The sequence below is a fragment of the Malania oleifera genome, chromosome 13, assembly GCF_029873635.1.
Source record: "Malania oleifera isolate guangnan ecotype guangnan chromosome 13, ASM2987363v1, whole genome shotgun sequence".
Classification (NCBI taxonomy): domain Eukaryota; kingdom Viridiplantae; phylum Streptophyta; class Magnoliopsida; order Santalales; family Ximeniaceae; genus Malania; species Malania oleifera.
In genome coordinates, this window is record NC_080429.1 from 23,530,529 (window position 1) to 23,602,617 (window position 72,089).

Below are 72,089 nucleotides of genomic sequence, written 5' to 3' on the forward strand. Positions count from 1 at the left end.
TACAACTTTTACAGAACCATGATATTACAGCTTTTAAAGAACCATGATATTACCGTTATTACAGAATCATGGTATTTCAATTATTACAAGATCATGGTATTATAGTTATTATAGAACCATGGTAAAACAGTAATACATAGGAATAGTATTGTACAGTATCAGATGCCTGATGGAAAAGAATAGAACACAGAGCATGGTACTGTAGCTAATACAGTATAGATAGTGCAACCACACATCTCAGATAGAGTGTGGTGATGGCAGTTGATTGTACCTCAGAGGAGAGTAGAGGAGCACCCTAGCAGTTTAGACCAGGTTGAGCACTCTAATCGTACTACAAATCATAGTTTGACTCAGCCTAGTACGCCAACCATGGTTAAGTCTAGCCCATGGGCCGCCCAACCCAATCATGCGAGGTTAATTCATGATTACAGTTATCCATCCAAGGAAGTTTTCACAGTTATATATATACATAGATTTACAAAAGCCAGACACTATGTATTACGGCTAAAAGTATGATCAAATAGAAAACTTATATTTTAAATGGCGTAGGTGTGAGTTATGATATGTATTTACATTCAATTGCTATCTCTATAACAAATTAATTAATAGTTATGTTATTTATGTAAAAGATCATTTTCCACACACTGATAATAACTTACCTTGTCTTATTGAGAGGTGTCTCATCCCAACAAATATCTCAACGTTTCAAGACCACGATGGGACTGAGCTTAGCACTCCAGGACAGAACTTAGATAGTGTTATTAAAAGTAAGTGCTAGTGAGACCCTTTATGTATATAGTGATGTTTTTGATACATTTGGGGTTGTAATGTAAGTAAAACATTTGAAGAATAACCTATGTAATTATGATGACATTAGCACTCTGGTATTGTATCTGTGATGTTATATGTATTTTCCTTTCGCTGCATGGTTAGATTTATGTGATGGATAGGTTAGTCTAGTACCCATTTCGTGTTCAAGATATTATAGCATGGTATCAGTGATTGGAAAATAAAATGGTAGTAATTTGGGGTTGTTACACAAGCGATTAGCTCTGATACCACTGTCGGCCCAAGAGTGCGTCTAGAGAGGGGGGGGGGTGAATTGACACTTTTCATGGATAATGAACTTTTATACAAAAGCAAAATATCTTGGCAAGATACAAGTGATTTTTATCACAATAAATACCAAGGTAAATAACACAAACAAATAAAGTAAATGAGAGATAGAGAGAGGAGCTTACACCAAGATATTAACGTGGTTTAGCACCTAGCTTACGTCCATGCCTTGAGACCAACTCAAGGATTTCCAAATCCACTAAACAATCTCCTTTTAAGAAGGAGAAGCATTTTCAAATCGGGTACCAAACCCAGCTGCTCACCAAGAGCTAAAACCAAGGAGTTCACCAAGAACCTTCTTACAAATGGCTTACCAAGAACCTTTAAATCCACAATAAATCAAAAGAAAATGTAGAGATTACAAGAGATGCTCCTTCTTGTGCTAATAATACAAATGAATCCTCACAATTCTCTCTTGAACAAATGATGTATAACAAGAATGAATACCAAGAGAGATTTGAGCAAATGATGAACTAGAATGCTTGCAACAATTAATTAATCACTCATTATGATGTTTAATAAATGCTAGTAGCTTGTATTTGTAGGCAAGGGGGTAAACTAGCCATTTTATGGCCATTGGGCATTTAATATAATAAGGCAAGTTGATAACTAGTTGTTTTTTGCTTGTTGAGCATTTTGTCACCGTACAAAACCGTCAACGGTTTTTTTGGGCTCTCCCAAACCATCAACGGTTTCCTATAGCCTAGACTCATTTTTGGCCTTTTTCTGAAACCGTTTAAGAACTTGACTTGTTCCATTCCTTTGGGTGATTAATCATTGTTTAAACTAAATGGGGATCAATTTTATGAGATATTATAATACTAATCTTATTTAAAACTTGTCCTTATAAAAAATTATTTAAGTATAGGATATCTTGTATAGAAAGCATTTAAAAACTCATTAAGTTTGCTGTTGATATCCTATAAACTATCATGCAAATGCAATTGCTCAACTCTTGCTAGGTATTCTTACTGACATCATGCCACAAGAGTTACAAGAAATTCCTACCTCACACACAACCCAAAATACATATAAGACTTCACATAGGCTTCTATTGGTTGTGCTTTGGGTATTCCTTGTGTAGACTTTTTCTTGTTACTTCATCAAGGTTTGTTTGATGCTTATGCTTGATTTAGTCTCGACCTATTGTCCTGTACTGAACTAGAGTGTATAGATTAGTTAGTCCTGAGGGTCACGAATGGGTTGTTATCATCAAAACTAACTGGATTGGGATACTTTAGCCACTAAGGCTAACAGACATCAATGCGTGTTGGAATATTTGCAGCAGATATATGAGATTTTGGTATGGCCTTGGTATCAGAAAAAGAATCAGGTAACTGATTTGAAATTCATTACAAATGTACAATCTTCGGAACTTCAAGTTCACTTTGATTTGTACGAGAATCTAAATGAGATAAGCTTAAGGCATTCCACATGATTTCATATTGTGCTTTAGGCACTGATTTTTCTCCCCCTAATGTAGTGAACAATGTTTCATCAAAATGACAATCTTGAAACCGTGCTTTAAAAAAATCATTCTTTAAAGGTTCAAGATATCTAATAATAGAAGGAGAATCAAAACCAACATAGATACTAAGCTTACATTGAGGACCCATTTTAGTTCTTTGGGGAGGGGCAATAGGAAAATATATTGTACAACTAAAAGTTCTTAAGTAAGAAATATTAGGTTGTTGCCCAGAACCTAATTGCATGGGTGAAAGATCATTATGAGCAGTTGAACTTATACAAACTAAACATGCAACATAAAGAATAGCTTGTCCCCAAACAAATAGAGGCAATTTGGTTCCCATAATCATAGGTCTAGCAATGAGTTGAAGCCTCTTAATAAAAGATTCCGCTAAACCATTTTGTGTATGGGTATGAGCAACAAGATGTTCAACATCTATTCTAAGTGACGTGCAATAGTTATCAAAAGTTTATGATGTAAGTTCACCAGCATTATCCAAAAGAATTGATTTAATTGGATGATCGAAACAATGAGCTCTTAATATGATCAGTTGAGATGAATATCTAGCAAAAGCAATATTACAAGTAGAAAATAAAGAAACATGTGACCATCTAGTAGATGCATCAATTAAAACTATGAAATATCTAAATGGTCCTAATGGTGGATATATTGGCCTGCATATATCATCATGAATTATCTGTAAGAAACTAGGAGATTCAAGACTTACTTTTGAAATAGATGGTTTGACAATTAATTTCCCTTGAGAGCAGACAGAGTACACATGAAATCACTTGACAAAAAAATCTTTTGGTTCTTCAGTGGATGACCATGTGAATTCTCAATGATTTTTCACATCATTACATCTTTATGATGTCTAAGAAAATCATGTCAAAGTGTAAATAACTTTGGGTCATTGCACTTTTGGTACAAGACATTGTATGATTCTACTACTTTAATCTCTATATAATATTGTCTAGAAGATAAAATTGGCAGTTTTTCTAAAATTTGTTTCTTCTCAAAAATAATGGAAGTAATGTAAAGAAATTCATTACTGCCTTTATTTGTGGTTTCAATATGATATCCATTGAGTCTTAAATATTTAAAGCTTAATAGATTTCTTCTGGATTTGCTTGAATATAAAGCTTCATTAATTTGTAATAAAGAACCTATTAAATTTTTGTGTCTGATCTCTATTTTGATGCTGACAAAGCACATGTATCTTATGTTTGCATTTAGTGTGTGAACAAGTCTATATCTTAACATGCACATGAGTTAAAGGGAAAATGGAAGCCAGAAGGACCTTAAGATCATACATCCTAGCGTATTCCATGAAGTTTGAAGAGTAAGACAAAAGAAGACATCTATTTTAAAATGTATTGCATTATGTTTTGTAATTTGGTCTATAATAATGCATAGCATGCATGATGTGAATGGATAACTCAGAACGACCGTAAATAGACCCTAGGGACTAACACACTTCATAGAAAACCTTTTTCTTAACAACTAAATTCATACAAAAAGGTTTAAATTGGTTAGGGTCAAAATCAGGGCAAAAGTTCAATCGACTGACGTCGGGCTTTTAGGCTTAATAAGAAAGCCTCGGTCGACTGAACCCTTCTAGTTATACTCAGCTCAGTCGACCGAACACTTTGCGAGCCAGAAGTCAACAAGTTAATTGAGGCTCGAGTGACCAACCTTGTTTGAACTAAAACGCCTATGGTCGACCGAACCTTAAAGGTGAGCTTCTTTATCTGCCCTGGCCACCCAAACTTGTAGTACAAAATCACACCAGGTAACTGAAGGTCTAGAGCTGGCAAACCAAATCCTTGACCAGGTGACAGAACCTACGAAGGTTTGGAAAATCGCCTTGGCTCGACTGACTGGTACCTTGCTCAGTCAACTAAACCCAACTTTGTCTATGAGTCTGTTCAGGTGACCGACCCTATGAATCGGGAGACCGAACCTCTCGAGTTCACATATTTTTACCGTGATAATTAGGGTTAAATTTTCATTGAAAAAATTCTAAAGTCCCTAATATGTCCCTAACGGTAAAAATTCTCTTCGACTCTATATATACCCCTCTATTACACATTTTTAAACAAGAGAATTAGAGAGAAAATGCTCCTAACATATTTTTGATTCTTGTTCATTATTTAAATTGTAATAACTCAAGAAAAATTAATCAGGGACTTGTCGACGAATATAAGGGATTCATCGACAAGGATAACACAAAGTCTCATCAATGAGGGCATGTTTCGTCAATGAGAAAATACTGAGATGTTGTTTTCTAAATTCTAAAATTTGTCAACGAGGAAATGGTGTTCGTCGAAGAACCTTCTTCGTGACCTCATTGACAAGATGACTTGGCTCGTCAACGAAGCCAACAATATAAATAGTGTTAAACAAAGATTTTTACATAGAAATTAAAAGGAACTCTCTGTCTTTTCTCTCCCTACGGTTTCTTCTCTCTCTATACTCGATTTTGGCTCCGTTGACCATCAGATTGACGATCTAAGGCCACCACGACACTCCTGGGGAAGTTCTCCCTAAGTTTTCCGAAGCAGATTGTCGGTGGGAGGAAGTTGGATTTCATCTCAGATTCAGGATAAGGCCTTTTTTGTTGAAATTTGGCTTTCCAGCAGTTGTAGGAAATGCAGTAGACGTAAAAATAGTAATATTTTGTTCTAGGATATGTGGTTTTCGGGGTGTTGAGTGGGAAGCCCTGCAGGTGTAGGACTCGTTATAGTAGGGGGTTTTAGCTAGAATCAGGTAAGGGAAATATGCTATGTTAGGAAAATCTATTTTAATTCAGTATGAATTACATGTTTTTCAGAAAATTATTATTTAGATTATTTATGCGATTTCAGAGCCTGATAATATTAATGTTTAATTGTGTGGCATGAGTTTATTATTAGCTCTGTACACAGTTCCCATAATTTTCAGAATACCATGATTTTCAGCACACGCACAGAAACTCGTATTATACAGTATTTCTTAGAATATTATGATATAACCATTTCAAAACCATAATGTTCAATTTATACAATTAATCAGAAAATTCAGTTATTCAGTTATGCAGCCATACCAGATATTCAGCTATTACAGTTTAATCAACTTAGTATAAATTATGTTGTGGTTATTTCAGCTATTACGAAATCATGGTAAAAACAATATTTTAGAGATATCAGCTATTTATATATAGTATCAGACCCTGATGGACTATATTTAGCAGCAGAGCACGGTATTGTAGCTATACTCAGTTCGGAGTGCAACCCCTATTCAGATAATATGTGGTATTCAGAAGTCGATCGTGCCTATGTTGTAGATAGGCTCCCCATCAGATATGCATTAAGAGAGGCCAATCTGACTGTCGGAGTTCAAGTTACTTACCCTGGTCGTCTAGACAGGTTAGGTCCCGCCTTCAGGCTGCACAACCATATCATGAGGGGTTAATTCATGACTTCAGTTTTACATATAGGGAATTTTCTCAGTTTATTATGTATGTATGAATAGATTTTCAGAAATTAGTCTTACTTAGATATTTAGAAGTATTATGTACAAATTATTCAGAAAAAACCAGATTATGTTAAACAACCTAGGTATATTTTAAACTGTAACAGAAATGTGAGTTTTCTTCAGATTCTATTAATTATGGTATTTTCTTAAATCAGAATTTCCAAGCATATGACTCACTTGCTACACCCTAGTAATAGCATGTTTCTTCTTAATGAGGGTCACCTTATCCCATTTAACTTATATTTTTCAAGTGATCTAGCGAGGCGAGCTGATCAGGCTCGCAGATAGAGGGGTTTCAGTGCTGCCTGTTGTTAGAGTCAGTATTTTAAGAAAGGTTCCTTTGTATAGTACCAGTCTTAGATGAGGCACTTTGAGAGATACAGTTGTGTATTTATATTTTTGGAGTATGTTAGCACTCTGGTATTGTATGTATTGTGTTATATTTGTATATAGTTGTGATTACATGATTTTAGCTTCTCACTGCTTAGGTTGATTGTTAGATTAATAATACAAAATATAACAGGTCGTTACAATTTAGTATCAGAGCTTAGGTTGCTAGGTTCTGTAGACTTTAGAATGTAGCGGAAGCAATACCAGAGTATAAAAAATGATTTAAGGTTTGTTCTGTAGTCTGGGTATAGGATTTTCTGTGGTGGTTTTTGTGTTTTTCCTAGGGTGACAATTTCAGGAAAACCATAGTAAACTATCATCGGGTCGTGTTTATAGGTGGCAGAACTGGATTTTAAGTTAAGATTAGGAAGAGTAGTTAATTATAAATATGGGATTTGAGTAGAATAAAATAGATAGAGTCTGTGTAGGAGATAAGGTTCTTAAGTGTGTTTCTTGTTTTCCAAGATGGAGCCAGGAAGTAGTGGCACGAATACTGGAGAAGACAGGCCAGGACCTTCTAGCATGGGTGGTGATACCGATGCAATACTGTGTAGTGTCACCCAATAGGTGATGGCTGAGATGGCCAAGTGTTCAGGGGAGCGTAGCTGCACGATCGAGCAGTTTACACGGATAAAGCCCCCATCCTTTGCTGGAGGAGATGACCTGATTGTAGCTGAGAATTGGGTCTATGACATCGATGACCCGATTCTAGTGCTCGTGACTTGGGACCGATTCAAGGAGCTCTTATTCGAGCGATATTTTCCTTTGGTAATTCAAAGCACGAAGGTAGCAAAGTTTATGCACTTGGTACAGGGGCATATGACCCTATCTCAGTACGCGACTTGATTTATCGAATTGTCGCGTTTTGCCCCACGTCTAGCACCCGATGAAGAGAAAAAGGCAAGGAAGTTCGAAGAGGGACTAAGGCAGAACTTGTTTGAGCAGGTAATTGGTTTCAGGGCTCAAACATTTACGGAGGTTGTAGACAAAGCTACGATCATTGAGAGTGGTGTTCAGAGGGGTTTAGTAGCTTAGAGTTAGAGGAAGAGGTCGGTGCCTCAGGGTTACCAGGCTAGCTCTAGTAGGGGTCCATGGAGACGAGGTCATGATAGAGGAGATTAAAGACAGGCGACAGGACCTCAAGAGAATCAAGGTACGCCGACTTTTTCGGTATGTCAGATATGTGGGAAACCTCATTTGGGTGAGTGTCGGGAAGGGAGAGATGTGTGCTATCGTTGTGGGAGACCCAGTCATATGGCTCATGCATGCCCAGGTCCGCTAGACTAGGTCCCAGCTCCCAGCCTTATTGGGGAGGTTATCAGGTGGCTTAGGGAGGCCAATAGAGGAATGTGGCACTGACGAGGGTTTACACTTTGACGCCAAGTGATGTTGAGGTTGCCACGGATGTGGTGAAAAGTACTTTTACTGTTCTATCATATTCAATTATTGTTTTATTTGATTCAGCTGCTACTCATTCCTTTGTCTCTGCGTCTTCTGTCAAATTATCTGGAAGTGAGACCCAGTCATTAGATATAGAATTGTTAGTAGCTACACAGTCAGGGTCAGTGATGAGGTGCCAAAGGGTACTCAGAGGCTATCTAATAGAAATTCAGGAGAAAGTGCTACTAGTTGACCTGATTGTGTTAGATTTGTGTGGATTTGATGTAATAATGAGTATGAATTGGTTGGCAGTTAATCACGCCAGTATTGATTGTCATCAGAAAGAAGTAATTTTCAGACCCCCTGGTGAGCAAGAATTCAGATTTGTTGGCTCTCATGTATGTGCTCCATTGCAGATAGTATCAGCTATACAGGCAAGGAGCTTACTCTAAGATGGAAATCAGGGGTTTGTGGATTTTGTAAAAGAAGCTTCAGAGAATGAATTGAAGCTTGAAAGTACACTAGTAATACGAGAATTTCTAGATGTTTTTCTAGAGGAGTTACCAAGGTTGCCTCCCACATGCAAGGTGGATTTTTCTATAGATTTATCTCCAGGGATAGCACCGATCTCTAAGATTCCTTACCGTATGGCTCCAACTGAATTGGGAGAATTAAAGGATCAGTTGCATGACTTGCTGGATAAAAGATTTATACGACCCAGTGTATCGTTGTGGGGAGCTCCAGCGTTGTTCGTAAAGAAGAAGGACGGGTCTATGAGGATGTGTATTAACTACAGGGAGATAAACAAGGTTACTATTAAGAACAAATATCTTTTACCCCGTATAGACGATCTGTTTGATCAACTCCAGGGTACCCGAGTGTATTCAAAGATTGACCTCAGATCGGGGTATCATCAAGTAAGAGTAAAAGTAGAGGATGTTTCAAAGACAGCCTTTAGGACCAGATATGGGTACTATGAATTCCTCATTATGCCTTTTGGTCTGACGAATGCTCTAGCTGTGTTCATAGACTTAATGAATAGAGTTTTTCACTAATATCTAGATCAATTTGTGGTGGTTTTTATTGATGATATACTAGTATACTCGAAGAATTTTGAGGATCATAAGGTGCATTTGAGACAGGTACTGCAGACACTCAGGGAGGAAAAGCTTTATGGTGGAGTGGCATAAAGAGAGAAATAGAAGAATTTGTACAGCAGTGTTTGACATGCCAGCAAGTTAAAGCTAAGCACCAGAGGCTGGCTGGTCAGTTGCAGGCGCTTTTCATTCCTAAATGGAGGTGGTACCACGTATCTATGGATTTTTTTATTGGGCTACCACCGGCGCCGCATGGTCAGAATGTCATTTGGGTGATTATTGATAGGCTGAGAAAGATAGCTCATTTTCTGCCTATTAGAGTTATCTACCCTATGAATAAGTTGGCAGAGATATACATACAGGAGATTGTTCTTGTAGTAACTCGATCTCGAGAAAAAAATAATAATAAAATAAATAAATAAATAAAATTAAAAAAATAATATAAAATAAATAATAATAATAATAATAAATAATAAATAAACATAAAATAAATAAATAAATAAAGAGATATTTTGGAGAAGATATTTTGAAAAGAGATATTTTGAGATATTTATATATAAATATCTTGGAGGAGATATTTATTTAGATTACTTAAGGGCTAAGGATTTATTTTATAAATTCTCTTATTCTCTCTCTCTCTCTCTCTCTCTCTCTCTCTCTCTCTCTCTCTCTCTCTCTCTCTCTAAGATCCTTTTCCATTCGATGTCAATTTCCAAAAACAGAGGGTACTGCGTAGATCAGAAGAGGAAACTCTACACTTTTAGTGGATCGGATCGTCGTTTCGGAGAGTTTCGGGTTTTCCCAAGAATCGAGGTAGGAATTTGATCCTAATTTTGATTGGATATTTGGATTGCAGTAGAAAACATAGTAAGGTTATGTTATGTGGTTTTAGGTTTTCGGGATCTCGGGTTGTCGTTTTGGACCGTTTTCGTACGAAATTTCATTTCGAGTATAAGGTAAGGGGAAATTGATTACAACAGCTATTTTGGAAAACAAAACCACTAAAAAGCTAATTTATGTTATTATGTATGATTTAACTGCTTATTTGTGAAATTCTACCGAGTCGAAATACTAGTTTGATGATTTTACGATTTTTGGTAAAAATGAGGATTTCGACGTGTGATCTTCAAATTTTACAAACATCGTTATTTGTGTTTATACTATAGTAGGAGAGGCTTGATTCCTTTCTTTATTTAGTTAAACTATGCATATTGAATTTCTATCATTTAGCGGGTTTTTGTATCAAACTTGTGTGATATATGTTGATATGAGAATGAATGGATTTTCTATACTATTGATACAGAATATGGGAACGAAGTTCCAAATTTGTTATACTAAAAATGTGATTAAACAGAGGCTGGTGATACATTGAGCCGCATCTATAAACAAAGAGGGGTAAACTGAATGGAAAGACACTGGTTTGAACCCAATGCTATTATATGAATTTGTGAAAAATACTGGAATTGCGCAGGTTATCATATTTGTATAAATTGAATTTATGATACACGGAACCACAGCTTGAGAGTCCCGGGAGGGTTGAAAAATACTTTCTTTGCAGAGTTGAAATAAACTACTGTTATATGATACGACGCGATATCGTAGCTAGATGTACACGTGCAACCACACGTATTAAATGATGTGGGTACCAAGATGGTCGGCTAGTAGGGTGAAACCATTGGCTGATATTGGGCCAATGGGGGCAGTCGGATCGTAAGTAGGTACACGACAGTGCCTGCACGAACAGGACATTAGACGAGTATCAGTACACAACTCGGGCCACGGGGTAAAACTGGTTATAGGGATATTTTTCTATTGGTCATCTGATAAATCATAAAATGGTCGAAAGAAAAATGTGGGAATTTTGTAATATGAATAATGATATAACTGATGCATTATTGTATTGAAAATATTTGATTTATATTCCAGATGTTGAATGAAAATATGCATGTATGCAGTCACACATTGTTGTAACTCCTTCTTCCTTACTAAGAGGTGTCTCACCCTATCATACAACCTTTGTTTTCAGGTCCATCAGTGCATCAGCCTTAATAGCTAAAAGGACTGGGAGATTGTTTTTGAACAGCTTACGTAAGCATCTGAATCATGTAGTAAATCTTAGATGAAGTTCCTTTTTGGAGGGTTGTAATAATGAGAATTGTTCTAATTCTGAAATATGTAAATTACGGATGTATTAGTGAACTCTAGTATAAGTCTAGTAGAAATCCCAATTGATGTTTATGTTTTTCTGCGACATTTACATCATTATTATGTATGTTTTACACCCGTATGTCCCTGTTTAGGGCGGGTTGTTTCCATATCTTGAATAGGTATAGATATTATGTAATGAAAGAGTGACACTTGGGTCTGTATAAAGGACCGGGTCGTTACAGTTCAACCCCATGGAGTGTCGGTATCCATAGTCTCAGACCGTGATCCACGTTTTACATCGCGGTTCTAGAGGAATTTGTAGGAGGCATTGGGAACTCAGTTAGCTTTTAACACCACTTTCCATCCTCAGACAGATGGTCGGACAAAGAGAACTATACAGATACTTGAGGATATGTTGCGAGCGTACGTATTGGATTTTGGGGGTAGTTGGATTCAGTATATGTCATTAGTGGAATTTGCCTACAACAACAACTATTAGACTAGTATAGGCATGGCTTCTTATGAAGCACTTTATGGTAGGAAGTGTCGTTCCCCCTTGTACTGGAGTGAGCTGGGTGAGAGGTGAGTTTTGGGGCCAAAGATAGTCTAGCAGGTGTAAGATAAAGTCTGACTCATTTGAGATCGAATCAGTGCAACACAAAGTCGGCAGAAAAGTTACGTGGATACTCGTTGCTGGGAACTGCAATTTGAAGTGGGTAATCATGTGTTTCTGAAAATAGAACCACTGAACGATATCATGAGATTTGGGAAGAAGGGTAAGTTGAGTTCTAGGTTTATTGGCGCATTTGAGATACTTGAGAGAATTGGGTCAGTGGCCTACCAGCTAGCTCTACCACCATCTTTATTCAGGATTCATGACGTGTTTCATGTCCCGATGTTAAGGAAATATGTCCTAGATCCTTCTCATATCATTAGCTACGCAGAATTGGAACTCAGTGGTGATCTAGCATATGAGGAAGTTCCAATGCGGATCCTAGATAGAAAAGAATAGGTATTGCGCAGCAAAAAGATACCGTTAGTGAAAGTCCTATGGAAGAATCATGCAATAGAAGAAGCCTCGTGGGAGCTTGAAGATGAAATCAAATAGAAATATCCCCACTTATTTAATGAACATAGCGGTGAAGTATAGATTAGGGTAGTAGTAATTCTATTTCATTTAGCATAGTGTAATTGTAATATAGTGTATAGGATAGGTAGTATTTTAGTTTTGGGGGAATTTTATTTTATAGTTGTAATCTCCCAAAACTACCTATGTAACTACGGTATTCCTTCGCCATAAGTGAGGGTAGGTAATAAAATAAGTAGACCAGTTATCTTAAGAGATAATAGATCATATGAGTAGAAATTTTGAGGACGAAATTTTATAAGGAGGGGAGGATGTAATAACCTAAGAAAATTAATCAGGGACTTGTCGACGAATACAAAGGATTCGTCGACAAGGATAACACAGAGTCTCGTTGATAAGGGCATGTTTCGTCAACGAGAAGATACCGAGAGGTTGTTTTCTAAATTCTGAAATTCGTCAACGAGGAAATGGTGTTCATCGATGAACCTTCTTCATGACCTCATTGACGAGATGACGTGGCTCATCGACGAAGCCCAACGTATAAATAGTGTTAAACGAAGATTTTTTACGCAAAAATTCAGCGGAACTCTCTCTCTTTTCTCTCCCTACGGTTTCTTCTCTCTTTATCCTCGATTTTGGCTCCATTGACCATCAAATCGACGATCTGAGGCCACCACGACGATCCTGGGGAAGTTTTCCTAAGTTTTCCAGAGCAAATTATCGGTGGGACGAAGTTAGATTTCATCTCAGATTCAAGGTAAGGCCTTTTTTTTGAAATTTGGCTTTCCAATAGTTGTAGAAAATGCAGTAGACGTAGAAATAGTACTATTTTGTTCTGGGATATATGGTTTTCAGGATGTTGAATGGGAAGCTCTGTAGGTGTAGGACCCATTACAGTAGGGGGTTTTAGGCAGAATTAGGTTAGGGAAATAGCAATGCTAGGAAAATCTATTTTGATTCAGTATAAATTACATGTTTTTTAGCAAATTATTATTTAGATTATTTATGCGATTTCAGAGCCTGATAATATTAATGTTTAATTGTGTGGGATGAGTTTATTATTAGCCCAGTACACAGTTCCCATAATTTTCAGAATACCATGATTTTCAGCACATGCACAGAAACTCGTATTTTATAGTATTTCTCAGAATATTATGATATGGCCATTTCAAAACCATAATGTTAAGTTTATACAGTTAATTAGAAAATTTAGTTATTCAGTTATGCAGCCATACTAGATATTCAGTTATTACAGTTTAATCAGCTCAGTATAAATTATGTTGTGATTATTTCAGCTATTACGAAATCATGGTAAAAATAATATTTTAGAGATATCAGCTATTTATATATAGTATCAGACCCTGATGGACTATATTCAGTAGCAGAGCACAGTACCATAGCTACATTCAATTCAGAGTGCAACCCCTATTTAGATAATAGGTGGTATTCAGAAGTCGATCGTGTCTATGTTGTGGACAGGCTCCCCATCAGATATGGGTTGAGGGGGGCCAATCTGACTGTCGGAGTTCAATTGATTTACCCTGGTCAGCCAGCCAGGTTAGGTCCCACCTTCGGACCGCACAACCCTATCATGAGGGGTTAATTCATAACTTTAGTTATCCATCGAGGGAATTTTCTCAATTCATTATATACGTATGAACAGATTTTCAGAAATTAGTCCTACTTGGATATTTAGAAGTATTATGTACAAATTATTCAGAAAAACCAGATTACGTTAAACAACCTAGGTATATGTTAAACTGTAACAAACATGTGAGTTTTCTTCAAATTCTATTAATTATGGTATTTTCCTAAATCAGAATTTCCAAGCATATAACTCACTTACTACACCCTAGTAATAGCATGTTTCTTCTTACTAAGCATCGCCTCATCCCATTTAACTTATATTTTTCAAGTGATCCAGCTAAGCGAGTAGATCAGGCTCATAGATAGAGGGGTTTCAGTGCTGCCTGTTGTTAGAGTGAATATTTTGGGAAAGGTTCCTTTGTATAGTACTAGTCTCAAATGAGGCATTTTGAGAGATATAACTGTGTATTTATATTTTGGGAGTATGTTAGCACTCTGGTATTGTAAGTATTGTGTTATATTTGCATATAGTTGTGATAACATGATTTTAGCTTCTCACTACTTAGGTTAATTGTTAGATTAATAATAGAAAATATAATAGGTTGTTACATAAATACTCTCCTACACTTTTCATTTGGAAAATCCTTTTTGGAGAACTTATATCTTTTGGGCATTCTTTCTTTGTTAGGCTTAATACTCTCACTCATATTATTTTGCTGAAAATCTTTTTGAGAGTATTAGCTAGAGGTTCCCTCATACATTTTACTTGATAAATATTTTTTGGGTGAATAGATTATAGCTTGTGAATCTTGCATATTTATTGCAAGACTCCAAAAGTTCACATTCTTAAGTGCAAAATACTTTTGAGCTTTTTAACCCTAGCTTTCATTAACAAAATTTTTGAATATTATTTTTAGAAGAAAGCTTTTGGGTCTTCAAGATCTTTGAAAAACACTCATTGCATATTTCTTTTAAAATCAAAGATCATATTATTTTCTTTGTAAAAGTACAACCCTAAGTTATCCTATACCTTATTTGAAAAATATATTTAGAGAAAGATTTAATTGGGGTTTAATCTTTGAAGTGCATTATCTTACATATCAGTTTTCAAAGATTGTAAAATCATTTTAATAAAATCACATTCTCACATTGAGCTTAATTTCCCATCACCTGTGAGTGCATTGTGTTGGATTGTTGTACATCATCTGTTTTGTGTTAGAAGCACATTTGTTTGTACACAAAAATTATTTGATATCCGTTGTATTCCTGACGGGTGCTCGAAAGAGGGAGACTAACCCTGTGAATAGTCCCAGACTTCCTCCGACCCTGTTAGGAGTGCACCGGATTGGTTCAGACCCAGTTAGGAGAACTAGGTGCACCATCCTGGTAAGGTGTTGTAAACGATGTCGCTCCACCTGCAAGTGAGCAACCAGTGGAATCCTCTTTCTTGTGAGCTTGAGGCGAGGACGTAGATAGTATTGGGCGAACCCTGATAACATATCATGTATCTTTTTTTAATTTCCTACACTTTATATTCCTACGCATGCATGTTATATTTGATATATTGTGAATGTTGCGCATAATTTAATTACTGCATAGTTTATTTACCTATGCAATTGGTATTTGCTTAGGAAGACCCTAGGTTGTGTATTTCTGATGCTGGCTTAGTTAAACCTCGGAAGAATTTTTAAATTTCCACTTCACCCCCTCTTGGGAATACACCAAAGTCAACAATAGTATTGGGTTACTTTAGATTAGCTCTTTCAGAGCCTTCAATTAAATTTGTAAACCTAGATATTATATTAACATTTGTTGAGGATATATTTAAATGATGAAAATATTTTCTATCTCGAAGAATTGTGTGTGTTGTAGCATTGTCAGCTAAAAAAACTTCTTAGACTCACTCAAAGCTTTAGGAAAATCCATATTACAATACACATTTTAAAAAATCATTATTGATCATACAGTGATAAATTCAAATATAATATTGCTTACTTTAAATTATTACATCATTGTTTTCATCTTGATTTATAAGAAAATCAACAACATCAAGATATACAGAGTTTGATGGTCCAACATTAAAATCTATTGGAACAACATTATTGGCAAAATTTGTTTAAACTTCTCTACTCTTTTCCTTTTCTTTTATAGATGCTTGGTATAGATCTACCAAGTGTTTGGGCGTACAATAGGTATGTTACCAATGACCTTTTCCTCCGCATCTGTAACATTTACTTTCATGATGTTTGGGTCTGGTTCTAATCATTTGCCCGCTTCTGGGGGCCATCCTTCTTCTGGGGGTTTGTTACCTCATGTTGATGCCAGTAATTTTTTCCCCACAGCCACAACCATACCCACGACCATACCTGTGACCTCGTCCTCGACCATGAGATGTGTTCATATTCACGTCAGGGAATGGGGTCGAACTAGTTGGACGAGATTGGTGATTTCTCATCAAAGGGTTGTTATTTTGTTCAGCAACAAGAAAACATGATGTAACTTTGGAAAATTTAGTAAATTTCCTCTCCCTATATTGCTATTGTAGAAGCACATTAGTGGGATAAAAAGTAGTAAAAGTTTTTTCTAACATGTCTTCATCAGTAATATTTTTTCCATATAATTTTAGCTTCGAGCTAATTTTATGTAAAGCTGAATTATATTCACTATCTATTTTAAAATCTTGCAACCTTAGGTGTAACCATTCATATGGACCTTTTGGTAATATCACTATTTTTTTATGGTCAAACCTATCCTTTAAATTTCTCCATAGAATAAGTGGGTCTTTAACAGTGAGGTATTCGGTTTTTAACTCTTCCTCTAAATGATGTTGGGTAATGATCATGAATTTTTGCGTGATCCTATATGGATGCGGTTTTTTGTCTAATATTGTATTTCCTAAGTTTTTTCAATTGAGGTCGTGTACAACAATCTTAAATGCACAAGCTAGGCCTACTTCCATGCCTAGAGGAGTCGTATGAGGTGGAAGTCAAGCCTTTTCAGCAATAGGGCCTATGGACCGATATGATGATTGGTTTAGGTAGGGCAGCCGGCCTACTATAGGCACCTGGAGGGATTAGTGTGTGAGATCGACCTAGAAACAATGATTTTTGAGAGCTCCCAATGTAACAACCTGAGATCCTCTTGAATCTCCTTTAACGGAAGAAATAGAAGTTTGAGAAGGAATACCAAAACCTAGTTGACTCGCTGAGTCTCTTTGCATTCATGGCTGAATGGTTAAAGCACCCAACCTATATCAACAAGTATAAAAGGGCACATTCGTAGGTTTGATTCCTGCTGGATGCACTGGGAATATTCGGCGGGTAGTTTTCATTGAGAGTGAGGACCAAATGGATGGAAGAAACACGTGACTGGTTGGATGCTGGGGAATAGAGGAGGGTTTTTTTTTTTTTCCATACTACCACCTCAAAGGAGTAGCATTTGATAAGGCTAGAATGGAATGGATAAAACATAGTGGTTTCTTGAGCTCCTAGGCAAAGGTTTCACAAGAGGCGAGCAGTTGGGATACGAATAGGCATAGGCCGGCATTACATTTAGATGGATTTCTACATCAAGAGTCCATGATAGATAGTTGTTGCCTTTGATGTTAAGGGGAATAAACTCAACTTTGCTTAGATTCGACATCAGAATAAATTAACAATCATAAAGCGATTTAGAAAAGTGAAATATAGAAATTGAAATAATACAGAGATAATAATATAATATTTTCACCCCTCCGGGATTACTTAAATATGTTTCTTTAGTAATATTATTTTATTTTTTCCAATTTGTACTCTGTTGGAATTGGTGTGATCCCAAGAGGGGGGTGAATTGGGTTTTAAAATATTTTCCCCTAATTTAAACAATTACGCCGATTCACCACATATCATATCCCGTTCAATATTAAACGCGTGTATGTAAAATTATTAAGCTATTGGTTCATGCATACACATGTATCTCATTCAATGTAAATGTGTGCATGCAACTAAATATAACAGTAAATAAACAGGCATATACATACTGAATTTAAAGTGTAGTAATTTAAATGAGATAGAGAGAGACACAATATTTGTTAACAAGGTTCGGCCAAAACTGCCTACGTCCTCGCCTTGGGCTTACCCCCAAGGATTCCACTAAACTTGCACACTTAACCGGGCAGAGCAAAAACCTTTTACATCCTCTCCTTACAGGGCGAGGAAAACCCTAGCTCAATTACTAGGCTGAACCAAACTAGTCTAACTTACAGGGATGAGACTCCCCAGTTCATTTCCAGGTTGAACCGAACCGATCTCATTTATAGGGCTGAGACTTCCCAGTTCAATTAATGGGCTGAACCCAATCGTTACAATAAAACCATTTTGTACATGAAATTGCTTCTGAAAATACAAGAAGAGATGTACACGATAAAGCTCAATACATACACTCTAATATGATATGAGTTATGCTCAGTACAGTAAGGATGTGTAAATTTGTTCAAATCCTAATAAGAAATTTTCCCCAAAAATATTTTTCAAAAACAAACCGGAGAACCTAGGGTTTTGGTTTCAAATGATTTTGAACAAAAAAATAAAAATAAAAATACATGCATTTGAAGATCTATGCGCAAATCAAAGCAAGTAAAAGCCCAAATAAAATTTAACGCCCCAGACTCGCCACGTGGGGCCCAGAGTGTTAAGGGATCGACACACATCCCCGATACCAATAACGCAGCGAAAAATAATAATAAAATAACCTCGAACAAAATATACCAGAGTTTATAATTGTTTGTGGCTGAAGTGTTTATAATACAATTAAAATATCCATCTAAAGTGTACGCACAATTCACAAGAAACCAGATAACATGCCCATAATCGCATAGGATCAAAGTCCTTATCATCCAATCACATACTCATAATCCATCAGTATTTTAAAGTTAGTTTTCAAGAATAGGGAAATCTACCCACCCATACACGTAGGTTCCCTCTGCTCTAGTGCTAACACCAGGGCACTCACCTTTCTCAGTAAGCCCTCAGGTTATGTATTCAGGTAAAGACACCGAGAATGGGAAAGATCACCCGCCCATACAAGTGGCTTCCCTCTACCCTGGTATCCCTAAATAATTACCAGAGTACTTGCCTTCCTCAGCAAACTCTCGGGTGGGATAATCAACTTTACCCAAAATACTTAATTTATTAACATTCGTACAAAGCCAACACAATCGCTTCACAAAATTTCACGCCTATGCCCATATCATAATTAATTCCCACAAGATCAAATCCCATAGCAATAGTGTCCACACAGGACTGGTCCACACAAGACTAATCAAATCACACAGATTACAAAATAAACACCTCGTTCATGATAAATAGGTAAACAACTTCCTCATACCACTGCCAATGTTTACCTCCCAGTATAAATGTCCATATAACGACCTCCTCATATCACTGCCAACGTTATATGACGGTTATACCAGGAATGATATAACGACCTCCTCATACCACTTCCAACGTTATATCGCCATTTACATGAACCACACCACATAACAATCACAAACCTAACCAATCAACCATGTCTGCGCAAATACCACAGTATACTCAACCATCCAGTATTCTCAACCATGCAATGTTCACAATCCAATCAGTGTATTCAACTAGACAAGAATTTTAGTCAAATAACATTCACAATCTCAATAATTTCCTCATTCCACATAAGTCACAATCGTTTAATTAGCAAAATGGTCTCCACCACACAAATTTTTTTCCCAATTTAATACTTATATAATTAAAACAAAATTTTCAATATCAGTTTGGTTCAGAAAAATTATACCTGTATATGTAGGATTTTTACCCAAAATTAGTCATTTTAATAATTACTAAAAAACTATTATAAAATATTTCCACTTACCTAATTCTTGAAAAACATCCTAAAATAACCAGTCCTGCACCTGCAGGGTTCCCCGTTCAATGCCCTGAAAACCACATCTCTCAAAACTAAACTTCAGTATTTCTTCGTATATAATATTTCCTACAACTTGGGTAAAGCCAAATTTTACATAAAAAGCCTTACCTTAAATATGAGATGTATTCCTAACTAGTCCCATCGACGATCCACTCTAGAAGATTTGTAGAGAACTCTTCCAGGAGCGTGTGGTAGCTTCAGATTGTCAAACCAGTGGAAATATGGCCCAAAATCGAAGAGAGAAGGGAGGATGGCCGAATTTCTAGAGAGAGAAGGTGAACATGCAAGAATTCTACGCTAAAATGAAAGAAAAGTTCTCTTTTATAGCCAAGGATTCGTCAACGAGTCCTGTGCAAAGTTCATCAATGAGACAACCAACTCGTCGATGGATTTCAGTCTATAAAAACCCCTCTCGGTAATTCCTCATCGACGAGACACGTAACCTCGTCAACGAGCTAAGTAGAACATTCGTCGACGAGACCAATCCATTCGTTGACGAATGCTTGCTGCCACACCCTTTTCCAACTTATTCTTCCTCCCCCTTTTATCTTCTTATAATTTTAAATTATTCAAAATTTTCCAGGTTGTTACATTCTCCCCCTCTTAAAAGAATTTTGTCCTCGAAATTCGTTAGTTGCCCATTTACACATCATTGAGCTAATTAATCACATTCACAAATCCCAAGCAACTCTAACACATGTAACATCAAATCATGCAAAGTCAAACAAAATTAACACACATACTAATGTAAACATATTACACATAAGCATATTACCTGGGTCCTTAGTCTTTCCCTCCTCAGGTGTACCCAACATATAGACACATGCCGGGCCTCCGCCGCCACGAGGTGCCGGGTTGTTCCTTTAGTTCTGATTTTGATTTGAGGCTGGAGCATTACTCGGCGGTTTCTGACATTCCCGAGCAATGTGACCCTGTTTGCCTCACCTGTAGCATACAACACTCCTACCTCGACATTCCCCCCAATGCCACTGATTACACCTAGGGCAGTGGAGACGTGACGAATCACTATGCCGTCCCTAATCCTTTCTCTCTGACCCTTGGCCCGAAACAACTTTATCTCCCCTCAACGACCCTTGTCTGACATTTGTTTGGGATCGTGGAGACGCAGACCTCTTCCTTCATTTTGATGCCTCCATACCCTTTTGCAGACTTGACTCTGCCACCGTAGCTTTCTCCCCCAACTCCGTGAAATCCTAAATCTGCAAACACGCCATATGCTCGTGGATCCTTTGATTCAAGCCTCTCTCGTACCACCTCACCTTCTGATATTCATCAAGAACCACAGAAGGTGCAAAACAAGATAACTCCAGAAATCTAGCAGCATACTGCTGAACTGTGAGGCACCCCTGAGTCAAGCTGTAAAATTCTTTCGCCTTTGCATTTCTGGTGGTGGCAGGAAAATATTGGTCATAGAAGACCTGCTTGAAGCAAGCCCATGTCATTGCTATTGGTACTGCTCGCTATTCCTCCAATAGTTTCATCACATGCCACCACCGTTCAGCTTCTCCGACCCGTTTGAAAGTAGCGAAAAGGACCTTCTGCTCCTCAGTACAATTCAACACAGTCAGGATTTTATCCTTTTCCTGCATCCACATCTCAGCCTTAATTGAATCGGTGCCACCCTCAAAAGACGAGGGTTTCAGACGTGTGACCTAATCAATGGTACAACCTTGGTGCGTTGGCGGATAGCTTGTTTCACCAAAATCCCATCTTATTTCTTCCCTAACCTGACAAGCTATTCCTCGTAACAGTCGAGAGATGTCAATCTCGTCCCCGCTGGAAGCTCTCATTTCGCTTCCTTCTCCTTCATCCACGCCCTTGCCTCTGGGATCCATCCCTAAATATAAATATACAACAAAGGCAATTTAGAATCTCCACATCTTTATATATATTTGACATACACATCACAATGGAAAGCCAAATTAATATACATATCCTCAATTAAATATCCAACATCCATTTATCCATAATCATCTGAACTTCCAATATTTAGATTCCAAATCTCGGTTTCAAAACTCGAAATCATCAGTGTCAATGGATTTACCGTGGTTTTCTAAAACCGTCAACTGATTCAGAAAATCACAGAAGTCCGTCAAGGAAATTCTGCCTCCGAATTACGAATAACCTCAAACTCCTGCCAATACTCTATTCTACCTATTCCTATCCTTATTCAATTCAAACCTATACTCTAGTATTAATCCTCCTAAAGTCCACAAGACCTTTATGCTCTAATACTAACTGTAACGCCCCAAATCTGCCACATGGGGCCCGAAGTGTTAAGGGATCGACACACGTAATCGATCCCAATAACGCAGCAGAAAATAATAATAAAATAACCTCGAACAAAATATACCAAATTTCTAAATTTAAACATCAACAGACTCATAACATATGGTCATGTACTTTATGTTACAAACATGGATAAAATATAAAGAAACATAAAACTAAATAGGTTTGTTCCAATTCCACTCACAAAACTACCCCACCCTGGAGCTACCTAAGCTTGACCACTTAGATAACCTGAAAAGATTTAACATATGTCAAAGTGAGACACCTCTCAGTAAGGAAGAAAATAGTTTATAATAGTGTGTGGCTGAAGTGTTTATAATGCAATTAAAATATCCATCTAAAGTGTACACACAATTCACAAGAAACCAGATAACATGCCCATAATCGAACAGGATCAAAGTCCTTATCATCCAATCACATACTCATAACCCATCAGTATTTTAATGTTAGTTTTCAAGAATAAAGAAATCTACCCGCCCATACAAGTAGGTTCCCTCTGCTCTAGTGCTAACACTAGGGCACTCACCTTTCTCAGTAAGCCCTCGGGTTATATATTCAGGTAAAGACACCGAGAATGGGGAAGATCACTCACCCATACAAGTGGCTTCCCTCTACCCTGGTATCCCTAAATAATTACCAGAGTACTGGCCTTCCTCAGTAAGCTTTCGGGTGGAATAATCTACGTTACCCAAAATACTTAATTTATTAACATTCGTACAAAGCCAACACAATCACTTCACAAAATTTCACGCATACGCCCATATCATAATCAATCCACACAGGATCAAATCCCACAGCAACAATGTCCTCACAGGATTGGTCCACCCAGGACTAATCAAATCACATAGATTACAAAATAAACACCCGTTCATGATAAATAGGTAAACAACCTCCTCATACAACTGCCAATGTTTACCTCCCAGTATAAATGTCCATATAATGACCTCCTCATACGACTGCAAACGTTATATCGCCATTTACATGAACCACACCACATAACAATCACAAACCTAACCAATCAACCATGTCCACGCAAATACCACAGTATACTCAACCATCTAGTATTCTCAACCATACAATGTTCACAATCCAATCAGTGTATTCAACCAGACAAGAATTTCAGTCAAATAACATTCACAATCTCAATAATTTCCTCATTCCACATTAATCACAATCGTTTAATTAGCAAAATGGACTCCACCACACAATTTTTTTTTCCCAATTTAATACTTATATAATTAAAACAGTATTTTCAATATCAGTTTGGTTCAGAAAAATTATACTTGTATATGTCGGATTTTTACCCAAAATTAGTCATTTTAATAATTACTAAAAAGCTATTATAAAATATTTCCCTTTACCTAATTCTTGAAAAGCCTCCTAAAATAACCAGTCCTGCACCGCAAGGTTCCTTGTTCAAAGCCCTAAAAACCACATCTCCCAAAACTAAACTTCAGTATTTCTTCGTATATAATATTTCCTACAACTACGGTAAAGCCAAATTTTACATAAAAAGTCTTACCTTAAATCTGGGATGTATTCCTAACTAGTCTCACCGACGATCCACTCTAAAAGATTTGTAGAGAACTCTTCCAGGAGCGGCGTGGTAGCTTCAGATTGTCAAACCGGCGGAAATCCGGCCCGAAATCGAAGAGAGAAGGGAGGATGGCTGAATTTATAGAGAGAGAAGGTGAACATGCAATAATTTTCTGCTAAAATGAAAGAAAAGTTCTCTTTTATACCCAAGGATTTGTCGACGAGTCTTGTACAAAGTTCATCGATGAGACAACCAACTTGTCGACAAGCTAAGTAGAACATTCATCGATGAGACCAATCCATTCATCGACGAATGCTTGCTGCCACACCTTTTTCCAACTTATTCTTCCTCCCCCTTCTATCTTCTTATAATTTTTAATTATTTATAATTTTCTGAGTTGTTACAAAAATACTCTCTTGTAAAAATGGTTTTCAAGAAAAATGAACGAGAGTTTGGAGAATGCAAGGATTTTTGCCCCAAATAAAAGAGTTTTGCAATGAAAAAATAGTTTGGGGGAACTTTGATTAAGAAATAATTTGATAAGTTTTTAAAGTTAATCAAAGTTGCTAATCTTGGTTTATGAAGGGATATATATAGACTTAGGAAATTTTTGACCATTGGGGACACATTGGGAATTATTGAAAAGATTTTAAATGAGTTTAGTGAATTAATCCAGTTTTAATTAAATTTAAGCCGCGAGATTTGGGTGGTTGAATCGAGGTTCGGTCACCCGAATAGACTCAGTCAAAAAGGCATTTTTAAATAGTTTGGTCGCCCGAGTCTAGGGTCGATTGGCTGAACCAAAGTCAGAAACTTTCTGTTTGCGGATCAGGTGACCGAAGTTGAGTTCGGTTAACCGAACTAACCAACTCAGTCGCCCGAGTCATATTCGGACGTGGGGTTCGGGCGCCCAGGTTGGTGAAAAAGTACATGACATAAGTTTGGGGGACACTCAATTCAATTTGGTTCGGTCGTCTGAACCAAGTCAAACTTTTGACCAGATAGTAGCTCGGTCGCTCGAGGCAGTTTGAACTGCTAGGTTTAGTCGCCTGAAAGCCAACTGATTTTTACCTAAAGTCATTTTCTTTGCACTAAAATTTCCCTAATAATATGATAACTATGTTAGGGCTTTGTGCACTTAAGCATGAGAACCTAAGGTCTATCTAAGGCCAAAAAGCCTAGCGTTGGTCGATGTTCCCTAAGGTCATTCTACGGTCATCTGAGCATTCAAAACATATCATGCAAGATGTACGCATTATTATAGACCAAATAATAAAAATAAATGTAATAAAATCAAGATGTCTTCTTCTCATTCTCTTCATTTTTAGTGGAATTTGGCAGGAGTGTGTGATCTTTATGTCCCTATTGGCTTTCATTTTGTGGTATCTTATGTTCGTCCTCACATGACAACCTGTTCAAACACTACACTCACACATACTGGTGGTTTGTCAGCATCAAAACAAAGATCGGACCCAAAAAGCCAACATACTCTTCAGGAGTATGATTCCAATTTATAATATTAAATTGGGCAATAATTCATTATCTCTTATAGAAATTAAATATATAGACAAAAAATTTAAATATATAGCATCTCTTTTGGAGATTAGATATATAGCCTCTTCAAGAGGACTATTTTACCATTGATACTCTTTAAACTTTAAACATGTATATATATATAGGCAGTACAGAAATAAAATCGGCCATTAAGACGGTATTAATAAACAGAAATAAAATCGTCCATTAAGGCTGTATAAATATACATATATAAATATGTGAGTTGGTTATGCAAAAATTAATAATAAAATAAATAGAGATCAGCAGAAAATAAATGAAGAGACCAAATTTTACGTGGTTTGGATATACCTATTTCACGGACGGATGAGATCAATACTTCATTGTTTGAGGAAGAATAGTTACAATATGATTTGAAACTCACTCAACTGAACCCAGTGTAATATACTTGCTCTCTACGTGCATTACTTCTCCATCATCTGCTCCTGAGGAGCAGCTGATAATGATATGATTCCTTCTTCTTCTTCTTTTTTCCATATGACAGGCGTAAAATAAATAAAATGTATATTCCGGAATTATTCAATTTTACAAAAAGAAGATTACAAGGGTATAGATACATAATAATCCATAATTAAACTAACAACTGAATTAACAACTAAATTAACAGCTAAACTAACAACTCTAATACATCCCCTCAAGATGGAGATGGTGAATAAATATTTCACATCACCATCTTGCGATAAAAAGATGATAAAAAAGACTCCATTGATATGAAGCACAGATGGAGATGATCCGTGGGAGGAGATGTCGATGCCCAGAACAGGCAAGGAAGACAACAATGGTGCTGCAATTCGAGATCTCACAGATGGAACCAAAGCATGCTTGAAAGCTTGCAAAGTCTGAATTTTTTTTTTTTAATTTTTTTTACCATTGTTGCTTTCTTTTTTGATTGGAGATTTCACACTCTTGGGCTTCACGCTTTTTGAAGAAGTTGCCTTAGCCAGTGCTTTCTTTGCAGCAGGCTTCAGAGCTACAACTTTCTTTCTTGGCGAAATCCTGGTTGAGGTTCTCGATGCTTTAGCTGGCTTCTCCTTTGGCTTCGCCTTTAGCTTTGCCACTACTTTTGGCTTTGCTGCAAATTTTGGTTGCAGCAGCTTTTGGCTTTGTTGTAGGTTAGGGGCAGCTTTGGGCTTTGCAGCCGGCTTCGACTTTGACTTTGCAGCCGACTTGGGCTTCACAGTAGCTTTGGCCTTCTTTGTTTTGGCTGGAGCCTTCGCCTTTGTCTCTTTCGATGCCTTTACAAACTTTTCTTTTGTTGCTATTACTGGCTTGTTCTTTGCCGCACCAATAACTACTGGCTTCACCGCCGGTGACCGAGCAGCCGGAAACTTAAATGATCCTTTCACCTTCATGAGTTTTCCGGCAGCAACAAGCTTCTTCAAATGAAATAACAGGAACTTCTTGAAGTTGGGAGGCAAGTGCTTCTGCTTAGCCTCAATGAACTTCGTGATCATGTACTGGCTAGACCCTGTCTTCTCTTTCAACATCACAATCGTCTCTATAATAATCTCTATGTACGAAGGATGAGCAGGGGGATTTCTAGGCTTTGTCGGAGCAGCCAGTTTCTTCACCTTTGACTCTTTCTTCGCCTTCCTGGCCTTGGGAACCAGATTTTCCTCCATCGGTTCAATCGATACTGAATCGGCGACGGCGGCGGCCTCGACCGCCACTAGCTACTCTTCAAACGTCATTACCGATCCAAAAGCTCGAAATTATAAGGAAGTAGCAATGTGAATCACCGGCTCCTTTGTGTCATTCTTTCAAACACTTGGAGCACAATTAGCATTTGCCATAGAAGTATGATGTGCAGAAAGTTTAGGTTCCACAATAGAAGTGGAAAAAGAAACAGAAAGATTGAAAAAAGAAATGAAAAAAAAAATTAAGATGGCAGCGGCAATTCTGAACTTCAAAACTAAAAAGAGTTGAAGAGTCCACAGAGAACAAAACTCGCAATAATGTTATGATCTGCGAACAACAAAATGCATAAGGTATATTCGAGTTTTTCTTCGTTTCGCTAGAAAGCGGACATGATTTGCAAGCGAATCGTGAAGCCGGAACAATCAAAGAAGACCAGTGAGCAGTGCTTTAAAAGGCGAACATCGACTTTCAAATACGAATTATGATGATTTAAGAAAGCTTTGGAGAGAAGCGAGTCGCGCTCGGACAGATCAAGCTCGAGAGATTGTGCGGAATTAGCAATTCGTACGATCCAGTTGCCGAGTTTAAGGAGCCAAAGAACAAGTGACCTTCCGACGAAGCGTCGGCTGCCGAAGACAATGCAAGTCTTGTGACTTTCGTTCCTAGCAACGACGAACGGTTCCTTAATCGCCATTTGTAAGCAGAGAGAGTGAGCGGAAAATTCTTTAATACCATGTAAAATAAATAAAATGTATATTTTGGAATTGTTCAATTTTACAAAAAGGAAAAAATTACAAGGGTATATATACACAATAACCCATAACTAAATTAACAACTGAATTGACAACTATGCCTTGGCTCATCAAAGTGTTGGGGGAGGAATAATTTGTTTACAAATAGTAGTCAATGTTTAGTTGATTTCTTGTTGGGTTTGATCTATGCTATCTTTTGTTTGTTTTGTTGCATGATATTTGTTTTGTAAGTCCTTATTTTATTTTATTTTGATTGGACTTATAATCCTGTTTTGGTTGTATATTGGTGTCATTATTTGGGAGACCTTTAAAGTTTCGTCTTTTATTTCTCCTTTTGATTATCTTTTAATCACGGTATTCGTTCGTCAAAGGTGAGGGTTTATTAATAAATAAATAAAGATATCTCCATTCTTTAATGAATAAAAAATTTATAAAAATTTAATTTTAAAAAAAATTGAATTAATAACTCAACCAACAACTTTAATAAGGTATGAGATAAGAGAGTGAGGGAGACAGCTGTGACATGTGATGAGAAGAGAGAGTGAGAGACGGAAGAGGGAACATGGGGGAGGGGGGGGGGGGGGGGGGGGGGGGCGCCGGTGATGTGAGGTGGACAGTTACCTTTATAATAGTATGTCTTTTTTGAGTAGTGTGTAATTATTAAGCTGTAAAGTCAATGAAGAATATTATTTTGTGGAGCCAGACGTCATGGTTCATAGAATCAAGTGATGTTCTTTCATTGGTTTTGACTTGGGTGAACTTGCTCGAAATCCTATATCCGAAACTGCTCTAGAAGAAATCCCGCCCTCCTGTAAACTCCTTTTGGAAACTAAACAAAAATTTGAAAATTTTGCCAATTAAAATTTTTAGAATGGAATGAATGAAGAAATGGATTAAGAAACTGTTTTGAGGTATATGTAGATATAAAATGGAGTAACAAATTGCTTGAGGTATTTGTAGTTTTAGAATTACCAATTCCATTTTATTTCGTTGTACTGAGCCTAAATGCTGAAAAGTCTTCGTGGAGACAATTTTTTTCTTTCTTTCTTTTTTTGAGAAATTGACACCTTCTGCTTGGAGCCGAATTTTTAGTCTAATGAAAGAAATGTTCAGACTTCGGAGAACTGAAAATAGGAAATTATGTAAGATTTTTTTTTTCTTTTCGGGTTTGCCCTTTTCTGCTTTGTCAAGGACTATAATCACTATGTGTTACTTTTTTTTTTTTTTTTTTGGCCTTTTTGGTGGGCGGAAAATGTGTTCCATTAGTTTGAAAAGATAGTATGCAACTCAAACAAAACTTTGACGAGGGAGTTGCAGGGAGTTTCTTTCCTATATATATTTTTTTAGGGAGTTGCAGGGAGTTTCTTTCCTATATATATATTAAATATATATATATTTAAAAATATATATATTTAATAATATATATTTTTTGGGATTGGTGCTTTAACATGCTCAGACGAGTGAAGCAGGTGTTGCACTCCCTTTTCTTCACTTAAAAAATTTTCCATTAAATATACTATCAATTGTTCTTATGCAATTCCGAAACTACCCTTGGACTCATTCCTAGCTCTACCACCGCTGCCTCTGATCCTGCAGCATCTCAGAATTCTGAACAGCTGGAGAGAGCTGTAGAACATGTGCAGCAGCTTGCAGGTATAGCCATTATATTACTACCATACACTATTTTTGCTAGCGACTATAATAAGTAATAAAAATAATATAATATTTATAAATATATTTAATAGTCCTTACTATAAAAATTTTTAAATCCCATCTTGGGATTTGCGGCCGTCTCATCCAAAGAGATGCATGTCAGCCATGTGAGGCTGACAAATCAGGGCCCACGTGACCCATCCATGCACATTTTGGGGATGTCCACACTACCCATCCATCGAACCAAAAACCGCCACAGCACACAAAACATGGGTTTTTAAAAAACTCAAGTTGCAGGGATGGCACGGAAACAGAAAATGCAGGCTGATCCTCAGACGCCTATATAATCAACTAGATATAGACACACAAATAGTAAAAAAGAATGGCAAGCTTTCTGCAGTTCTTAGGTCAACATGGTGTCTACTTCGTTTGGAATCCCATTTTCTTATCTCTTCCTCCCTTGTTCTTGGCACTACTCTTCCTGCTCAAATGCTTCTCCACTCCCTCAACCAACCCACGCAAAAAACTTCCTCCTTCACCACCAAGGCTCCCGGTCATCGGAAACCTCCTCCAATTGGGTTTGCAGCCCCACCGCTCGCTCCAGTCCTTAGCCCAACGACATGGCCCGTTCATGCTGCTCCACTTTGGCAGTGTCCCCGTGCTCGTTGCCTCATCTGCCGATGCTGCTTGTGCGATCATGAAGACCCATGACCTCGTCTTCTCAAACAGACCCAAACTAAGTATCAATGGTAAACTGTTCTATAATTTCAGGGACGTAGCCAACTCTCCTTACAACGAATACTGGAGGCAGATCAGAAGCATATGTGTCCTCCAGCTGCTCAGCAACAGAAGAGTCGAGTCCTCGCACACCGTGAGGCATGACGAAATGGTTCTTCTTGTTGAGAAGATTGAACGGTGTTCGGAGTCTTCGGGGTGGGTAGATTTGAGCCAAATGCTAGGGGAGGTGACAAATGATGTGGTGTGCAGGGTGGCACTGGGGAGAAAATATGGTGAAGGTAGGAGGGGTTTTAGGGAGATATTGGATCAGTTTGTGGAGCTACTGGGTGGTTTTTACATTGGGGATTATATACCATGGCTTGGCTGGGTGAATAGAGTGAGCGGTGTGGATGGGAAAGCAGAGAGGGTTTTTAGGGAGATGGACAGTTTCCTAGATGAAGTAGTTGAAGAGCACAGCAGAAAAAGAGAGGGTGGTAAGGTCGAGGGTGATGAAGGAAAGGATTTTGTAGACGTTTTGCTTGAGATCCAAAAGGACAATACGGCTGGTTTTTCTTTGGATAGAGAGTGCATCAAAGCGCTTATCTTGGTAAGAATGCCTCTCTCTCTCTCTCTCTCTCTCTCTCTCTCTCTCTCCTTGACTAGGGTTAGTTTCATAAAAATTAACACCAGTGGATCGTTTAAATTGCATCCGTAGTTTGATCTAATCAAAGTACTATCGTTTGAAATCTTAGTGGGACTTTATGCTTGTTCTGGTTGTTGTCGTTGTAATCACATCACATCAAATTATAACTTATCCTACCGCAACTCTTTAAAGATTTCTCTCTTCCAGCAACACTTTGGGTTTTACATTGGGGAGCTACTGGGTGGTTTTTACATTGGGGATTATATACCATGGCTTGGCTGGGTGAATAGAGTGAGCGGTGTGGATGGGAAAGCAGAGAGGGTTTTTAGGGAGATGGACAGTTTCCTAGATGAAGTAGTTGAAGAGCACAGCAGAAAAAGAGAGGGTGGTAAGGTCGAGGGTGATGAAGGAAAGGATTTTGTAGACGTTTTGCTTGAGATCCAAAAGGACAATACGGCTGGTTTTTCTTTGGATAGAGAGTGCATCAAAGCGCTTATCTTGGTAAGAATGCCTCTCTCTCTCTCTCTCTCTCTCTCTCTCTCTCTCTCTCCTTGACTAGGGTTAGTTTCATAAAAATTAACACCAGTGGATCGTTTAAATTGCATCCGTTGTTTGATCTAATCAAAGTACTATCGTTTGAAATCTTAGTGGGACTTTATGCTTGTTCTGGTTGTTGTCGTTGTAATCACATCACATCAAATTATAACTTATCCTACCGCAACTCTTTAAAGATTTCTCTCTTCCAGCAACACTTTGGGTTTTATCTAAGAATTCGTACAACTCTCTCATAAAAAAAAACAATGCATTTATATATGTACATGTAGCTGCGCACAACTTTGGATTTTTTTTTTCAGCAAACTCATGGCTGCTGCATTGATATGATTCAGCCGCTGTTGGGACTAATTTATTTTCAATCCTCTGCTTCTTGCAGGATATGTTTGCTGCAGGGACTGAAACCACTTACTTGGCGCTAGAATGGGCCATGGCGGAGCTCCTGAGGCACCCTGCAGCCATGAAGGAACTGCAAAATGAGGTAAGAGGAATCAGCTTCAGTACTAAACTACACATAGAAGAAGAAGATTTGGGAAAAATGCATTACCTAAAAGCAGTGATCAAAGAGACACTCCGTTTACATCCGCCAATTCCGTTACTGGTTCCACGGGAATCCACCCGAGATGTTCGAGTCAATGGCTACGACATTGCAGCTGGGACCATGACCATTATCAATGCCTGGGCAATTGGAAGAGACCCCGCCTTTTGGGACGAACCCGAGGAGTTCTGGCCGGAGAGGTTCTTGAACAATTCAGTAGACTTTAGGGGACAAGACTTCCAACTGATTCCATTCGGAGCAGGGAGGAGGGGTTGCCCGGGGACTTCCTTTGCCATGGCCACCATTGAGATTGTGTTGGCAAATATTGTCTGCCTGTTTGATTGGGCATTGCCTGGTGGAGCAAGAGGGGAGGATTTGGACATGACTGAGAGTTCTGGTATTTCTATCCATAGAAAGGTTCCTCTTCTTGCTGTTGCCACTCCTCGTTCCCGCTAGTGTGAGATCTCAGGAAGCCTTTTGATTGATGTTGTTAAATAAATAAACTGTATTATTCCGGAATTGGTAAAAGAAAATTAGTTTACAGTGCTATTTATACTAGTATATAAATAAAAAATACAACTGAATCAACAACTAACAAATTAACAATAAAACTAATAATTAACAAACTAACAACTCTAATACGCCCCCTCAAGATGGAGATGGGGAACAAAGATTTAACATCTCCATTTTGCCGTAAAAAAAAAAAAGAAGACAAACATAACGCATCAAAATCTGATTGTAACGCTAAATACAACCACAAAAATCAGCAAATTTACAGATTTTTTTTTTTTTTTTTTATAGATTTCACACTCTTAGGCTTCACACTCATTGAAGAAGTTGCCTTAGCCAGTGCTTTCTTTGCAATAGGCTTCGGAACTGCAACTTTCTTTCCCCCACGAAGTCTTGATTGAGATTCTTAATCCTTTAACCGGCTTGTCCTTTGGCTTCGTCTTTGGCTTTGCCACAGCTTTTGGCTTTGCTACAAGTTTCGATTTTCAACAGCTTTGGCCATCTTTGTTTTGGCTGGAGCCTTCACCTTTGTCTCATTCGATGCCTTTGCAAACTTTGCTTTTGTTGCTATTGTCGACTTCTTCTTTGCCGCATCAGTAACTACTGGCTTCACCGCCAGTGACCACGACCAGATCGGTGGTGGCTTCACTACCACGAGCAGCTCCTTTGTGTCATTCTTTCGAACACTTGGAGCACAATCCGAAATCGCCATAGAAGCAAAATGCCATAGAAAACTCAGGATTCATCGTGAATCACCAACTCCTTTTTGTCATTTTTTTTTCGAACACTTGGAGCACAATCAGAAAATTCCCAAAATTCCAGAGCAGAATATGGGAGAAAAAAATTCATAATAGAATTCCTAAAATTCCATAGCAGAATATGGGAGAAAGAAAAGAAAAAAAAATATGTGGAAGCAAGAATCAGAAAAAAAAAAAAAAAAAAAAAAACAGAAAATCTGAGGATATCCTGATCGTGAACTCAATCTTGATTGCAAGAAATTTTATTTTATTTTTTTAAACGATTTGTTGTTCTGGGACTCTTCTCGGATGATTTTAGGGTCTGAAGATAACTGACCACTAATTTAGGTTCAAGAGATGTGCCAGCAAGTATGAAGGACTCATTCTAGAACGAAGAATGCCACTTCTGAATCTCAGATTCTGCAAACTCAATTTCTATTTGGCATGCTGCAAGTGTATCCTTATAGTTTTGAAGATTTTCTCGAAGAGACAGAATCATTTATGTTGCCACACCAGGGGCAGTTTCTTCCAGTTTTGAGTTACCCTTCTTGGAGCCAAAGAAATCATTTTCGTCATCTTCAAGATCCCCAAAACTTCTGTTATTGCCTGCACGTCTGCCACAATGACTCCTGAGAAAACTACGGCGATCCAGCGATGGCGACAATCGCCATTCGCAAGCGGAGAGAGAGAGTTGAAGTTGTCACCACCAGAGACTGTGTCGTTGGCAAACCTAACGGCGTCTTGAACATTTGGACGCAGTGTAGAAATTCCAATCCGCCATAAGAGACGACGAAGATCCCGTCATCTGCTGATTGTCGCCGCCGGAGCTCTCGATGACCAGCAGGTACTTGTCATCAATCTCCATATCGATGTTGAGCATCGGTAGCGGCGCAACGTCTATGTACTCTATCTCCATTCTAGAGTTTGATTTCTTGCATAGTGTTAGGGTGTGACAATGTAATGGGGAAAATGGGGGAGTGAGATACTCTGCTATAATTGTATTCTTCATGGATTTAGAATGAATATATGAATATCTGTGTTATCGCTTGTATGGTGATTCTCTTGTAGATGAATAATACAAGTAGTTCTTTTCATTGTGGTGTTCTGTTGCCTTGGATTATGATGTCTCTGATTGTTATAGTCTTATTCGGTGTATAAGAATATATTGCTCGTGTGAAATCCTATTGTTCCTTGTTTTCCTTGATTATTGAGACTCACCTGGTGCTCGTGCTTGCAGGCTTGAACGTGTAAGAGTTGGCTGACTTGTGGAGGGAGAGCTCTCAACGAGTGCCACACGGCCCTTACTTGAGTCTCATTTTGGGGGTCCGTGACAGTTGGTATCAGAGCACAGTGTATGCGAGCACCATGCGTGGGATTATGAGAAATAAGTCAAGAAGAGTGAAGCGCATTGAGGCGCTTGAGACAAAACTTGCAACCCTGGAGACAACGTGCGGTGACCTCCAAGGGTTGGTGGCAACGTTGATAAAAGAGAAAGGCGTGTCAACAGAGTTTGAGGCCGCCGAAGAAAACCCTAGAGAAAATATCTATGGGGTATCAAAATTCGTAGAGAGACTTGAGGAACTTGAAAAATTCATTCCAAGTGTGAAATCCCTGGAGAAACGGCCAAGAGAGCTTGAGGCCTTCCAGAAGAGTATCGAACAGTTGGAAGCCTTTGAGAGCAGGCTACAACATATTGAGGGCATATTGCCATCTCTTTCGTCCCAACGGGGAGAGCCAATAGAGCTTGAGGCCTCCTTACGGGAGCTAACGGATAATCTTGATTTCCTTACAGAAGATGTTAAAGTGTCCATTACTGCTTTGAAGGAAGATTTGAAGGAATTGGGCAATGTCCAAAGTGCGGTGGTCCAAGTCCAGAGGGATTTACAAGAGATCACTGCGAAAGTGAATGCAGTGGCACAGTTAGCCCGATGGCCAGTTGCACATCCAAATGAGAGTTCTCGATGGAAGGTACCGGAACCTAAAAGTTTTGGGGGTACACGAGATGCAAATGAGCTGGACAATTTCTTCTTTGATATGGAACACTACTTCACGTGCTTCCGAGTGGATTTAGAAGTGGACCGGGTCAATATGGCAACGGTATACCTGGTTGGGGATGTAAAATTGTGGTGGAGAACTAAATGGAATGATATTCAGCACAACAGATGTGTCATTAACACATGGGAGGGGTTGAAACAGGCGTTGAAGGCCCAATTCTATCCAGAAAATGTGGAGTATATAGCAAAGTGCAAAGTAATGGAATTGCAACAGACGGGCTCATTAAGGAGTTATGTAAGGGAATACCAAGCCTTGATGTTGGACATTGTAGACATGACTGAATCGGATAAACTGATTCATTTTCTTCGGGGTTTGAAGACATGGCCAAGAAATGAAATACGTCGGCAAGGTGCTGGTGATCTCTCTTCTGCCCTCGCTGCTGCTGAACGGTTGGATGATTTTTCAGATAATTGTGGGAAGCGAAATTTTCCTACATCCGCCAATAATGATTCCCGTCCCAACAAAGTGTATAAGCCCACAAATGGGGGAAGGGATAAGGAGACAAATAGTTCTTGGAAAGATAAAAGAGCGCCCATGAATAGGGAGTGGAGGGGCGGACGAACGGGGGGTGGAGAGCGTCGACTGATCTCTTGTTTTCTTTGCATGGGACCACATCGAGTGGCGGAGTGCCCCAATCGTAAGGCTTTGAATGCTATGAAGGCCCTTCGAGGGGAAACCGAAACCTCGACAGCAATTCCTGAAGAACACCCGAATATGGTGGGAGCCTTGAGATTTTGGGGGCATTAGAGCGTCAAGTAATTAACAACAAGTCTCAGGAGAAGGGACTAATGTATGTGGATCTACTTTTGAATGGAAAGAAAATCAGGGTCATGATTGATACAGGGGCCACCCATAATTTCATTGCTGATTCTAAAGCTCAACGGTTAGAATTGCAAGTAGATAAAGATGTGGGCAAGATAAAAGCAGTGAATTCTCTAGCATTAACCACGGTGGGGGTGGTACCTAAAGTGGCATGCCAAATGGGATCATGGTCTGGAACAGTTGATTTCACTGTGGCACCCCTTGACGACTTTGATGTGGTATTGGGGATGGATTTTCTTAAAGTGACACGCTCAATGCCGATCCCAGCTGCGGATTGTCTTGTGATAATAGGAAGTGCACCTTGTGCGGTCCCCGCAATATACAACAATTTCGATGAGAGGAAGTTGCTTTCAGCCCTCCAATTCAAAAAGGGAGTAAAAAGGGGAGAATCTTCTTTCGTGGTTCTACCAATAGTCTCAGAAGATGCAGAAGTAGGGAAATATCCACTTGAGATTAAGGAAGTTTTAGAAGAGTTCAAGGAGGTGATCCCGGAACAGCTACCAAGGGTTTTACCACCTCGACGACAAATTGACCACGAAATTGAACTTTTTCCAAGAGTAAAGCCGCCAGCACGTGCCCCTTATCGAATGGCGCCGCCTGAGTTAGCTGAAGTTAGAAGGCAACTGAATGATCTTATTGCAGTAGGGTTCATCCGACCTTCAAAAACACCTTTTGGGGCCCCAGTGTTATTTCAGAAGAAACAAGATGGTAGTTTGCGCTTGTGTATAGATTATCGGGCTCTTAATAAGGTGACCGTGCGCAACAAGTATCCTCTTCCACTGATTGCTGATATTTTTGACCAGTTAAGTACAGTTAGATATTTCAAGAAACTAGACTTGAGGTCGGGATATCATCAAGTGCGCATTGTTGAGGGAGATGAATCGAAGACCACTTGTGTCACACGATATGGAGCATTTGAATTCCTTGTCATGCCTTTTGGGCTAACAAATGCACCCGCTACCTTTTGTTCTCTAATGAATCAGGTTTTTCGGGACTACCTTGATCAGTTTGTTGTTGTTTACCTTGATGACATACTGGTTTTCAGCGCATCCTTAGAAGAACATAAAGATCATCTTCGAAAGGTTTTTCAGAAACTCAAAGAAAACCATTTATATGTAAAAGGGGAGAAGTGTGCTTTCGCTCAAAAGCGTATTAAATTCTTGGGGCATATCATTGAGGAGGGCCAGATTCGGATGGATTCAGCTAAAGTAAAAACTATCAAGGAGTGGCGAGCTCCTACATCCGTTAGAGAACTGCGATCTTTCTTGGGTCTAGCCAACTACTACCGAAAGTTTATAGAGGGGTACTCTAGAAGAGTTGTATTGTTAACGAATTTACTGAGGAAGGGGGTACCATGGGGGTGGTTAGAAGAGTGCTAATCAGCATTTGTTGAATTAAAAGAAAAGATTGTAGGAGATCCTGTGCTAATCTTTCCTGATGTGACAAAACCGTTTGAAGTGCAAGTAGATGCCTCAGACTTTGCATTAGGGGGAGTTCTCTTGCAGGAAGGGCATCCAGTTGCTTTTGAAAGTAGAAAATTATCGGGTGCCGAACGGAACTATACAGCACAAGAAAAGGAGCTTCTTGCAGTGGTACACTGTCTTCGGGTGTGGAGGCACTATCTCTTGGGGTCCAAATTTGTGGTAAAAACCGATAATGTAGCAGTTACTCATTTTTTGTCACAACCTGGACTAACGTCAAAACAAGCCCGTTGGCAGGAGAAGTTAGCTGAATTTGATTTTGCTTTTGAATATAAAGTGGGGAAGACGAATGAAGTGGCCGACGCTTTAAGTAGAAAAACTGAATTGGCAGCATTGAAAATCATCATTCATCTATCAATTAGTAGGGTGGCGCTACCTTTGAAGAATCTTATCAAGGAACATTTAAGTACAGACCAGCAGGCGCAGTCACTAAGCAAACTAATTGACGAAGGGAAGACACGACAATTCTGGGTAGAAGATGGACTGATAATGACTAAAGGCAGGAGAGTCTATGTGCCTAAAGCTGGAAACTTGAGGAAAACCTTACTGAAAGAGTGTCATGATACGTTGTGGGCTGGTCATCCGGGATGGCGAAGAACTCATGCTTTGATTACATAGGGGTACCATTGGCCGAATATGCAAGATGATGTGATGAGTTATACTAAAACATGCGTGATCTGTCAACAAGACAAGGAAGAAAGAAAGAAGACCTCAGGTTTATTGGAGCCATTGCTAGTTCCTGCTAGGCCATGGGAGAGTGTCTCTTTGGATTTCATTTCCTCGTTGCCAAAAGTAGAGGAGTTTGACACAATTTTGGTGGTGATTGACCGGTTCTCAAAGTATGCAACTTTCGTACCGGTCTCGAAGCCGTGTTCAGCAGAGAAGACAACTCAGTTATTCTTCAAGCATGTGGTGAAGTATTGGGGTGTTCCAGAAAGCTTAATTAGTGATAGGGATGTTAGATTCACGGGGGTATTTTGGGGTGAACTCTTTCGCTTGATGGGTTCAAACCTTAATCTTTCCACGAGCTATCACCCACAGACAGATGGTCAAACTGAACGTTTTAATGGGATGCTGGAAGAATACTTGCGACATTTTGTTCACTCCAATCAGAAGAATTAGGTTACTTTACTGGACACGGCACAATTCTGTTTTAACTCTATGAAATCGTCTGCAACTAATAAAAGCCCTTTTGAGATTGTGACAGGTCAACAACCGACTCTTCCACACACTCTGGATGGTCCATACAAAGGAAATTGCCCAAAAGCCTACCAATTCACGAAAAATTTGTTGCAAAACATCGAAGTCACCCGAGTTAAGTTAGAAAAAGCATCCAAGCGCATGAAGAAATGGGCTGACAAAGGGAGACGACCACAACAATTTGAAGCTGGAGATCTGGTTCTTGTAAAAGTGCCACCGGAGACATTTCGCTTTCTTCGTGGCAAGGATAAAAGGCTGTTACGTCTTTACGAAGGTCCAATCAGAGTAATCGAAAAGGTGGGACATGCATCTTATCGGCTTGAGCAACCCAAGTGGATGAAAAGCCACAGACGTCCAGTCCATCCCGTGTTTCATGTAAGCAATTTAAAGCTATTCCACATAGATGAAGCAGATCCGCACCGACAAAAATTAAGGAGATCAACAATTTCCAGAAGGCATCCTGTCACCAAAGAAGTCCAGGAGATCATTGCAGACAGAGTTGTCAATCTAGAAGGTCATCAACAACAACAATTTCTGGTTCAGTGGTTAGGACTGGGGGAAGAAGAGAATAGTTGGGAAACAGCAGACAACCTTCAACATGCCATACAGAAGATTGAAGATTTCAGAAATTCGTAGTCAACGACATCTACATCGACATCAGAAGAGTGAGAAGACCGTCTACAACACATCGACGAGGACGTCGATAAATTGAGTGGGGGAGGATGTTAGGGTGTGACAATGTAATGGGGAAAATGGGGGAGTGAGATACTCTGCTATAATTGTATTCTTCAGGGATTTAGAATGAATATATGAATATCTGTGTTATCGCTTGTATGGTGATTCTCTTGTAGATGAATAATACAAGTAGTTCTTTTCATTGTGGTGTTCTGTTGCCTTGGATTATGATGTCTCTGGTTGTTATAGTCTTATTCGGTGTATAAGAATATATTGCTCGTGTGAAATCCTATTGTTCCTTGTTTTCCTTGAGTATTGAGACTCACCTGGTGCTCGTGCTTGCAGGCTTGAACGTGTGAGAGTTGGCTGACTTGTCGAGGGAGAGCTCTCAACGAGTGCCACATGGCCCTTACTTGAGTCCCATTTTGGGGGTCCGTGACACACAGCTTCATCGCAGTAGCTCTGCAAAGAGAACCACAGAGAGCAGCTACGGAAAATGCTTTGATACCATGTTAAATAAATAAACTGTATTATTCCGGAATTTGGTAAAAGAAGCTTAGTTTACAGTGCTATTTATACTAATATTTATATTAATATATAAAATAAAAAATATAACTGAATCAACAACTAACAAATTAACAACAAAACTGACAATTAACAAACTAACAGCTCTAATAGATGGCTTGAGTTTATGTATGGATATGTGCACCAGATGATCAAAAGCGGAGAAATGTTGTCAGCTCCTATTGTATTGTTGAAGATTTGTAAACAATTTTCAAATTTTAATTTGGACTAATGTATACTTGAGCTTGCTTTGGGTTAGACTTGTGGATCCTTCTTTTTTCTTTTTCACTCGATTGTCCACACTTCCAGACTTTCTTCATTAATTTATACCCTCAAGCTAGCTCTTCCTCATGGTTCAAGGTTCTTTGCCCGATATAACCCCTCGGCTTATCACTTTATCTTTCAATACAACATCGAAATACTCGCAATGAATGCATAAACAATTTCAGCCGGCATTGGAAAGTTGGGAGAAGCCCTGAAGTGACCTCTCTGTCGTAAGCATGCAAATATCGGAAGTGGTGTTCCTTGCAAACCCTCCAAGCAGGACTCTTTCTCTACAGCGAAATAGAAGTTAATATGCAATATCTATTCAAATTTCTATGCTAATATGATATTAGATATTAGTAATGACCTTGTAAACTCGCAGTATGTTTCATAGGTTTAATGTTGAGTGAATGCATGGCAACACCATCGAACTGAAGAAGCTTATACAATTCCAGTACATAGCCTACCACCATTATAGCGTGGAAAATTTTAAAACTCAAATCTTTGCTAAACTCCGTCACTAATGCTCAAATTCTTCCATTAATCTTCATATTTATTATTTTAGCTAAAATTATTTGACTGTTTATGAAGTTCAAAAAAAGCAAAAATTGTTTCATTTTCTTTCCTGGTTCATTGAAATATTTTGAATGAAAGATGGTTTTGTAAACAAATTTTACTGCAACGGATTGGCGGGGACGGTCATCCATGCATATATTGATTGCAAGCCCAGAATGGCCCAACATCATTTGATTACAACTTAGACATATTACTGCAAAAGCAAGTTTAGACAATGGAGTTACATTAGTTACGTAAACTTATAAAGAATTTATCTTTTTGGGCTAAGATATGTTGAGCATTAAATAAACGAGGAATCCTAATCATAGCTTGAGAAAAGAATTGAAATAAAGAGAAGAGGAAAATGTTGAACCCAAGTGCAGAGAAGGGCTACTACATTAATCTGAAGCTGCAATTTTAAAGTGTTACAAGGAATATCATTTAAAAATATAGAAATATATATACTATCCACTTGATTCCACAATTAATTTCTCTTAAACAAGATCATTTTTCATAAAAAAAGATCATCTGTTTTTGATTTTAAGTTTTTCTAAATTTAACCTTTTTTTTTTTTTTATCGTTTTCCCTTTAAAAATTTTTGTAGTAATACCAACCTCCTACTTAATTTTTTTTTTCTTGGCAAATAAAAAATAACCCCTTTACCCAAATTTTGAAAACCCAAAAGAAAGTTGCAGAGAAATGTATGATGCATTATTACAAGCTTACTTGCAATATGCAAATGGCTCCTCCCCTGATTCTCTTGTAATAAAGAAAAGAAAACAGATTTAAAAAACAGGGGAGGGGAAATTGGTGGGAACTTGAAACTACTTTCTCGGATCCCGTGTGAAACATTCCCACTGTGACATATATATATATTTATCAATTTGTTCATCAAAGCTGGAGGAGACAACAATGGAATATGAGAAGTAGGAGAAAAAGAAAAGGGAAAAGGAAATCCAATCCCCCAAACAAATCCAAGAGTATACATGGGCTGTTAATTAAATAAACTATATTATTCCGAAATTGATGAAAGAAGTTAAGTTTACAGTGCTATTTATAATAGAAAAATACAACTGAGTCAATAACTATCAAATTAACAACAAAACTAACAACTCTAATACGTCCCCTCAAGATGGAGATGGGAAACACAGATTTAACATCTCCATCTTACCGTAAAAACAAACAAACATCAAAATCTGATTGTAACGCCAAATACAACCACAAAAATTAGCAAATTTATAGGTTTTTTTTTTTTTTTTTTTTGAGATTTCACACTCTTGGGCTTCGCACTCATTGAAGAAGTTGCCTTAGCCAATGCTTTTTTTACAGCAGGCTTCGGAGCTGTAACTTTCTTTCCCTGGCGAAGTCCTGGTTGAGATTCTTAATGCTTTAACCGGTTTGTCCTTTGGCTTCGTCTTTGGCTTTGCCACAGCTTTTGGCTTTGTTGCAGGTTTTGGTTTTTAGCAGCTTTGACCTTCTTTGTTTTGGTTGGAGCCTTCGCCTTTGTCTCATTCGATGCCTTTGCAGACTTTGCTTTTGTTGCTACTGTCGACTTCTTCTTTGCTGCATCAGTAACTACTGGCTTCACCGCCGGTGACCAAGACTAGATCGGTGGTGGCTTCACTGCCATGAGCAGCTCCTTTGTGTCATTCTTTCGAACACTTGGAGCACAATCAGCCATTGCCATAGAAGCAAAATGCCATAGAAAACTCAGGTTCCATAGTGAATCACCAACTCCTTTGTCATTTTTTCAAATACTTGGAGCACACACAGGTAAATCCTTTGAAATGAAACCATACTAAACAAAATTCCCAAAATTTCATGGCAGAATATGAGAGAAAGAAAAGAAAAAAAATATGTGGAAGCAAGAATCAGAAAAAAAAAAAAAAAAAACAGAAAATCCGAGGATATCCTGATCATGAACGAACCCATCAATCTTGATTGCAAGAAATTTTTTTTTTTTTAAACAATTTGTTGTTTTGGGACTCTTCTCGGATGATTTCAGGGTTTGAAGATAACTAACCACTAATTTAGGTTTAGGAGATGTGCCAGCAGGCATGAAGGACTCATTCTGAAATGAAGAATGCCACTTCTGAATCTCAGATTTTGCAGACTCAATTTTTGTTTGGCATGCTACAAGTGTATCCTTACAGTTTTGACGATTTTCTCAAAGAGACAAAATCATTCCTGTTGCCACACAAGGGGCAGTTTCTTTCAGTTTTGAGTTACCCTTATTGGAGCTAAAGAAATCGTCTTCGTCATCTTCAAGATCCTCAAAACTTCTCTTATTGCATGCACATCTGCCACAATGACTCCCTGGAAAACTATAGCGATCCAGCGATGGCGACAATCGCCATTCGCAAGTGAAGAGAGAGAGCTATAGAGAGTAGCAAAAAATGTCTCTGATACCATGTTAAATAAATAAACTATATTATTCCGGAATTGATGAAAGAAGTTAAGTTTGCAGTGCTATTTATACTAGTATATAAAATGAAAAATACAACTGAATCAACAACTAACAAATTAACAACAAAAATAACAATTAACAAACTAACAACTCTAATATGGGTTGCAGACAAAGCTACACCTACACTCATACTGTGAGGAGAGAGAAAGAAAGAACACCAAGAGGAGAGAGAAAGGGAAGACCCATTTCCAAATACTCATAGTGCTTACCATTACCCATGTGGATGAAAATGAAGAAAAAGAAATTGAAGATACCTAATATATCCCAAACGTATCACCAATAAGAAAATTGACGGTCAAATCAACACCTATCATAAATCAAGAGAAAACTAAAGCACTACATTGATGAGAGTAGTTATGAATACCAACAATCACTAGTACAATCACTTGATGATGAAATATACTCAAAAAGCAATCAAACAATAATAAGAAGTATAAAAAACACGATTTCTGTTTGGTTGGTTTAGATATTTTGATTGTAGTTTATTTTATTATTTTTGTTTTTGATAGACCTACTTAGATTTGTTTCTTATTTAGCTTCGTTTGAATTTGTAGTCATGTTTTGGTTGGTTGTTGGTGTTATTTTTGGGAGGCTCTTAATGTTTTTTTTATCTGTAAACTCCTTATGCTTGTCTTGTAATCACGGTATTCCTTCGTCAAAAGTGAAGGTATATCAATAAATAATTGGAGGTGTCACCCTCCTTTTAAAAAAAAAAAAACACACTCACACACACACACAATTAGAATGAACAAGATTTACGTGGCTCGGCAATAGCTTACATCCATGGGAACAACAACCTCGGTTTCACTATGATCAATGTCAAAGCTCACAACTTTGAAGCTAATCCCATCTATAGCTACATAATGATGTTTATATAATCATCTAATGCCTATAGAAGAGTTTTAGTAAACCTAAACTACATCTATAGTTATCCCCTCATGAAAAATCCTCTTGATAAGCCCAATCTACAAGCCCTCAAATTTAGAATACATGATCTACGCCGACAGAAATTGTTAACGGTTTGACCAAACCATCGACGGTTTGGCGTAGAAGAAAATACCTTACTTCTCTCCCTTTGTCCCTCACATCACGTAACTTTCTCTAGCACATGTGATCCGCTCTGAATATGAGTCACATCGCCAACATGATTACTTTTAATATGTACTTCTTGAGGTATGTACTATAAAATGACATGAAAAATTTATGATGATAACCTCACCATTGTTGAATGTTAGACAAGGCCCAAACAGTGGTAAGTTTATATTAAAAAAGCTTTTATGATTAAGTATATGCTTTTGTGCCACTAGATTCAAGAACTTTCTTAGGACCAAATGAGCAATCATCCTTATGTATATATTTGTGGGTTAAACTCCAGGTAGGGTGGATAAAACTTAATTATGATGGGAGCTATAGGGGCAACCCGAGTACTTCAGAAGGTGGAGGAATTATTCGGGAATGCCATGACATAGTGAAAGCGGCTTTTTAAAACTATTTTGGCAATGGTACGAACAATAGTGCGAAATTAAAAGTAATTTTAGAAGGAATTCGTTTATGCAAACGACTTCATTATTTTAATATAATTATTGAAAGTGACTCACGAATTGTTGTTAATTGGCTTCAAAAAGGTAGATGTACTTTGTGGCATCTTTGAGATTTTTGGGAGGACCTCGTGGCGAAGTTAGAATGCGTGAACTTCATGGTGATCCATCAATATAGGGAAGCCAATAGTGCAACTGATTTTCTCACTAGAGAAGGAGAAATGAGAAATAATGTCATCTAGGAAAACCAACATCTTTTAACACATTCTTTGAAAGGTATCCTTTGAATAGATAGGTTGAGTTTCACTTTCTTTCGTCATTAGTTCAATCTCTCGATTTTTGTTTGGTAGACTTAGATTTTTAATTTTTTTTATTTAATTTAATTTTATTATTTTTGTATTTGATAGGTTTGTTTAGATTTGTTTCTTATTTAGATTTGTTTGGATTTGTAGTCCTATTTTGGTTGGTTGTTGATAATTTTTTTGGGAGTCCTTTAATTTTTTTATTAGTAATCTGTCAATGCTTGTCTTGTAACCACAATATTCCTCCGCCAAAAATGAGAGCATATCAATAAATAAATAGAGGTATCGTCCTCCTTATTTTAAAAAACAAAAAAAATTCTTTGACTGGATGACTGGACTATTGGAACAATTAATACTTGGTTTGTTCTTTGTCTTGCTAGTCATGTGTAAGAGATATAGGCTGCTTATTCATTAACCCTTGGAACATCCCAATGGCTTGGGACATCCATGTTGGAAGTCTCGCTTTAGAATCTTGGAGGATGGGAAGGGGTATGGCCTAATGGGATGGAGAGGACTGCCTTCCATTGTGTAGCCTAGGCCCAATGGGCCTCCAATAGACCCATAAAAAAGAAAGGAGAAGAAAACTGAGCTACTTGTTTGTTACCCATTATTTTGTGTTTGAACTTGGCAGTGCATTGTCTTTTTAGAAATTTCTTTACACTTTTTATTCCATGATTGATCTACAGGCACCTTACTCAACTTGCAAGGAAGGGCGAAAATCCTTTGAATTTTGAGTTTGTAGAACACCATAAAGTATGCCTTGCCTGCGTTTTAAAGCCCTTTTATTGCATGATTACTTTGCTCTTTTAACCTAGTCCTGCATTATGTACAGACCCCAGCTTTCTATTGCGATTGCAGCTGGTGGAGTCGTCGGTAGCTGCACCAACTAGCTGCTTATGCTAAATTTTGAGCTGCAATAGGTGAAAACTGGCAACCACCTTAACCAACATAGCCCACCTTGGTTGACTTGCACCCCCTATCCATGGCTATAAATGAGATGTCTGTGTGTGTGCAAGATGTTGTGTGTTGAAGTTGTTTGTAGTGTGTGAGGTAGAGGGATAGTGTAGAGTCGTGTGTGCAGAGCAGAGAGTGTGATATGAGAGAGAGAGAGAGAGAGAGAGAGAGAGAGAGAGAGAGAGAGAGAGAGAGAGAGATAGAGAGAGAGAGAGAGAGAGAGAGAGAGTTGTGTTGAAGGCAGTAGCCTCCTCCTCCTTGTATTATTCTCTCGGTTATAGTTAATTGGTGTGTGCTCCATGAAAATAGGTCGATTCGCCCGAACCACGTAAATCTGGTGTTCCATTTTTGTTATTTATCTTTTACTAATGTGCAATTGTTGCTTCTAGATCCACCCACAACACTTTTACTTTCACTTTTTTTGGCCTCGAGAGTGCCTGGAACTTGGATGGTGAGGTCTTTCAAGCTCACAAACTCTCAGCACAAGTATTTCGAGGCCTTGTTAGCTTATTTGCGTCGGGTCCTTGAAGTCTTTATCCTCTTAAAATGTTCATTGAATCACATCTTTTCTTTGGTTTACCCTCACCCCACCACCCCCCCCCCCCCCCCCCACCTTTTTTCCCCATTTTGTTATTCTTTTCATTTGTTGTGATTTGGGTAAAGTTGGTCATAATACTGCTCTAGAAGAAATCTTGCATTCATTTTAACTCTCTGTTTTTTTTTTAAACTAAACAAATATCTGAGGAATATCCCGAGATATAACATTTGTACATTGATAAGGTATGTTATAATGGAATGAATTAGTACATATATGGATTAAGAAACTATTTTGAGGTACATGTGGATATAAAATGGAGTAACAAATTGCTTTAGGTGCCCATAAAGCCAAAAAAAGAAAAAAGAACCAATTTGTTTTTGGTAGTTGATTCCTTTTGCATGGAGCCAAATCGTTGGTCTAATGAAAAATATCTTGAGAGCTGACAATAAGAAATTGTGTAAGGTTCAAAATTATTAAAGCTTGGCTTTACATCTTTGTTTTGTCAAGGACAATCATGCAAGGTTTTTTTGTTGAGTTGCAGGGATGGCACCAACCATTGCTCGCCATCCAAATTCTGCTGTCCACACGCAAACAATGCCAAAAGAAGAAGGCCTAAATCTGGGAAATTGGCTCCTTCTGCTTGCAGCCAAATCTTAATGAAAGAGATGTTCAGACTTTAGAGAACTGACAATAAGGAACTATGCAAGATATTTTTGGGTTTGCCTTATTGAAGCTTGGCTGTCCATTTTTGCTTTGTCTGCCAAGAGCCATAATCACTCATTGGTTTGAATATGTCAAGTCAAAACAAAACTTTGACTAGTGCGCTGCGAGGATGGCACGGAACGTAACCACAGAGTTTTTTTTTCGATTTATTTTTATTTTAAAATAATATCTTATTCGAAAAAATATTTTTTAAAATAATTTTAACGTAATCTCGCTTTTTCATCCCGCGAGATTTACCATGTGTGACTCAATCGTATGGATGTCATTTAAAATCGCCATTTAGGATGCTCCTGATGCGTGACAAATCTCGCTGGATCAAGTAGCGAAATTTGCCATGCATTCAAATTTATTTTATTTTTTTTGTAATTAAGAGAGATTTCGAAATTTTTGGTAATTATGTTTGCTGCAAAATTGCAAGTTTTGGATGCTATATTTGCTATGCTACTTAGATTATTTATTGTATTAATTTGTTATTCATTGGTCAATTTTTTCAAAATTACATGCTTTTATATACTCTAAAAAAATATCTATATATATATATATATATATCTATCCAAAGATCATATCTATCCATATACAATTTTATTTTAAAATATTTGTTTCTATGACATTATTAATGTTTTTTATGTAGACATAAATGGTAAAATTAAATATTTCCAAAATAATAAAAAATCTGTTATGAATCTATTTATTTCTCTGCTTGCATTATGTTTATTGACTAAATTGATCTCAAAGAGATTTTCCGAATACATCAAAATTAATATGATTTTCACAAAAACAAAATGTAATTATTATAATTGTTTTTTTTAGAACTCATATTGATTATTAGAATTTTTAATTTTTAAAATTTAATATTTTCTTAAATCAATAAAAAAAATTTAAAAGTAAAAATAAAAAACTATTGATCACTTTTTTGACAATTAAAAATTTACTTTAAATATTCAAATGAGTGTTTTAAATATATTTTATTATTTAATTAAATTCATAATAAATAAGAATCTTATTGTATGTAATTCAACCTAATCAAGAAGTAAGACTATTTTTTTAATAACCCCCAGGGTGTGGTTCAGGTGGTAGTGCGGGCTGCGGGAATACTTCTCACGAGGTCAGGTGTTCAAACCCTTTCGGACTCATTTCCACCCCTGGACTCCTGAATTTACCCTCCCTTTGGAGTTGTGGGGTCAACTTCAAGGGGCGCAGGATTAGTCACGTAGACCGTAAAACGGACAAGTGGATACTCGGTGCGTGATCCAAAAAAAAATACTATTTTTTAAATAATCAAGTGATTGATTTAAATGGGTACCATTCTCATATCAATTATAAATTTAATCTATAGTAAATAACGTAGATAATCATTTGCTGTAAATAATTTAATCAATTGACTTAAATTATTTTGAATAATAATAATATTTTACTAAAAATAAGTTAAAAGTTGAGAGTTGAACTATTGCTTATGGTATGAAATTTGGGTTCACAAAAAAAAAATCTTTTTAAAAAATAGAAGTATATTTAACATTAACTCTTTGACGCTCAAGAAGGAAAGCAAAATTTATATTTGTTGTTAGCTTTACAAATTTCTTTAGAGTAGGTTAATTAAATTTTGATAAAAAATTTTAAGGTCAAACAATTTAGTTTAATTCAAACTGTTTAATAAAATTATTATTAATTCAAAAGATAAAAATAAAAATTAATCAAATCACTAACATGCTCGTCTTTTTAGCGTCAGGAGTGCTCATATTCTACTCTATCGTCAAAATTTTAAAACTTTAAATATTAATTAATTTGAATTTAAGTAAGTATAGTAATTACATATTTTTCGTACATAATTATTTTAAATTTAACAATCTTGTCAGAAATCTTGCTTGCCCACAAATCTCTCTTAATTACCAAAAAAAATTGAATGTGTGGCAAATCTCGCTGCTTGGTCTAACGAGATTTGTCACGTGTCAGGAGCAGCTCAAATGACGATTTTAAATGACATTCATTCGATTGAGTGACACATGGCAAATCTCGCTACTTGATATAGCGAGATTTTCTTAAATCTCGTTGGACAAAGTAGCGAGATTATGTTAGAATCATTTCGGAAAATATTTTCCCGAATAGGGTATTATTTAATATATTATTTTAAAATAAAGACAAATCAGAAAAAAACTCACCATTGCTTGCCATCAAATTCTTCTCTGTCCATATGCTGTGTGTCAAAAGAAGATGGCTTAAAAAAGGAAATCAGAAAATGCAAGCCGATCCTCACACGCCTATATAATCAACTAAATATAGACACACTAATAGTGAAAAAGAATGACAACCTTTCTGCAGTTCTTAGATCAACATGGTGTCAAGCTTTTTTCCCATTTTATTATTATTTTAAAATTATATATTAAATAATACCCTATTCAAAAAAATTATTTCTAAAATGACGCTGACATAATCTTGCTTCTTAGTCCAGCGAGATTTATTTGGGAAACTGGTCTAGCGTTGGACACGTGGCAAAAATTTGAGGCTGTCAAGTTTTTAAAAAATAAAAAATAAAAAATGTCAGCAATGTCAGCCAGTTGCATTTAAAAGAAAAAAAAATAAAAATGAGGGGGCTATCAGGTAGCGCTGACGCGCGTCAGCACTCAAGAACCGGGGAGAGACGGGAGAGAGAGGGGGAAGGGCATTAATATTGATGTCAAAGGGAATTAAAAGGGGAAAAAAAAAAGAGGGGAGGGGGGGGGGTTATGGAATCTAATTAACCAAGAGAGGTGAGAGGTAGAGCAGTGCTTTTCCCTCATTCACAATTTTTTGAAAAAATAAATTTATTTTTTACATTTTTTTATATTAAATATTATTTAAAATAAATAATTATTCTTAAATGATTAAAAATTTTAAAAAATCAAATATTAAGGATATGTAAAATTAAAATTTTTATTTATTTACTTAATATATTTTTAATATTTTTTTATTTTACTCGATCACTAAATTTTAAAAAGTAAAAACTAAGGTGCATGTTTTCCGATATCGGGTATGGTTCGATGTGCGGTTCATGCTTCCCAATGTCGGGTACAGTTCGATTTACGGTTCACATTTCCCGATGTCAGCGTACAATTCGATGCACGGTTCACTTTTCTCGATGTCGGCTATCGTACATTCAGGAATCAGGACCTCCATCCATCTACTAGCAACAAAGAAAACTGAATCAAAATTATCAGAGAGAGAGAGAGGGCAGGTGTGATTGAGTTATTGCGCCAAAATCCGAATCATATCTGCCTATGACACATGTGTGGAGAGAGTTTAATACGCACCCACCCATGATCCAATTTCAAAAGGTTTTTCTTCAAGCCGGATTGAAAGAGAGAATCAAAGTGACAAGAGACCAAGCGTTGGGTTCAAAGTTCAAAACAGAGCATTATTACTAGTTTCAGAGACAGAGTTGCATTGTTTGAAACAGAGAATCAATCTGACATTTTGATTTTGAAATTGGATCACGGGTGGGTGCATATTAAACTTTCTCCCACATTCCGAGCTTTTATAGAGACCGATCGGATGACATGCGACAAATCTCGTTACTTTGTGAGATTACGTTAGACGTTAGAGTCATTCTGAGAATTATTTTTTCAAAAAAGTATTATTTAATATATTTTTTAAAAAAAAGAGATAAATGGGAAACAACTCATATAGGGAGAGGGATAAAGAGACGAGCAAGGATGGCACGGAACCATTGCTTGCCATCCAAATTCTGCTCTATCCATATGCAGAGTTTCAGAAGAAGATGGCCTCAGAAAGGAAATGAGAAAATGATGGCAGATCCTCCGACGCCTATATAATTAATTAAATATAGACACAAGTTGTGAAAAAGAATGGCAAGCTTTCTGCAGTTCTTAAGTCAACAAGGTGTTTACTTTGTTTGGAATCCCATTTTCTTATCTCTTCCTCCCTTGTTCTTGGCACTCTTCCTGCTCAAATGTTTCTCCACTCCATCAACCACCCCACGCAAAAAACTTCCCCCTTCACCTCCAAAGCTCCCAGTCTTCGGAAACCTCCACCAATTGGGCTTGCAGCCCCACCGCTCGCTCCGGTCCTTAGCCCAACGACATGGCCCGTTCATGCTGCTCCACTTTGGCTGTGTCCCCGTGCTTGTCGCCTCGTCTGCTGACGCTGCCCGTGCAATCATGAAGACCCATGACCTCATCTTCTCAAACAGACCCAAACTAAGCATCAACGGGAAACTGCTCTACAACTTCAGGGACATAGCCGCTGCTCCTTACGGCGAATACTGGAGGCAGATGAGAAGCATTTGCGTTCTCCAGCTGCTCAGCAACAGAAGGGTTGAGTCCTTAGGCACTGTGAGGCATGACGAAATGGTTCTTCTTGTCGAGAAGATTGAACTGGCGACGGAGTCTTGCGGGTGGGTAAATTTGAGCCAATTGCTAGTGGGGATGACAAATGATGTCGTGTGCAGGGTGGCACTGGGGAGAAAATATGGTGTAGGGGACGGTAGTATGAGGTTTAAGGAGACGTTGGATCAGTTTGAGGAGCTGTTGGGGGTTTTTTACATAGGGGATTTTATACCTTGGCTTGGTTGGGTGAATAGAGTGAATGGAGTGGATGGGAAAGCAGAGAGGGTTTTTAGGGAGTTGGACAGTTTCCTAGATGAAGTAGTTGAAGAGCACAGCAGAAAAAGAGAGGGTGGTAAGGTCGAGGGTGATGAAGAAAAGGACTTTGTAGACGTTTTGCTTGAGATCCAAAAGGACAATCCGGCTGGTTTTTCCATGGATAGAGAGTGCATCAAAGCGCTTATCTTGGTAAGAATCTCTCTCTCTCCCTCTCCCTCTCCCTCTCCCTCTCTCCATCCTTGATTAGGGTTTTGAATATATTTGGATGTGTGGGTGTGTATAAGTTTCATAAAAACAGGAACAGCTCTTCACAATATGGGGCTTAGGCGAATGAAAAAAAATTTAGGGGCCCCAAAATTTTTGAGGCTCTAGGCAAGCACCTCAGTGGCCTTAATGAAGAGCCGGACCTGCATAAAAATTAACACTAATGTATCATTTAAATTGCATCTGTAGTTTGATCAAATCAAAGTCCTGTTTGAAATTTTTTGGCATAAACAATAACTGCGGAAGAAGGATTTGCATGGCTAACCCTATACAGTGGGACTTAATGCTTGTTCTTATTGTTGTGTTGTAATCACATCAAAGTATAACTTATCACATCAAAGGATTTGCATGTGTACATTTAGCTGCGCACAACTTCGGATTTTTTTTATAGCGAACTCATGGCTGCTGCAGCTGTTGGGACTAATTTATTTTCCATCCTCTGCTTCTCGCAGGATATGTTTGCTGCAGGGACTGAGACCACTTACACGGTGCTAGAATGGGCCATAACGGAGCTCCTGAGGCACCCTGCAGCCATGAAGGAACTGCAGAATGAGGTAAGAGGAATCAGCTCCAGTACTAAACCACACATAGCAGAAAAAGATCTGGGGAAAATGCATTACTTAAAAGCAGTGATCAAAGAGACACTCCGTTTACATCCTCCTATTCCATTACTGGTTCCACGAGAATCTACCCAAGATGTTCGAATCAATGGCTACGACATTGCAGCTGGGACCATGACCATTATCAATGCCTGGGCAATTGGAAGAGACCCCGCCTTTTGGGACGAGCCCGAGGAGTTCCGGCCGGAGAGGTTCTTGAACAGTTCAATGGATTTTAGAGGACAAGACTTCCAACTGATTCCATTCGGAGCAGGGAGGAGGGGTTGTCCGGGGACTTCCTTTGCCATGGCCACCAATGAGATTGTGTTGGCAAATATTGTCTGCCTGTTTGATTGGGCATTGCCTGGTGGAGCAAGAGGGGAGGATTTGGACATGACCGAGAGTTCTGGTCTTACTGTCCGTAGAAAGGTTCCTCTTCTTGCTGTTGCCACTCCTCATTCCCGCTAGTGCGAGATCTCAGGAAGCCTTTTGATTGATGTCTTGAGTTTATGTATGGGTATGTGCACCAGATGATCAAAAGCTGAGAAATGTTGTCATCTCCTGTTGTATTGTTGAAGATTTGTAAACAATTTTAAAATTTTAATTTGGACTACAATGCACTAGAACGCCCTTGTTGACGATTATACTTGAGCTTGCTTTGGGTTAGACTTGTGGATCATTCTTTTTTCTTTTTAACTCAGATTGTCCACACTTCCAGACTTTCTTCATTAATTTAAACCCTCAAGCTAGCTCTTCCTTATGGTTCAAGGTTCTTTGTCAGATATAACCCCTGGGCTTATCACTTTATATTAGTCATATATACACTTTCCATTTAGCACAATATATACTTTCCATTTTTTCCAATTTTTTCCAACTCTCTCATGACTATAAATGAGATGTCTGTGTGTGTGCAAGATATTGTGTGTTGAAGTTGTTTGTCGTGTGTGAGGTAGAGGGAGAGTGTAGAGTTGTGTGTGCAGAGTAGAGAGTGTGATGTGTGTGTGTGTGTGTGTGAGAGAGTTGAGTTGAAGGCAGTAGTCTCCTCCTCCTTGTATTATTCTCTCGATTATAGTGAATTGGTGTGTGCTCCGTGGACGTAAGTCGATTCGGCCGAACCACGTAAATCTGGTGTTCCATTTTTGTTATTTATTTTTTACCCATGTGCGATTATTGCTTCTAGATCCACCTGCCAACACTTTCACTTTTACTTCTTCTGGCCGCGAGAGCATTTGGAACTTGGATGGTGAGGTCTTTCAAGCTCACAAACTCTCAACACAAGTATTTTGAAGCCTTGATAGCTTATTTGCGTCGAGTCCTTGAAGTCTTTCTCCTCTTAAAATGTTTACTGAATCAAGTGATCTTTTCTTTGGTTTCCCCTCACCCCCTCCCCCTTTTGTTATTCTTTTTATTTGTTGTGACTTGGGTAAAGTTGGCCATAATCCTCTGTCAAAAACTGCTCTAGAAGAAATCCTGCATTCATTTTAACTTATATTTATTTTTTTGAAACTAAACAAATATCTGAGGAATTTCCCAAGATATAACATTTTTACATTGATAAGGTATGCTATAATGGAATGAATTAGTACATATATGGATTAAGAAACTGTTTTGAGGTACATGTGGATATAAAATGGAGTAGCAAATTTCTTTAGGTCCCCATGTAAATACCCGAAGAGTTATGGTATTTAAATAATAAAAGAGGGAGAAAAAGGAAATTGTAAATGGGGTCATAGCAGGTCCTTGTCGAAGTGGCTTATTGGGATCATCGACGGGGACACGTGTCTCGTCGATGAGGAGTTACCGAGAGGGCTATTTTAGAATTCGTCGACGAAGGTTATGAGTTCGTCGACGAAATACCTTCTTGACCTCGTTGATGAAGTGGCTTGTCTCGTTGACGAAGGCCAGTGTATAAGTATGCTAAATTTAGATTTCAGCGAAAAAATGGCAAGCAAACCCTCCTCTTTCTCTCTCTTCATTCCCCCACTCCATCTCTCTAAGATTTTGGGTCCGTTCTTCATCGGATTGACGATCTGAAGCTGCCACGCTACTCTTAGGGAAGTTCTCTTCAAGTCTGCTGGAATAGATTGTTGGTGGGGTTAACTTGGACTTCATCCCAAGTTTAGGATAAGACTTTATGTTGAGTATTTGACTTTCCTACAATTGTGGAAAAGGTAGCATTTGAAGAAATACTAAAATTTTGTTCGGGGCACTGTTGTTTTCAGGATGTTGAATGAGGAACCCTGCGGGTGCAGGACTAATTATTTTGTGGGCTTCCTAGAAAGTTAGGTCTAAGTCAGGTTTCTTATGAAAATGTATTTATTATTTTACAGTATTTAATTTCATGTAAATATGTATATTGTAGAATTATGTTGAGAATAATGTTGTTGTTCAGTAATATGGTTTTTCATGTATGATATCAAAAACATAATTTTGGAACAGAATTTATGTTTTGAAATATACCCTTTTTGTGTGGCATGAGTAACATTCACTATGAAAATTTATGATGATGAAATATTATGTTTACAGAATAAGCATGTTATTACTACTTTTAGGAAAATATTAAAATGATACAGGAATTTTCAAACTATGGATATTTATGATATGTCAGTGTAAGGGCCGAAGATTTTATATGATATACCAGCATAAGGGCCGAGGGTTTTATATGATATGTCGGCGTAAGGGCTGTATTTTTATATGATATGCTATGCCGGTGCAAGGGCCGTGAATTTTATATGATATGCTATGTAAGGTTTTATGAAAATAATAACATGACAGATATTATTATGAAATAGTCATGTATCATTATTTGGAAATATATTATATGTTATCAGAGCCTGGTTGACTTGATTTAGGCTTTCACGAAGCACGGTACCATTGCTATATGATCATGATCATGTATATGTTAGTACTACCACTTGTCGTAAGGGGCAATAGGAGATTGGCAATCGATATGGTTTATTGTAGTGCAGATGTCCCTCTGGTGTCCGGATTAGGAAGGGCAGACCCATTGTACTTACAGACTTATATTGATCTAATGTGGTCGGCCAACCATTGCTAGGTCCCGCCTTCGAGTTGCACAATCCAGTTATGTGGGGATAAGACATGACACTAACCAACTATCCATCCAGGGTGTTTTCCATGTACAGTTATATAAGATGATTTATATGTAAAGAAATTCAGTATGTTATATTATGATATGATAAAATATGTTTTTTCTCAAATATGATACAGATAGTTTTAACAAGTATGATTTTTGTGCTGTTATATGTATAATACGAAAATACTCATGTTGCACACAATAATATTAGTTTATTTCACTTACTGAAAGGTGTCTCACCCCAACTATATAAACATTTCAAGAGCCTCAGATAGAAGAGCGGATAAGGCTTCGCAACATTAGAGTTCAACTGTTCTACCTTGTCTGAAGGGTAAGTCTTTTGTTAGGGTTTGACAGATTTTTGGGTGGTGACCCTAGGCCTCTTTTAGATATTTTGGGATATGTGTATATATATGACAATTGTGGTAAAATCCGGGTATTGTATTGGTTGGACAATTTGATATATATATATATATATATATATATATATATATATATATGATTTTACGTTTCCTGTTGCTTAGGTATCTGTGTTATATTTCAGGTATATCACTGGTACCCATGGGATCAGGTTGATTATGATTTGTCAGGATTATTATATTAGGTATTATTATAAAAAAAATGTTTTCTTGATAAATTAGCCGTTACAGCCCATCAAGCCAAAAAAAAAAAGGCAAAAAAGGACCATTTTGTTTTTGGAAGTCGACTCCTTTTGCTTGGAGCCAAATCGTTGGTCTAATGAAAAATATCTTGAGAGCTGACAATAAGAAATTGTGCAAGGTTCAAAATTATTAAAGCTTGGCTTTACATCTTTGTTTTGTCAAGGACAATCATGCAATGTTTTTTTGTTGAGTTGCAGGGATGACACAAGCCATTGCTCGCCATCCAAATTCTGCTGTCCATACGCAAAAAATGCCAAAAGAAGATGGCCTAAATATGGGAAATTGGCTCCTTCTGCTTGCAGCCAAATCTTAATGAAAGAGATGTACAGACTTTAGAGAACTGACAATAAGGAACTGTGCAAGATATTTTTGGGTTTGCCGTATTGAAGCTTGGCCGTCCATTTTTGCTTTGTCTGCCAAGAGCCATAATCACTCATTGGTTTGAATATGCCAAGTCAAAACAAAACTTTGACTAGTGCGCTGCGAGGATGGCACGGAACGTAACCACAGAGTTTTTTTTCCGATTTATTTTTATTTTAAAATAATATCTTATTCGAAAAAATATTTTTTGAAATGATTTTAACGTAATCTCGCTTTTTCATCTAGCGAGATTTACCACGTGTCACTTAATCGTATGGATGTCATTTAAAATCGCCATTTGAGATGCTCCTGACGCGTGGCAAACCTCGCTGGACCAAGCAGCGAGATTTGCCACGCATTTAATTTTTTTTTGTAATTAAGAGAGATTTCAGAGTTTTTAGTAATTTTGTTCGCTGCAAAATTGTAAGTTTTGAATACTGTATTTGTTATGCTGCTTAGATTATTTATTGTATTAATTTGTTATTCATTGGTCAACTTATATATATATATATATATATATATATATATATATATCTATCTATCCAAAGATCATATCTATCCATATACAATTTTATTTTAAAATATTTGTTTCTATGACATTATTAATGTTTTTTATGTAGACATAAATGGTAAAATTAAATATTTCCAAAATAATAAAAAATATATTCTGAATCTATTTATTTCTCTGCTTACATTAAGTTTGTTGGCTAAGTTGATCCCAAAGAGATTTTTTGAATATATCAAAATTAATATGATTTTCACAAAAAATGAAATGTAATTATTATCATTGTTTTTTATAACTCAGATTGATTGTTAGAATTTTTAATTTTTAAAATTTAATATTTTCTTAAATCAATAAAAAAAATTTAAAAGTAAAAATAAAAAATTGTTGATCACATATTTGACAATTAAAATTTCACTTTAAATATTCAGGTGAGTGTTTCAAATATATTTTATCATTTAATTAAATCCATAATAAATAAGAATTTTATTATATGTAATTCAACCTAATTAAGAAGTAAGACTATTTTTCAATAATCAAGTGATTGATTTAAATGGGTACCATTTTCATTGACAATTATAAATTTAATCTATAGTAAATAACGTAAATAATCATTTGTTGTAAATAATTTAATCAATTGACTTAAATTATTTTGAATAATAAAACAATTTTACTAAAAATAAGTTAAAAGTTGAGAGTTGAACTCTTGCTTATGGTATGAAATTTGGGTTCATAAAAAAAATATCTTTTTAAAAAATTGAAATATATTTAACATTAACTCTTTGACGCTCAAGAAGGAAAACAAAATTTCTATTTGTTGTTAGCTTTACAAATTTCTTTAGACTAGGTTAATTAAATTTTGATAAAAAATTTTAAAGTCAAATAATTTAGTTTAATTCAAACTGTTTAATAAAATTATTATTAATTTAAAAGGTAAAAATAAAAATTAATCAAATCACTAACATGCTCATTTTTTTAGCATCAAGAATGCTCATTTGCTACTCTATCACCATAATTTTAAAACTTTAAATGTTAATTAATTTGAATTTAAGCAAGTATAGTAATTACATATTTTTCGTACATAATTATTTTAAATTTAACAATCTTGTCAGAAATCTTGCTTGCCCACAAATCTCTCTTAATTACCGAAAAAAATTGAATGCAGCGAGATTTGTCACGTGTCAAGAGCAGTTCAAATGACGATTTTAAATGACATCCATTGGATTGAGTGACACGTGGCAAATCTCGCTACTTGGTCTATTGAGATTTGCTTAAATCTCGTTGGACCAAGTAGCGAGATTACGTTATAATCATTCAAGGAAATATTTTTCCAAATAGGATATTATTTAATATATTATTTTAAAATAAAGACAAATTAGGAAAAAACTCACCATTGCTTGCCATCAAATTCTTCTCTGTCCATATGCAGTGTGTCAAAAGAAGATGGCCTTAAAAAGGAAATCAGAAAATGCAGGTCGATACTCACACGCCTATATAATCAACTAAATATAGACACACTAATAGTGAAAAAGAATGACAAGCTTTCTGTAGTTCTTAGATCAACATGGTGTCGAGTTTTTTTCCCATTTTATTATTATTTTAAAATAATATATTAAATAATGCCGTATTCAGAAAAATTATTTCCAAAATGACGCCGACATAATCTCGCTTCTTGGTCCAGCGAGATTTATTTGGAAAACTGATCTAGCGTTGGACACATGGCAAAAATTTGAGGCTATCGGGTTTTTAAAAAATAAAAAATAAAAAAAATGTCAGCAACGTCAGCCAGTTGCATTTAAAAGAAAAAAAAATGAGGGGGCTATCAGGTAGCGCTGACACGCGTCAGCACTCAAGAACCGGGGAGAGAGGGGAGAGAGGAGAGAGAGGGGGAAGGGCATTAATATTGGTGTTAGGGGGAATTAAAAGGGGGAAAAAAGAGGGGAGGGGGGTTATGGAATCTAATTAACCAAGAGAGGTGAGAGGTAGAGCAGTGCTTCTCTCTCATTTACAATTTTTTTAAAAAATAAAATTATTTTTTACTATTTTTTTATATCAAATATTATATAAAATAAAAAAATTATTCTTAAATAATTAATTTTTTTTAAAAAATCAAATATTAAGGATATGTAAAATTAAAATTTTATTTATTTACTTAATATATTTTTAATATTTTTTTATTTTACTCGATCACTAAATTTTAAAAAGTAAAAACTAAGGTGCATGTTTCCTGATACCAGGTATGGTTCGATGTGCGGTTCATGCTTCCCAATGTCAGGTACGGTTCGATTTACGGTTCACATTTCCCAATGTTAGGGTACAATTTGATGTACGGTTCACTTTTCTCGATGTCGGTTATCGTACATCAAACCATACGCGACATTCATCAACCTATTCGTTTAATGTAATTCATTTTTTATTTGTGTATCAAATAAAAATTTTAAAAAATATGATTAAAGATAGTAAAATTTAAATTTTAAAATATTATAATAAAAATAAAAAACTATTGCAATTTTACTTAATTATTATTTAATATTGTATCTTCAAATATTATAACAAAAAATTATAAGTTTATAAAATAATATTTTCATCCCATAATCAAATTCAATAGCATATATATACATGCTTAGAAGATTGCTAATCTCATAGTTACACCAAGGGCACCGTGCATGTGCACAATACAATTTCATTATAATGCTAATTAGTTATAATTAATCTAATATTATGATTAGGCATTATTATTATTATTATTATTATTATTATTATTATTATTATTATTATTTGGGTACTACACGGTTTGCCTCCCAGTTTTGGAAGAGTTTGTAAAGGGCCTTAGGATCTCAACCTACCTTCGGTACAACATTTCACCCCTTGATTGATGGACAATCAAAGAGAACATTCCAAATCTTGAAAGATATTCAATATCTACCATTAGTTGAGTTCGCCTAGAACAATAGCTACTAGGTCAGTATTGGGATGACACCGTATGAAGCGTTGTATGGTCGAAAGTGCCGATCTCCACAGTATTGGGATGAGGTAGGTGAACGACGAATTTTGGGGCCAAAAATTATACAGCAGACTTCTGAGAAAATCAAACTCATACGGGATATAATCAAAACCACTTAGAGTTGGCAGAAGAGTTATGCTGATACTCGCCGACGAGAATTAGAGTTTGATGTAGGGGAGAAGATATTTCTAAGGATTGCTCTAATGAAGGGGGTTATAAGATTTGGGAGAAAGGGTAAGTTAAGCCCTAGGTATATTGGGCCATTTGAGATACTGGAGAAGATTGGTCTAGTTGCCTACAGAATAGCTTTAGTGTAGAGGCCTGAAAAATATAACAATTAAAATAAATAAGGAAAAGAAAGAAATTCGGTTTGGGAAGCCCAAACTGTCGACAGTTTGGAGAGGGGTGCAAAAAACCGTCGACGGTTTTCCTTTTACCGCGACAGGGTAGCAAGGTAAATGATTTAAAAGGTTTGGTTAAAGACCAAACCGTCAACGGTTTTTGTGACACCTAGAAAAACCATCGATGATTTTTTCTGGCAGTGCTGGGGTTATAAATAACCCGTGCGCTTCATTTGTAAATTAAAAACAAAACACACACACACACACACACACACACTCTCTCTCTCTCTCTCTCTCTCTCTCTCTCTCTCTCTCTCTCACACACACACACACACACACACACACACACACACACCAAACCCTACGACCCTACCTTCATTTTCCTTCGATTCTCGCTTCGTTAAACCTCATTTCAACGATTAGGAACCACCACGAGGTTTGTGGGAGAATTCTCTATAACTTAGGCAGAGCAGATTTTCAATTTGGGGTTTTGAGGCATCACTCCAAAACTGAGGTGAGAGGTTAAATATTAATTTTAATTGTAATTTGAGTATTTGGGGCCTAGGGAATATTAAATGATAATATTCTAGAGATTGAGTTGATTAATTTGGGGAAAATATAATTTCAGGATTTTGAGTTTCGAACATCATGAGGTATAGATTTAGAGCTTCAGTAGGCTCAACGGGACACAGGTAAGGGAATAGATTAAGTTAGGTATTTTTAGAAAAATTTAAAGTATATTATTACAATATTTGTTGAAGAAATTATATGTATGAAATAATTAGTTTTGGGAATACTAATGTTGAATTGAGGAAACCTCGATTTCATATCTAATATTATTTTGTCAGTAAAATATGTTTTTCAGGTCAGACAATATGATATAGTAGTACTCACTTGTGTGGCATGAGTATAGTTGATTTTACTACAGACTTATAACATGTCAAAATATTTTATGTTTTCACAGAGCAAGTATGATTTGACAATAGTTTTAGAAAGATGATGATCAATATAGAAATTAAGATATTTTTTAGTATATTATGTTAATACAGTCGGCGCAGATGTCATGATATGACAGTCGGCGCAGATGCCGTGATCAATTTAAATATGAAAATTTATTCGAGCAGTAGAGGTATGTGCTGTTTTGTGATAGCTAGAGTGCTATTCATCTTGCTAAGAACTCCAGTTTCCATGCAAGATCGAAGCACATTGATGTACGATACCATTGGATCAGAGATGTGTTGAACAATAAGTTACTGAAACTTGAGAAGGTTCACACTGATGACAATGGTTCTGATATGTTGACAAAGGTACTACCAAGGGAGAAGCTTAAAGTTTGTTGCTTGATTACTAAGATGGCGATTCCCTCCACATAGTCAAAAAGGGGGAGATTTGTTGGGTTATTTTTTTCCATACGAAGGAAAGCCCAAGTGGGCTTTATTAAAAGCCCAAAGCCCAGCCATTTTAGTGTGAAAACCTAAAAGAAGCTATAAAAAGAGAGGGGAGAAGGGAGGAGCAGTCACTTCTCAAAAGAAAGAAAAAAAAAACGTGATTTTTCTCATGCTGCTCATATTTCATCAAGACTTCAATTCCGCTTCTTCTGTGGTCCAATCAAGCTGAAATTTGGAGGAATGGTTCACAACTCAAGGAGATATAATCTGAACGGTGGAGATTAGATTTGGAGCTTGGGAGTTAGGATTTTTGCTCATGAACAGTAACCACAAATTTGATATATTCTCTCCAATTCTCTTTGTATTTTTCAAGATTGTTGATATCTTGATGAGATATATTTGTAGTCTCTAATTGAGATTAGAGAAGACTTGGTGTACCCATTATTTGATTGATAGTGGAGGTTTCAACTGGACTAGGTCCCGTGATTTTTCTTCCTCATACTTGGAAAGTTTTTCACGTAAAAAATTGCTTGTGTTCTTGTGGTTTGGTGTGATTGATTATTTTTCTGATTATTTTTAGTACGTACAAAAGTAGAAATACACTATGTTTGCTTGCACATAGGGAGAAAAATTATTCCACTGTGATTGTTTGTTGATATCTCTCCCAACAATTAGTAGTTTTTTATGCTTTATACTTTTTTCCAATTTCATAGATTTGTGACTTTTTTTTTTTTTTTGGGAATTTACGTCAAGCAGGATGCAATCTAGCTTGCGATTGGGAACTGTGAGATTGCAAGACCAGGCTATGAGTGAGTAGTTAGCTTGATTGATTGATTTATTGAACTCAACCGATGCGACAACGGAAGGGGAAGCACAAATCTAAGAAGGAAGATTTGGTGAGGAAAGATGATTTGAAGAGGAGTTACTCTGAAAGGGATCACGAGAGAGAGAGAGAGAGAGATAAGGAGAGGAATGAGGAGAGGCACAGGGACAGGGACAAAGATAGGGAGAAAGAAGACCGGTGGAGTCGACGGTCTAAGAGGGAGAGGAGTGTGGATGAGAAGTATCAGGAGCAGGAAAAGCACAAGGATAAGCACAAAGAAAGGGACAAGGATAGAAACAGAACTAAGGATCAGGAGGAAAAGCGGGAAAGAGCTCGTGATAAAACCCGAGATAGAGAAGATAGGGCGGTGGAAAGGGATAGAGAAGATAAGGAGGAGGTTTTTCCCGATTTATCTTTTTTTTAAAAAAAAATATATATATATATATATATATTAAATAATACATTTTTTGGAAAATATTTTTTGAACTGACTCAAACGTAATCTCAGATTTGCCACGTGTCATTTTTAGAATTATTTAAAAAATATATTAAATAATATCTTTTTTGGGAAAATAATTCCCAGAATGACACGTGGACAAGGATAAGGATAAAGAAAGGGACAAAGATAGAGACAGAACTAAGGATTAGGAGGAAAAGCAGGAAAGAGCTCATGATAAAACCCGAGATAGAGAAGATAAGGAGGTGGAAAGGGATAGAGAAGATAGGGAGGAGGTTTTTCCCGTTTTATCTTTTTTTAAAAAAATATATATATTAAATAATATATTTTTTGGAAAATATTTTTCGAACTGACTCTGACGTAATCTCGCTACTTCAAGTAGTGAGATTTGTCATGTGTCATTTTGGGAATTATTTTCCCAAAAAAGATATTATTTAATATTTTTTTTTAAAAAAAAATAATAAATCAAGAAAAAACTTCTACTCACTCACCCTCTCCTCTCTGTCGTGTTCAGCAAAGTTTTTTTTGTTTGTTTTATGGCAGCAATGAATTTGACAAGAGTAATAAATAGATAATAAATTCTTCTGCGTAATTATTTATTTATTTATTCGTTTGCTTTTGTTTTCATTGTCTTGTTCCAATGCCCTGTTCAATCAGAAGTCATCAATGAACTCGACGCTGAAGACAGCGACAACGGCGACACCATACGAGTATGAAACGATTGTTTGAATGTCCTAAAAGCATCTAACAATTGTTTAAATTAAAAACAAAAAAGCACCATACTTCCAATAAATTAAAGAAAGAAAGAAAAGAATTATGTGACATTAAATATATTCGAGAATCCGGAGATAATGGTTTACAATCTAGGTAGAGCTCAGCTTTCTTGACAAAATCCAAAACCCCAAAACCAATCAAAGCCTACACGCAAACCCAATTTCTCATATTGATTTTCAGTTCACATTCAGGAATCAGGACTTCCATTAATCCACTAGCAACAAAGAAAGCTGAACCAAAATTATCAGAGAGAGAGAGAGAGAGGGCAGGTGTGATTGAGTTATTGCGCCAAAATCCGAATCATATCTGCCAATGACACGTGTGTGGAGAGAGTTTAATATGCACCCGCCCGTGATCCAATTTCAAAAGGTTTTTCTTCAAGTTGGATTGAAAGAGAGAATCAAAGTGACAAGAGACCCAGCGTTGGGCTCAAAGTTCAAAACAGAGCATTATTACTAGTTTCAGAGATAAAGTTGCATTGTTTGAAACAGAGAATCAATTTGATATTTTGATTTTGAAATTGGATCATGGGAGGGTGCATATTAAACTCTCTCCCACATTCCGAGTTTTTATAGAGACCGATTGGATCACATGTGACAAATCTCGCTACCTCGCGAAATTACGTTAGAGTCATTCCGGAAATTGTTTTCCCAAAAAAGATATTATTTAATATATATTTTTTTAAAAAAAAGATAAATGGGAAACAACTCATATAGGGAGAGGGATAAGGAGACAGAGAGCAAGGATGGCATGGAACCATTGCTTGCCATCCAAATTTGGCTCTATCCATAAGCAGAGTTTAAGAAGAAGATGGCCTAGAAAGGAAATCAGAAAATGCTGGCAGATCCTGAGACGCCTATATAATTAATTAAATATAGACACAAGTTGTGAAAAAGAATGGCAAGCTTTCTGCAGTTCTTAGGTCAACAAGGTGTTTACTTTGTTTGGAATCCCATTTTCTTATCTCTTCCTCCCTTGTTCTTGGCACTCTTTGTTGAAATATGGCTTATTCTAGAAGCCTACCATTGCCATTGAAGTCTTCAATGGTGGACTAATTTTTCAAAGGTAGGTGATTAGTGGTTGTAATAGTGGTTTTTCCTAACCTATATAAACCCATCACCTCCATTTGTATTCTCATCCCCAAAATTGCCTACTTCTCTCTTAGGCACATTCTCTCTTCTCTCTCTCATTTTGTAATATTTCTACAATAGAGAAATATTGATTGATAGTGTCCAAGGACGTAGGCACAATTAGCCGAACCTCGTTAATTCTGGTGTTCTTCCGTTTATCTATTCAGTAGTTAACTTTTGTCGGGTATAGTTGTAGTAATATATTGTGTTAATTACATGTCTAAGGAAAATTCTGTCTAGGAAAGAGGGATTTAAGCGGTCCGTTGTGACCCCCCACTTCCCTGGGAATTTACTTGGTGTAATTTTGCACAATTATTCACTCTCTATTTACCTGTACAATTGTAACTGTGGTAAAGTTAGGTGGAACAATCTCAAGTTTCACAACAATTGGTATCAGAGCCAAGGTTATTCTTAGTATGCTCTGTGGTTGCAGCTTAGTCTGATCTTCCACATCAGAAAAGTTTTCCTTGGGCTATTGGCATTTCGCATCGGCAGCTATTGAATAGCATTTATGGCAGAGATGGCAGATAGTGCAAAAGCATCCACATCAAACTCGTCTATTTTGGCAAGAACTACTGTGACAAATGCCAGATTTGCAGTGGAGATTTTTGACGGCACCGGTCATTTTGGTATGTGGCAAAGTGAGGTTCTAGACGCTCTCTTTCAGCAAGGTCTAGACATTGCCATTGAAGAAGAGAAACCAGAAGATATTGAGAAGAAAGAATGGGGGACCATCAATCGGTTAGCATGTGGTACAATTCGATCGTGTCTTTCAAGAGAGCAAAAGTATGCATTCTGTAAGGAAACTTCTGCAAACAAGTTGTGGAAGGCACTGGAGGAGAAGTTTTTGAAGAAAAGCTCTCAGAACAAACTCCATATGAAGAAGAGACTATTTCGCTTTACCTATGTCTTGGGTACCACTATGAATGATCATATCACCAACTTTAATAGGTTGGTTACTGATCTAGTTAATCTGGATGAGACTTTTAAAGATGAAGACCTGGCTTTGATGTTGTTGGGATCCCTTCCTGAGGAGTTTGAGTTTCTTGAAACTACTCTGCTCCATGGAAAGGATAAAGTGTCTCTTGGCGAGGTTTGTGCTGCTTTGTACAGCTATGAATTGAGGAAGAAGGACAAGCTTGAAAGCACAAGTGGAGCCAACGAGGCTCTAGTAGTTCGAGGCCGTTCACAAAGCCAGAATAGAAGAAAGAACGAGAGATCCAAGTCAAGGTCCAGACCAAACAAAGATGAATGTGCCTTTTGTCGGGAAAAGGGGCACTGGAAGAAAGATTGTCCGAAGCTAAAGAATAAAGGCAAACCTGATAAAGGAAAGGCCATCTCAAATGTGGCTGAGTACGAAGATGGGAGCTCAGATCTTTCGCTTGCTGCTACGCCATCAACTAGTTCTTTGAGTATATGGCTATTAGATTCTGGGTGTAGCCATCATATGTGTCCCAATCGGGATTGGTTCTTTGATTTTAAAGAACTAGAAGGTGGAGTCGTCTACACAGCAAATGATGTCCCTCTTACCACACATGGGATTGGTTCAGTCCGCTTGAGGAATCAAGATGGATCAATCAAAATATTGACGGACGTTACATATGTACCAAGTTTGATGAAGAATCTTATTTCTGTGGGAACCCTAGAATCAAAGGGATTCAAAGTAACAGTAGAAAACGGAGTCATGAAGATCATCTCTGGTGCACTCGTGGTAATCAAGGGAATTCGGAAGAACAATAACTTGTATCACTATCAAGGTCGTACAATTATTGGGACGGCAGCAACAGTTTCTTCTGATGATAAAGCCATAGAAACAACTAGGTTATGACATATACGCTTGGGGCATGCAGGTGAAAAATCCTTGGGACTTCTTACAAATCAAGGATTATTAAAGGGAGCAAAGACCTGCAAGCTAGATTTCTATGAACATTGCATCAAAGGGAAGCAAACAAAAGTGAAATTTGGTACTGCAATCCATAATACCAAGGGTATTTTGGATTATGTTCACTCTGATGTGTGGGGACCTTCCAAGACAACGTCACTGGGAGGAAAACACTACTATGTGACCTTTGTTGATAATTTTTCTCGAAGAGTATGGGTGTATACTATGAAAACTAAGGATGAAGTGTTAGGAGTCTTTCTCAAATGGAAAAATATGGTGGAAACTCAAACAAGCAGAAGGATCAAGTGCCTCCGTACAGATAATGGTGGAGAATATAGAAGTGATCCATTTCTTAAAGTTTACGAAGATGAAGGTATTATACGACACTTCACAGTGAGAAATACACCACAACAGAATGGAGTGGCAGAACGTATAAATCGAACATTGTAGGAGAAGGTTCGGTGTATGTTATCCAATGCTGGGTTGGGTAGAGAATTTTGGGCTGAGGCTGTGACATATGCCTGCCACCTCATCAACCGCCTACCATCTACTGCTATTTGTGGTAAAACACCATTGGAGAAATGGTTTGGAAAGCCTGCTACAGATTATGATTCCTTACATGTATTTGGTTCCGCTGCCTACTATCATGTCAAGGAATCAAAGCTGGATCTGAGAGCTAAGAAAGCAATCTTTATGGGAATCACCTCTGGAGTAAAGGGATATCGTCTTTGGTGTCCAGAAACAAAGAAAATAATCTTCAGCAGGGATGTTACCTTTAATGAATCTACTTTTTTAAGAAAGGTGACAACAGAAAGTGTTGAGCAAAAGGATGGTGCTCCAAAACAGGTGGAGTTTGATAGAAGAATTATTTACCCAGAAAATGAAGACTCTCTTATGGTAGAAGAAGAGTCGCCTGTAGAAGAGGTTTCAACCCAAGAACCTCAACAGCAACATGAATCTATTGCATTGAGTAAGCCAAAGAGAAAAATTAGAAAGCCTGCTCGCTTTGTTGACATGGTGGCTTACGCATCTCCAATTGCAAACGATGATACTCCTGTTACTTACAATGAAGCAATCCAAAGTTCGGAAAAAGAAAAGTGGAGGGAAGCCATGAATGATGAAATGCAGTCCCTTCATAAGAATCGAACATGGAAGCTTGTTAGTCTTCCGAAGGGAAAGAAGGCAATTGGGTGTAAATGGGTATATACAAAGAAAGATGGATTTCCTGACAAGAATAGTGTTCGCTACAAAGCAAGGTTGGTGGCTAAAGGCTATGCACAAACGGAGGGAATTGATTACAATGAGGTATTTTCTCCAGTAGTAAAACATTCCTCCATAAGAATTTTATTGGCTTTGGTAGCAAAATTGGATATGGAACTAGTTCAATTAGATGTAAAAACTGCATTTTTACATGGAGACTTGGAAGAGGAAATCTACATGACTCAGCCAAGAGGTTTCAAAGTTGCTGGAAAAGAAAATATGGTGTGCAAACTTGAAAAATCGTTGTATGGATTAAAGCAATCCCCAAGGCAGTGGTATAAATGATTTGACAAGTTTATGATGGGGCAAAAGTACAGAAGAAGCAAATATGATAACTGTGTGTATTTTTGCAAGCTACAAGATAGATCTTTCATATATCTTCTTCTTTATATTGATGATATATTGATAGCCTCCAAGAGTCAGACAGAAATTGACAAACTAAAGGCTCGATTGAATAGGGAGTTTGAGATAAAGGATCTAGGCGAAGCAAAGAAAATTCTCGGTATGGAGATAAGTAGAGAAAGGAAATTGGGGAGGCTTTGTTTGACTCAAAAACAATATTTGAGGAAAGTACTAAAGCGTTTTGGTATGGACGAGAAGTCAAAACCTGTTAGTACTCCGCTTGCTCCTCATTTCAAGCTGAATGCATCTATGTCTCCAAAAACTGAAGCAGAACGAGAATACATGTCAAAAGTATCATATTCAAGTGCTGTTGGTAGCTTGATGTATGCCATGGTGTGTACAAGGCCCGATATTTCACAAGCCGTTGGAGTTGTGAGCAGGTATATGCATGATCCTGGAAAGGAACATTGGCAAGCTGTGAAATGGATTCTACGATACATTTTGTATACGGTAGATGTTGGATTAATATTTGAGCAGGATAAGCTAGATGATCATAGTACTGTTGGATACTGTGATTCCGACTACGCTGGTGATTTGGATAAGCGTCGGTCAACTACTGGCTATGTTTTTACTCTTGCAAAAGCGCCAGTTAGTTGGAGGTCTACCTTACAGTCAACAGTTGCTTTGTCCACTACAGAGGCAGAGTATATGGCAGTCACAGAGGCTGTGAAGGAGGCAATTTGGCTTCAAGGATTGATGAAAGATTTGGGAATTGAACAGAAGCACATCAAGGTGCATTGTGATAGCCAAAGTGCTATCCATCTCACAAAGAACCAAGTCTACCATTCAAGGACAAAGCACATCGACGTTCGATATCACTTTGTTTGAGAAATTCTAGAAGAAGGTGGAGTAGTAATCCAGAAGATTCGAACCACTGAGAATTCTGCTGATATGATGACAAAAGTGGTAACTGTGGTCAAGTTTCAACATTGCTTGAACTTGATCAACATAGTCAAAAATTGAAAGATTTGCGCTACAAGCGCGTTTGAAGACATTATGGAATCTATGAGAGATGTTCAGAGATGGAATTTCGCCAAGGTGGAGATTTGTTGAAATATGGCTTATTCTAGAAGCCTACCATTGCCATTGAAGTCTTCAATGGTGGGCTAATTTTTCAAAGGTAGGTGATTAGTGGTTGTAATATTGGTTTTTCCTAACCTATATAAACCCATCACCTCCATTTGTATTCTCATCCCCAAAATTGCCTACTTCTCTCTTAGGCACATTCTCTCTTCTCTCTCTCATTTTGTAATATTTCTACAATAGAGAAATATTGATTGATAGTGTCCGAGGACGTAGGCACAATTAGCCGAACCTTGTTAATTCTGGTGTTCTTCCGTTTATCTATTCAGTAGTTAACTTTTGTCGGGTATAGTTGTAGTAATATATTGTGTTAATTACATGTCTAAGGAAAATTCTGTCTAGGAAAGAGGGATTTAAGCGGTCCGTTGTGACCCCCCACTTCCCTGGGAATTTACCTGGTGTAATTTTGCACAATTATTCACTCTCTATTTACCTGTACAATTGTAACTGTGGTAAAGTTAGGTGGAACAATCTCAAATTTCACAACACTCTTCCTGCTCAAATGTTTCTCCACTCCCTCAACCACCCGATGCAAAAAACTTCCCCCTTCACCTCCAAAGCTCCCAGTCTTCGGAAACCTCCACCAATTGGGCTTGCAGCCCCACCGCTCACTCCGGTCCTTAGCCCAACGACATGGCCCGTTCATGCTGCTCCACTTTGGCTGTGTCCCCGTGCTTGTCGCCTCGTCTGCGGACGCTGCCCGTGAAATCATGAAGACCCATGACCTCATCTTCTCAAACAGACCCAAACTAAGCATCCACAGGAAACTGCTCTACAACTTCAGGGACATAGTCTCTGCTCCTTACGGCGAATACAGGAGGCAGATGAGAAGCATATGCGTTCTCCAGCTCCTCAGCAACAGAAGGGTTGAGTCCTTAGGCACTGTGAGGCATGACGAAATGGTTCTTCTTGTCGAGAAGATTGAACTGGCGACGGAGTCTTGCGGGTGGGTAAATTTGAGCCAAATGCTAATGGGGATGACAAATGATGTCGTGTGCAGGGTGGCACTGGGGAGAAAATATGGTGAAGGGGACGGTAGTATGAGGTTTAAGGAGACGTTGGATCAGTTTCAGGAGCTCTTGGGGGTTTTTACATAGGGGATTTTATACCATGGTTTGGTTGGGTGAATAGAGTGGATGGGAAAGCAGAGAGGGTTTTTAGGGAGTTGGACAGTTTCCTAGATGAAGTAGTTGAAAAGCACAGCAGAAAAAGAGAGGGTGGTAAGGTCGAGGGTGATGAAGAAAAGGACTTTGTAGACGTTTTGCTTGAGGACCAAAAGGACAACTCGGCTGGTTTTTCTATGGATAGAGAGTGCATCAAAGCGCTCATCTTGGTAAGAATCTTTCTCTCTTTCTCTTTCTCTCCCTCTCCGTCTCCCTCTCTCTATCCTTGATTAGGGTTTTGAATATATTTGTATGTGTGCGTGTGTATAAGTTTCATAGAAATAGGAGCAGTTCTTCACAATATGGGAATTAGGCCAATGATTTAATTAGGGGTTGTTAATATTTAATTTAATTTTTATTTTTATTTAAAATTAATTTTTTTAGGTACATCAAATAATTTTAGCTGCACCCACCAAATACGGTGAATCCATAAATAATGTTAACTCTATTATATTAAAAAAAAATAAAATTGGGAGTCCCAAAATTTTTGGAGCCATAGGCAAATACCTCAGTGGCCTTAATGAAGAGCCGGTCCAACATAAAAATTAACACTAGTGTATCATTTAAATTGAATTGTACTTTGATCTAATTAAAGTACTGTTTGAAATCTTTTTGGCATAAACAATACCTACGGAAGAAGGATTTGCATAGCTAACCCTATACAGTGGGACTTGATGCTTGTTCTTATTGTTGTGTTGTAATCACATCAAGTATAACTTATCATTTCCAACTCTTTAAAGATTTCTCTCTTCCCGCAACACTTGGTTTATTTTCGTACAACTCATAAAACAGAACAATGCATTTGCATGTGTACATTTAGCTGCGCACAACTTCGGATTTTTTTTATAGCAAACTCATGGTTGCTGCATTGATATGATTCAGCCGCTGTTGGGACTAATTTACTTTCCATTCTCTGCTTCATGCAGGATATGTTTGCTGCAGGGACTGATACCACTTACACGGTGCTAGAATGGGCCATGACGGAGCTCCTGAGGCACCCTGCAGCCATGAAGGAACTGCAGAATGAGGTAAGAGGAATCAGCTCCAGTACTAAACCACACATAGCAGAAAAAGATCTGGGGAAAATGCATAACTTAAAAGCAGTGATCAAAGAGACACTCCGTTTACATCCTCCTGTTCCATTACTGGTTCCACGAGAATCCACCCAAGCTGTTCGAATCAATGGCTACGACATTGCAGCTGGGACCATGACCATTATCAATGCCTGCGCAATTGGAAGAGACCCCGCCCTTTGGGACGAGCCCGAGGAGTTCCGGCCGGACA

General features: G+C 37.4%; 4 protein-coding genes across 4 annotated transcripts in view; 3 read left to right on the top strand and 1 right to left on the bottom strand.

Moving 5' to 3' along the window:
- Window positions 1–25,629: 25,629 nt before the first annotated feature.
- On the bottom strand, window positions 25,630–27,565 carry LOC131146326 (histone H1-like). The gene has a single exon (XM_058095870.1). The coding sequence runs from the start codon at window positions 26,762–26,764 to the stop codon at window positions 25,997–25,999; it is 768 nt and encodes a 255-aa protein (XP_057951853.1). The 5' UTR covers window positions 26,765–27,565; the 3' UTR covers window positions 25,630–25,996.
- A 2,002-nt stretch (window positions 27,566–29,567) lies between these two features.
- Window positions 29,568–32,143, top strand: LOC131145748 (cytochrome P450 736A117-like). Its single transcript, XM_058094938.1, has 2 exons — window positions 29,568–30,509; window positions 31,477–32,143. Exons 1-2 carry the CDS (start codon window positions 29,568–29,570, stop codon window positions 32,089–32,091), a joined length of 1,557 nt encoding a protein of 518 aa, XP_057950921.1. The 3' UTR covers window positions 32,092–32,143.
- An 18,561-nt stretch (window positions 32,144–50,704) lies between these two features.
- LOC131146280 (cytochrome P450 736A117-like) lies at window positions 50,705–53,122 on the top strand. Its single transcript, XM_058095758.1, has 2 exons — window positions 50,705–51,804; window positions 52,332–53,122. Exons 1-2 carry the CDS (start codon window positions 50,860–50,862, stop codon window positions 52,944–52,946), a joined length of 1,560 nt encoding a protein of 519 aa, XP_057951741.1. The 5' UTR covers window positions 50,705–50,859; the 3' UTR covers window positions 52,947–53,122.
- Window positions 53,123–70,173: 17,051 nt separating this feature from the next.
- Window positions 70,174–72,089, top strand: part of LOC131146421 (cytochrome P450 736A117-like) — a 2,325-nt gene continuing 409 nt past the window's right edge. The window contains 3 exon segments of the mRNA XM_058096029.1: window positions 70,174–70,710; window positions 70,713–70,975; window positions 71,732–72,089. The exon segment at window positions 71,732–72,089 is cut by the window's right edge and continues 409 nt beyond it. Coding sequence (XP_057952012.1) covers window positions 70,287–70,710; window positions 70,713–70,975; window positions 71,732–72,089 — 1,045 coding nt within the window. The 5' untranslated portion in view covers window positions 70,174–70,286.

Excerpts from the sequence above, each read along its gene's own strand:
- LOC131146280 (XM_058095758.1), top strand. The coding sequence starts at position 50,860 with ATGGCAAGCTTTCTGCAGTTCTTAAGTCAACAAGGTGTTTACTTTGTT. Across the intron at positions 51,805-52,331 it reads GCATCAAAGCGCTTATCTTG|GATATGTTTGCTGCAGGGAC; the intron begins GTAAGAATCTCT and ends TGCTTCTCGCAG.
- LOC131146326 (XM_058095870.1), bottom strand. The coding sequence starts at position 26,764 with ATGGAGGAAAATCTGGTTCCCAAGGCCAGGAAGGCGAAGAAAGAGTCA.
- LOC131145748 (XM_058094938.1), top strand. The coding sequence starts at position 29,568 with ATGGCAAGCTTTCTGCAGTTCTTAGGTCAACATGGTGTCTACTTCGTT. Across the intron at positions 30,510-31,476 it reads GCATCAAAGCGCTTATCTTG|GATATGTTTGCTGCAGGGAC; the intron begins GTAAGAATGCCT and ends TGCTTCTTGCAG.